General features: G+C 54.2%; 2 protein-coding genes and 1 long non-coding RNA gene across 14 annotated transcripts; 1 reads left to right on the top strand and 2 right to left on the bottom strand.

The window, feature by feature from the left end:
- The first annotated feature begins 17779 nt into the window (after positions 1-17779).
- On the top strand, positions 17780-23956 carry LOC131577981 (extracellular matrix organizing protein FRAS1-like). 12 transcript variants are annotated; one of them, XR_009277349.1, is made up of 9 exons: positions 17780-17905; positions 18762-18870; positions 19071-19618; positions 20355-21557; positions 21858-21965; positions 22132-22291; positions 22621-22737; positions 22831-23496; positions 23882-23956. XR_009277349.1 is itself a non-coding variant. In XM_058836290.1 (6 exons), the coding sequence occupies exons 2-6, from the start codon at positions 21515-21517 to the stop codon at positions 22913-22915; spliced, it is 513 nt and encodes a 170-aa protein (XP_058692273.1). In that variant the 5' UTR covers positions 18877-19618; positions 20355-21514; the 3' UTR covers positions 22916-23615. The 12 variants fall into 12 exon arrangements, 1 of the variants encoding a protein (XP_058692273.1); XR_009277345.1 differs by having other exon boundaries at positions 18734-18870; XR_009277348.1 differs by having other exon boundaries at positions 17780-17912.
- Positions 23957-34869: 10913 nt separating this feature from the next.
- Positions 34870-37128, bottom strand: LOC131577983 (uncharacterized). The gene is made up of 3 exons (XR_009277350.1): positions 37077-37128; positions 35872-36747; positions 34870-35558 (listed from the first exon to the last, which is right to left on the bottom strand). It is a non-coding gene; the product is annotated as an uncharacterized LOC131577983 (long non-coding RNA).
- A 1795-nt stretch (positions 37129-38923) lies between these two features.
- Positions 38924-56547, bottom strand: LOC131578093 (superkiller complex protein 2-like). Its single transcript, XM_058836522.1, has 16 exons — positions 56542-56547; positions 50267-50409; positions 49904-50047; positions 49705-49792; positions 49136-49242; positions 48504-48650; positions 47156-47255; positions 46674-46886; positions 45653-45763; positions 45465-45576; positions 41839-41957; positions 41459-41569; positions 40497-40605; positions 40149-40296; positions 39750-39860; positions 38924-39013 (listed from the first exon to the last, which is right to left on the bottom strand). The coding sequence occupies exons 1-16, from the start codon at positions 56545-56547 to the stop codon at positions 38950-38952; spliced, it is 1833 nt and encodes a 610-aa protein (XP_058692505.1). The 3' UTR covers positions 38924-38949.
- Between the last annotated feature and the right edge of the window lie 12432 nt (positions 56548-68979).

Below are 68979 nucleotides of genomic sequence, written 5' to 3'. Positions count from 1 at the left end.
GAGGGGTCTCTGGAATTTGGGGAGGGGTCTCCAGGAATTTGGGGAGGGGTCTCAGGAATTTGGGGAGGGGTCTCAGGAATTTGGGGGGGGTCTCTGGAATTTGGGGAGGGGTCTCAGAAATTTGGGGAGGGGTCTCCAGGAATTTGGGGAGGGTCTCCAGGAATTTGGGGAGGGTCTCAGGAATTTGGGGAGGGGTCTCAGGAATTTGGGGAGGGGTCTCTGGAATTTGGGGAGGGGTCTCTGGAATTTGGGGAGGAATCTCTGGAATTTGGGGAGGGGTCTCAGGAATTTGGGGAGGGGTCTCAGGAATTTGGGGAGGGGTCTCAGGAATTTGGGGAGGAATCTCTGGAATTTGGGGAGGGGTCTCAGGAATTTGGGGAGGGGTCTCAGGAATTTGGGGAGGGGTCTGTGGAATTTGGGGATGGTCTCAGGAATTTGGGGAGGGGTCTCAGGAATTTGGGGAGGGGTCTCAGGAATTTGGGGGGGTCTCTGAAATTTGGGGAGGGGTCTCTGGAATTTGGGGAGGCGTCTCAGGAATTTGGGGAGGGGTCTCAGGAATTTGGGGAGGGGTCTCAGGAATTTGGGGAGGGGTCTGTGGAATTTGGGGAGGGGTCTCAGGAATTTGGGGAGGGGTCTGTGGAATTTGGGGAGGGGTCTCAGAAATTTGGGGAGGGGTCTCAGAAAATTGGGGAGGGGTCTCCAGGAATTTGGGGAGGGTCTCCAGGAATTTGGGGAGGGTCTCAGGAATTTGGGGAGGGGTCTCAGGAATTTGGGGAGGGGTCTCTGGAATTTTGGGAGGGGTCTCTGGAATTTGGGGGGGTCTCAGGAATTTGGGGAGGGGTCTCAGGGATTTGGGGGGGTCTCAGGAATTAGGGGAGGGGTCTCAGGAATTTGGGGAGGGGTCTCTGGAATTTGGGGAGGGGTCTGTGGAATTTGGGGAGGGTCTCAGGAATTTGGGGAGGGGTCTCCAGGAATTTGGGGAGGGGTCTCAGGAATTTGGGGAGGGGTCTCTGGAATTTGGGGAGGGGTCTTTGGAATTTGGGGAGGGGTTTGTGGAATTTGGGGAGGGTCTCAGGAATTTGGGGAGGGGCCTCTGGAATTTGGGGAGGGGTCTCGGGAATTTGGGGAGGGTCTCTGCAATTTGGGGAGGGGTCTGTGGAATTTGGGGAGGGGTCTGTGGAATTTGGGGAAAGGTCTCAGGAATTTGGGGAAAGGTCTCAGGAATTTGGGGAGGGGTCTCTGGAATTTGGAGAGGGGTCTGTGGAATTTGGGGAGGGGTCTCAGGAATTTGGGGAGGGGTCTCAGGAATTTGGGGAGGGTCTCAAGAATTTGGGGAGGGGTCTCAGGAATTTGGGGAGGGGTCTCTGGAATTTGGGGAGGGGTCCCAAGAATTTGGGGAGGGTCTCAGGAATTTGGGGAGGGGTCCCAGGAATTTGGGGAGGGGTCTCAGGAATTTGAAGAGGGGTCTCAGGAATTTGGGGGGGTCTCTGGAATTTGGGGAGGGGTCTCTGGAATTTGGGGAGGGGTCTCAGAAATTTGGGGAGGGGTCTCCAGGAATTTGGGGAGGGTCTCAGGAATTTGGGGAGGGGTCTCAGGAATTTGGGGAGGGTCTCTGGAATTTTGGGAGGGGTCTCTGGAATTTGGGGAGGGGTCTCTGGAATTTGGGGAGGGGTCTCTGGAATTTGGGGAGGGGTCTCTGGAATTTGGGGAGGAATCGCTGGAATTTGGGGAGGGGTCTGTACCTGTCTCAAAATCCACGTCCTCCTCCTCTTCCTCCCCCTCCCCGGGCTGGGGGGTCCGGAGCTGCTCCAGGGTGGGCTCGTCCTCACCCCATGGGGGGATTTGGGGGGTCTCAGGGGTGTTTGGGGGTGATTTGGGGGGGTTTTGGGGGGTCCTGGGGGTTTTGGGGGGTCCTGGGGAGGTTTTGGGGGGTCTCAGGGGTCCCATACCTGGCCAGAAGGGGACACTGCAGCCCCCTCCCCTCAGCCCCTCACCGGGGGGGCCGGGGGGGCGCAGCAGGGAGGGGGAGGAGGAGGCCGAGAGCCCCACGGAGGGGAGCAGCTCCTGGGGGGGAGGGGAGAGCTGAGACCCCCCCAAAACCCCCTGAGACCCCCAGAGTTCCCCAGAGACCCCCCAAACCCCCCCGAGACCCCCAGACGCCCCCAGCCCCCCCCGGTGTCACCGGTGGCCGGGGGAGGGTCCCACGGGGCGCTCCAGCTCCAGCAGGGCCACGGCGAAGTCGTAGAACTCGGGGACCCCCCGGTGACGCCGAGAGCCGGGGCTGAACTCGGGGTGCAGGAACAGCCCCGAGACCCCCCGGTGGTCACGGGGACCTGGGGAGGGGACAGGGGGTGACACCGGGGACAGGGGGTGACACTGGGGACAGGGGGTGACACCAAGGTCAGGGGAGGTGACACCGAGGTCAGGGGGTGACACCAGGGTCAGGGAGTGACACTGGGGATGGGGTGACCCTGGGTGCCCCCCCGGGTGTCTCCCAGGTGTCCCCAGCTGCTCCCCAGGTGTCCCTCAATGTCCCCAGCTGTCCCCAGATGTCCCCAAATGCCCCCCAGCTGTCCCCAGCTCCCCCCAGCTGCCCCCCAGCTGTCCCCAGGTGTCCCTCAGTGTCCCCAGCTGTCCCCAGGTGTGTCCCCATGTCCCCAGCTGTCCCCAGCTGCCCCCCAGGTGTCCCCCCAGGTGTCCCCAGGTGTCCCTCAGTGTCCCCAGCTGTCCCCAGGTGTGTCCCCATGTCCCCAGCTGTCCCCAGGTGTCCCCAGCTGCCCCCCAGGTATCCCCCCAGGTGTCCCCAGGTGTGTCCCCAGGTGTCCCCAGGTGTGTCCCCAGCTGCCCCCAGGTGTCCCCAGGTGTCCCCAGCTGCCCCCCAGGTGTATCCCCAGGTGTATCCCCAGGTGTATCCCCAGGTGTGTCCCCAGGTGTGTCCCCAGGTGTGTCCCCAGGTGTCCCCAGGTGTGTCCCCAGGTGTGTCCCCAGGTGTCCCCAGGTGTCCCCAGGTGTCCCCAGGTGTGTCCCCAGCTCACCTGCAGCCAGCCCCCCCCCGGGGGACACAAGGTGCCATCGTCCCCGATGACGCAGGGCAGGGGCAGCCGATGGGCCCGGGCCAGAGCCAGGTCCTGGGGGCTGTGCCCGGGGGTCACCTTCACCGCACCTGGGGACACAGACACACCTGAGACATCCCTGTGTCACCTGGACTGTGTCACCTGTGTCACCTGAGACACCTGAGACACCTGAGACACACCTGAGACACCTGAGACACCTGGACTGTGTCACCTGTGTCACCTGCTGTCACTCCTTGCTCCCTTTTCTGTCCCAGACTGGTCCCAGTGCCCATCCCAGTCCCTCCCAGTCCCTGTTTAACCCCTCCCAGTCCCTCCCAGTCCCTCCCAGTTCATCCCAGTTCATCCCAGTCCATCCCAGTCCCCGTTTAGTCCCTCCCAGTCCCTCCCAGTTTCCCCAGTACCGGTTCCGCGCTGGGGCTCCACGCTGGGGTCGCTCACCACGGGCAGCAGGGCCCCGCTGAACGGGTGCCTCACCTGCCGGCCCTGCAGGTGCTGAGGGGGCGTGGTCAGCCCTGGCCCCGCCCCCTTTCCAGCTCTGGACCAATCCCAGCCAGGCCAGGCCCCCCCCCAGCCCTTGGCCACACCCCCAGAGCCATTTCATGCAGCAAAGCTCCGCCCCTTTAACACAAGCCCCGCCCCTTTACCCTTATATGGTCAAAGGGGAGGGGCCAAACCTGGACAGCCAATGGCTGCCCTGCAGGGAAAGCCACGCCCACACCAATTAAAGGGTCCCAAAGCCCTGCCCCCAGGTCAGGCCCCGCCCATTCAGGCCCCACCCCAGGTCAGGCCCTGCCCATTCAGGCCCCACCCAAATTCAAGCCCTGCCCCCTTTGAGGCCCCGCCCCCAGGCGAGGTCCCACCCATTCAAGCCCTGCCCCATTCAAGCCTCACCCCCAGGTGAGGCCCCGCCCCCCTTCAGGCCCCACCCATTCAAGCCCTGCCCCCAGGGGAGACCCCACCCCTTTGAGGCCCCGCCCCCTTGAGTCCCCACCCACTCAGGCCACACCCATTGAGGCCCCACCCCCTTTGAGGCCCACCCCCTTGAGGCCCCACCCCCTTGAGGCCCCACCCCCTTTGAGGCCCCGCCCCCTTTGAGGCCCCACCCACTGAGGCCTTGAGCCATTTGAGGCCCTGCCCCCTGAGGCCCCACCCATCGAGGCCCCGCCCCTCAGCAGGTAGCGCGGGTCCTGGGGGTCCACGGCCACGTCACCAAAAATGGTCTCGGGACGAGTGGTGGCCACCGGCAACTCCAGCCCTGGGGACATCAGGGGACAGCTCGGGGACACTCGGGGACAGCTTGGGGACACTCGGGGACACCAGGGGACAGCTCAGGGACATCAGGGGACAGCTTGGGGACACCGGGGGACAGCTCAGGGACACTCGGGGACAGCTTGGGGACACTTGGGGACACCAGGGGACAGCTTGGGGACACTCGAGGGACATCAGGGACACTCAGGGGACACTTGGGGACATCAGGGACAGTTGGGGACACACCACAAAACCCAGGATCCCATCCCCAGAGCCACCCCAATGTCCCCAGAGCCACCCCCAATGTCCCCAGTGCCACCCCAGGTGTCCCCAGTGCCACCCCCGATGTCCCCAGAGCCATCCCAATGTCCCCAGTGCCACCCCCAATGTCCCCAGTGCCACCCCAAGTTCCATCTAGGAACACCCGCTAGACTCCAACTACACCCTACATCACAAATTTCAAATTACAGGGGCCTGGGACTTGGCCTTTCACACCTACACCCAGGCTGGGCAGCAGGACAGAGCAGCTCCGGGACAACTACACCCAGACACCCGTGACACACCAGACAACAGACGAGGGGACACAACGGGGAGACAAAACTCTGGGCCACAAGAATGGCCACAAGGACCGAGAGAACGCGGAACGAGATGAGCCGGGTGAGAATGAAGGCGAGCTGATGAAGCTCGCAGAACCCGGGAGGAAGAAGATGCTGACGGAATGACAAACTCCAGCAACTGCCAAGACGGATGCCCGAGAATCTGAGGGCCACAGTCCTCTACCTATCTCTGCGTTTCTTCAAGACCTAAGCCGCAACAATGGATCCTCGCGGCGCACGGCTGTTGACACAGCTCGGAACAAGACCTCTAAAAGACATCCGATCGGATGCTTTTAAAAGAGAGACGCGATTCCGAGGCCTCTGAGAGCTCCTGAGGCAAAGCTTCGATTGCATCGGGCTGAGGAGCCCAGAGATCAGAGATGCGAGGAGTGACACCGGGGTTTCTGGTAAGCCCCCAGAAGAGATAAGGCGAGGCACATACAACACGAGAGGCACAAAAGACACAGAAGGCACAATGGACAAGTGATACAACACGCCCCAGGACTGCTCTGTCCTGCGCACCTCAGCACTGTGAACAAATGTGAGGCTCTCCCTTCACGTGGCCTATGGGGCCACAGCCTGGACCTCCCCGTCCCCAAAGCTGACTCCATAATCCCAGGTCCAGAGTCCCGACCCAGCACCCCGCTTTCAGCCCCTCTGCAATTTGTAGCCTTTGACTCAGCTCTCGGATGCCCAGCGGGGAGGATCCACACGAGGACGCCCTGGAAGGCCGTTGCGCTATCCGGGAAGTTCCTGCCATCGCCAGGATGTCGTCTCCTGGTCAGCTACAATCTAGAAGACCAAATATCAATGCAGGATCTTAGCGGCACATCTGTGAAAACCCAGCACTTACCTTCTCTAGAGAATGCCCAGGTTCATGGGCTGCACACTTCACCCCGCAGGGAGGCAGAGGCTTGCTTCACAGCAGTATTGGCTGACACAGCCAAATTACCACCACCTCAAGGAGGGGAGGAAGACTCTCCAGTCAGTGAGGGACAGGGAGCCCAGGGTACCCCAAGGATGGAAACCCCAGCTTATATGACAGCAGTAGGCTCTAGCACCCACTATCTCTTCCTGGCTGGCCCTAGCACCAGGGGTACTGCCTGCAGCTCTCGGGGGTTCTGGCACTCTGCTGCTTTAGGGTTCCTGCCTGCAGCTGTCTCAGGGAAACGGGAGCGCTGTTAGGGCTGCTGTTTAGGGTTTGAATAGTCCTGTACTCTACCTTATATCCCAACCTGTACCCTTTTTATTTTCACTGTTTGTCTCCAGCCCTCGACCTCTGAAGCCCTCCCTCAACCTCTCTGTGTCACTGCCAAGCTCCCGCGCTGAACCCTACAAACTTAGTTAGAACCCTACGCTTGCAACCGGGGATGCTCCTTATCCATAGGCCCCAAGAGATGTCCATTAGCCCGGACCAGGCAATCCACAGTTGCTCCCTACCCTACCTAAGTTTGGCCCTGAGACAGGGCAGAGGCTGACAGAGCCGAACTCTTTGCGGAGGCCAGGCACGAAGCCCTGCCAACCGCCGCCTCGAGGAGGGGTGGGAGCAATCCCCGGCTGCGGAGGGACCGAGAGCCCAGGGTGGGGCGGGGCGGGAAACCCCCTGTTTCCCCAACCCTACGGATCGTCCCCCCACTATCTCCTGGCTGGCCCTAGCACCAGGGAACTGCCTGCAGCTCTCGAGGGTTCTGGCACTCTCCTGCTTTAGGGTTCCTGCCTGCAGCTGTCTCAGGGAAACGGGAGCGCTGTTAGGGCCGCTGTTTAGGGTTTGGGGTGGGGTACACCTGAACTCCACCTTACCTATACCCCTTCTTTTCACTGTTTCCTCAGCCTTTTTTTTTTCCTTGGAATTCTTGTGACAGATTGAGGGCACCGGGGAGGGACTGCCAAGGTGAAATCAAAAGGGAAAAGGAGAAAGATCACCCCTGCAAATCCACAGTGGCTCAGCTGTTCAGGTGCTGCTTCCTGGCAAAAAGCTTTGTCCCTCACCACCTCCTTTAAGCGGTGCTCCACATCCAAGTGCATCCAGGTGCTCCCCCAGACCCTATGAGATGCTCTCACCATCACTCCATCAGATGCCACTGGGAGCCCACCAGAAACTCCTCTCCTCCGGCAGATCCCTGCCAACGTTGATTTGCCACTCGTATTTGACCCTGTAATAACGGCAAAATTGTTGCCCTCTGTCAGGTACGTGTTGTTAGACACAGGTTTTTCCACAGCCATCTCTTCAAGAACGGGGTGCCATCCCTGCTTGATTGCTAAATTATCAATAAATTCTGGAAAACCTAAATGAGAAAAAGAATCTAAAAGACTGAGGAGTTAATATGGGAACCTTTACATCATTAAAGTAGTATGTTTTGAAATAAAGTGAATTCTTTCAGTCCAACTGCAAAAATCCAATTCCTAAAAATAAAATAACCAAAAAACAAACAGCATCAAATTCCCACCAATATCATCAATAAAATCACAATACCTCCACCAGCCAAGGGAAAAAAATCTTAACCTAGAAAAAAATCCAAACCGCCTCAAAAAGTTTCAACACTGAAACAGAACTCATCCTAACACTTCAACTAACAATACTAAAATAAATTTTCAAAACAAATATTCCCTCTATGCACACCACCAATACCACATAAAACAAATAAAGTACTCTCATCACAGCACCCCCGAATCAAAAACCTAAATTGCCCTAAAATCTTTAAAATAATCACAAATTAACCCCAAAATAAAAACTTTAATCTAACAAATAAACAACCCAAAACAGGTAACACCAACAAAACAAACACCATACAACCAACTACCAGCAAAAACAGATGCTATGCTCTTTCACTAACAGTTCTTATCACATCAGCAAAGGTAAATGTAAATAAAAAACAACCCTATTGAACTCCACAAAACAAATCACATCAACTATTAAAAAAAAAATTAAACCAATGCACTGAACTCAAAACCATTCAATTAACCCTAAACATTAGTAAAAAAAACCCCAAAGCTCTACATTTATAGTAATACATAAATACTCACCAATACTCTATAAAAAAATTTAATAGCTAATTGAAAACATAAAAAACCAAACTACTAAAAAATTAAAAAGCATCACCCCCAAAAATACACCTATAAAAATCCACCATATAAATGCCTGTGTCCCCAGAAATGAAACTAAGAAACACAGCCGAAAGAAATCCAAACTTATCATCAACACCTAAACTAAAAAGCACAACGTTAAATAAATAGAACAGATACATTATTACACACCAACTACAGACAAAATAAAATTCTACCATCAACTACTAAAAATCACCTTAAAACCACTCAATAAAAAACTTTCAAAAATTGAAAACTGCATCTAACAAAAGCCACCTAATTAACACCCAAAACTCAGCTAACCAAACAAACCCTACCCAATCTGAACCCCTACATACAATAAACAAAACCCGCTAATCGATATCAAAATCTATTTTAATTGATTCTATCTAAAATATAAACAAACCCATTCATAAAAATCATCTTTATTCAAAAACCAAATTTCACTTAGTATACAACACAAAAAAATCAAACAACACACTGTGTACCACTAAAAAAGTCTAATATTGAATAAAAACCACATATAAATGCCTCTACTTACTAAACATTACTACCACTATTTATATTTACCTGTATCTGTATAAAAGCATCTCTAAAATTAAAAAACATTAATTTGACCATTAAGCCAAAGATATACACTAAAAAATAAAATGTTCTAAAATTAATTATATCCCCATCATCTGTTTTATGCCCAAACAAATTCTATAATTTCAAAACTAAAAAAGAAAAAAAATTCTTTGAACATACAATCTGTATACAGTACTAATACAGCCTCACCCAAATTCTCTCTCAACTCTATTGTTTAACACAACAAAAAATCCATTTTTTACTTTGTTAAAGTAACTTCTCATTGATTAGTGAATACAAAATGATTGCCAAAACCATAACAAGTTCCTCTAAAACTATTCAACTTTACTCTGATCCAAAAACCCAGGCTACCACTAAAACACCCCACAGCTCAAAAAGATCCACGCCACAGCCCAACTCCAAAAACATCCAAACCGCACGTGCAGAAAAACCCTTCTAAATCTCCTGCTCTTTTCTCCACAACAAAAGAAAAAAATATCTAACGTTATTCATCCTTTTTTTCCTCTTACCTACGCCCTACTTATTAAAATAAACATTTTTTTTCACTTTTCCTCAAAAAAAATTTCCTTTAAAATCAATTAAAAAACTGAGTGAAACCTCCCCTCTATTAAGAAACACATTCGTTTTAAAACATTTCCTCCCAATTGGTCTCAGACCTTTCCAAGGTTTGGATCCCGTTCCAGTGCACCAGAACCAAATCAACCTGCTCTGGCTCTGGAAACATCAGCGACACCAAACCCAGAGCACGAAGCACCTCGCCGCTCCTACCCCGCTGTCCCCCGGCCCTGCTCTCTCGCGTCCTACGCTGCAGAGCGCTGGGAGCCAGGTTCACCCCCGAGAATTGTCACATCCATTTCCTCGGACATTCCAGCTTCCACGGGGATATTGCGGGGACCCCCTGCATTCCATTCCCTAGTACAGCAGCAAGACAAAGTTCTCCCCCAGCCCGCGTCTCCAGAAAATCGTGTACAAGCCTTAAACAAGCTCCGAGGTTTGAGAAATACGGTCTGCCCAACAAGCCCAACTCTGCATCCAGAGGAAATGAACATCACAAACAGACTCACGCACACCAGATGCACGGGACGCTGTCAGCTTGGACCTGCAATTAACTCGGCAGTGGAAAAACCTGAGCTCGAAGCCCTCACGTGAGGGTGCAAAAGGTATTGGACGCAGTTTCTAGAAGGCGCCACATCGTTATTTAAAGGCGCGGCTCGGCTAAAGAGCAATACCGACAAAGCCCCGAGACAAAAAGGCGGGAATGTCGGGCTTTTCCCCCTCCCCGCCTCCCAGCGGCTTTGCCCAGGGCACTCTGCAGCTGACGAGCCACAGGTGTCCCCCAGCGGCCCTCGCCGGGACTCGCTCCCGGGCTGGCGCCGCTCCAGGTGCGGGGGGACCGGGGGAGCCACGCGAGCCCCGGCAGCGGCGGCTCTCGGCACCCGGGGGCGGCCCCGCGCTCCCGGCCCCCGGACGGAGCGCGGCTCCCGGCAGGAAAGCGGCTCCTCCGGCGGGCGGGGGCGGCCCCGGCCCCGGGAGAGCCCGGCCCGAAGGGACCCCCGCGGTGCCCAAGCCCCGCGCCCGGAGCGGGCGGGATGGACACAGCTCCGCGCCGCGGCTCCCGCCTGCCGGCCCGGCAGAGCTCGCCTCGCCTCCGCACGGCTCTGTCACTCCCCGGCAAGAGGAAATGAAAAAGGAAAAGGAGAAAAGTCCCCCCTGCGAACCCACGCTGGCTCACCTGCTCAGATGCTGCTTCCAGACACAAAGGTTTGTCCCTCGGCACCTCCTTGAAGCAATGCTCCGTGTCCAGTTGCCGCAGCGACGGAAAGCCCGGAGCACCGCGACTTCTCTAGAGGCAGCCCTGAAAAGGACTGGGCCGAAGCGCGTGTGAGCAGCTTCAGACGGTCTCGAGTGATTTCAGCTCAGCGGTGGCGGGCAGGCGACACGGGAAGCACGGACGAGAAAGCTGGTCCAGCGTTTCGCTAAGTACAAACCTTTATTCAGGCAGAGCTTTGGTGAAGGGTGCCAGCAACAGCTAAACTACCGAAAAGGGGAAAACCCGGGGTATTTATAGGAGAGGAGAGGGGCGGGGGGAAGCCCGAGATACCTGTATCGGGGTGGGACAGCAGGGGGGAACAGCAATGGGGCACTGCAGTTTAACATATCTAACGCAAAGATCCCTGGCAGCGATACATTGTGTCTCTCTTACAGAGAAGTATCTTGTCTCTAGGGGAGAGCCGGGATCTCGGGCTCGCCAGGCTCCTCCGCACCCACAGCCAAGTGCATCCAGCTGCTCTCCCAGACCCTACAAGATGCTCCCGGTATCGTTCCATGAGACACCCCCGGAGAGCCCACCATAAACCCCTCTTCTCCAGCTGCTCCGTGCCCAAGCGAACTGAGGGAAACCCTCCCCCTAAAACAGCCCCGGGCAGGACCCACCCGCTCCTCATCAACCTCACACCTGGGGCTGCCTCAAAACAAATCCAGCACCTTCTGGAATGAGCTCAGCACCTTCGGAAAGGCGCTCAGCACCCTCGGGACGGATCCAGCACCTTCGGGAAGGCGCTCAGCACCCTCGGGACAGATCCAGCACCTCCTAAAAGGTGCTCAGCACCCTCGGGATGGATCCAGCACCTTCTGGAAGGCGCTCAGCACCCTCGGGACAGATCCAGCACCTCCTAAAAGGCACTCAGCACCCTCGGGACGGATCCAGCACCTTCTGGAAAAGCCTCAGAACCCTCAAAACGAATCCAGCACCTTCTGGAAAAGCCTCAGAACCCTCAAAACGAATCCAGCACCTTCTAAATGGCGCTCAGCACCCTCGGAACGGATCCAGCACCTTCGGGAAGGCGCTCAGCACCCTCGGGATGGATCCAGCACCTTCTGGAAGGGGCTCAGCACCCTCGGGACGGATCCAGCATCTTCTGGAAGAGCCTCAGGACCCACCGGGCGATCACGAACCTCAGCACTGCTCAGCACCTGGTGGGCGGGGCCGCATGAGGAGCGGGGCCACGGGGCACAGCCCGAGAGCGCCTGGGAACTGCCGGAGGTCTCGGGCGGTGCCGCCTGTCCCCCATCGGGCGGATCGAGGCGGTCTCGGGTCCGGGATGGGTCTCGGGTCCGGGATGGGTCTCGGGTCCGGGATCGGTCTCGGGATCGGTTCCGGGCCCGGGATGGCGGCGGCGGTTCCCGTTGCGGACTCGGCCCCCCCCCGCCCGGTCCCGGGACCGCGGCACGAAGGGGGCGAGGCCAGGGAGAGGGGGGCCCGGCACAGGTGTGAGGGGCGGGGGCACGGAGCGCGTGCGCAGCTCGGGACAGCAGAGCGCGTGCGCGGCGCGGGGCCGCCTCAGGTGTGCGGGACGGGGCCGACACAGGTGTGAGGGGCTCCAGAGCGGCTGCGCGGGGCGGGACCGAGGGCATTTAAACCCCGGAAGGGCGGCGGCCGCCATTTGCTCCAGTACCGGGTGGAGGCGGCTGCGGCCGCTCCGGTGCGGCGCTTCTCTCTCTTCTCCGCTTTTATCTCTCTTTTCTGCTTTTATCTCTCCTTTCTCTGCTTTTCTCTCCTGTTTCTCTCTCCCGTCTCCTTCTCTCCCCTCTCTGCTCTTGTCCCCCGTCTCCCCCTCACACCGCCCGCTCCCTCTCTCCCCTCACCTCCCCGCCCGCCCCCTCCTCCCCAACCTGAGCCCCGCCTCTGTTCCTCCTCTGTCTCTTCCTCCCGCTCCCTCCTCACCCGGCCCAACCTGGCTCTGCCCTCCGTTCTCCTTCTGTCACCGCTCCCTTCCCCTGCTCCTTCTTTCTCCCCTCCGCCGTCCCTGCCCCGGCCGCCCCGGCCTCTCCCTGTGTGCCGTACGCCCCTGTTTGTCCGTGTCCCCCTTCTCCTCTCCTTGGCGGCGCTGTCGCCCCTCTGTCTCTGCCGCCCCTTCCTTCTCTGTCCCTTGTCCCTTTCTGTCTTCCCCCGCAGCCGCGGGGCTCGGGGCGCCGGATAATAAAGCCCAGAGGGCCGGAGCCGGCGCCCCCGGCGGGAATCCCCTCACGGGGCCGGAGCCCGCGGTGCGGGTCCCCCCACGCACAACACCGCCCCACACTGCCGGGTGTCCCCACATCACACTGGGGGCTGAGGGGGGCCGGGGCTGGGAGGGGGGCTTAGGGTGGGCCCCCTCCTCCGGAGGGGTCCTGGGGTGGGTTAGCGAGGGTTGGGGGGCCGGGGGGGGGGGATTTGGGATGGGGGGGTTTGGGAAGGGCCCCCTCGTTAGGAGGGGGTCCCGGGTGGGGGGTGTGTTAGGGAGGGCCCCCTCCGGAGGAGGGGGTCCCGGGGAGGGGCAGGGGCCGGGGCCCCCTCCGGAGGGGGGGGCCCGGGGTGGGAGGGGCTGGGGGGTTCCGCCCCCCCTAAACCCCTCCCACTCTGGGCCCTCCCCTCCGGGCGGGGCCCGGCCCGGCCCCTCCTCAGGACCCCTCCTCCGGACAGGGGCCCGCGGGGGGGGGAATAGGAGGGGGAGTGCGGTCGTTTGACACAAAAGTGTGATTACGGTGCAGAGTGACGTGACCCCGCCTGTTGCTGGTTATAAACATATCCATGTGTATAAATATAGAATATCAGTATGATAGAAGTAGATATTAAAAATATTTTAAGGAAGGGACTTTTTCTTTATTATTTGGATAGAGGCATGACATTTAAATGAATAATATAGAAATGAAAATATACCCATCTATAATAAAGAAATGTATATAGGGAGATAGATAGATAGATAGATAGATAGATAGAGAGATAGATAGATATAGATATATACATAGCCATAAGAAAGAAATAAATACAAGTTATCTAAATCTAGAAAAGCAGGTTAATATTCAATATGAAAAATATACGGATAGATGGTAATGTATTTTAATACATGTTATGCATTGTATCTATATGTATAAATAAAGAAATCAGTATGATAGAAATGGATATTAAAAATATTTAAATCAAGGGACTTTTTGTTTATTATTTGGCTAGAGGCATGGCCTTAAATGAATAATATAGAAATGAAAATATACCCATCTATACTAAAAAAATAAATAGAGGGAGATATATATATATGTATATATATTAATATATATTAATATATATAGCCATAAAAAAGAAATAAATACAAGTAATACATATCTAGACAAGTAGATTAATATTCAGTATGAAAACTATATGGATAGATGCTAATATAATAAATTTTAATATCTGTTATGCAACATATCTATGCCTATAAATATAGAAGATCAGTATGATAGAAATAAATATTAAAAATATTTTAAGGAAGGGACTTTTTGTTTATTATTTGGTTAGAGGCATGGCATTTAAATGAATAATATAGAACTGAAAATATACACATCTATAATAAAGAAATGTATATAGGGAGGTAGATAGATAGATAGATAAATAGATAGATAGATAGATAGCCATAAAATAGAAATTAATACAAGAAATCCATATCTAGACAAGTAGATTAATATTCAGTATGAAAACTATATGGATAAATGGTAATATATTTTATATCTGTTATGCATTACATCTGTGTGTATAAATATAGAAGATCAATATTATTGTAATAGATATTTAAAATATTTAAATGAGGGACTTGGTGTTTTTATTTGGTTAAAGGCATGGCATTTAAATGAATAATATAGAAATGAAAATATACACATCTATAATAAAGAAATGTATATAGGGAGATAGATAGATAGATAGATAGATAGATAGATAGATAGATAGATAGATAGATAGATATAGATATATACATAGCCATAAGAAAGAAATAAATACAAGTTATCTAAATCTAGAAAAGCAGGTTAATATTCAATATGAAAAATATACGGATAGATGGTAATGTATTTTAATACATGTTATGCATTGTATCTATATGTATAAATAAAGAAATCAGTATGATAGAAATAGATATTAAAAATATTTAAATCAAGGGACTTTTTGTTTATTATTTGGCTAGAGGCATGGCATTTAAATGAATAATATAGAAATGAAAATATACACATCTAGAATAAAGAAATGTATATAGGGAGATAGATAGATAGATAGATAGATAGATAGATAGATAGATAGATAAATAGATAGATAGATAGATAGATAGCCATAAAATAGAAATTAATACAAGAAATCCATATCTAGACAAGTAGATTAATATTCAGTATGAAAACTGTATGGATAAATGGTAATATATTTTATATCTGTTATGCATTACATCTGTGTGTATAAATATAGAAGATCAATATTATAGTAATAGATATTAAAAATATTTAAATGAGGGACTTTTTGTTTTTATTTGGTTAAAGGCATGGCATTTAAATGAATAATATAGAAATGAAAATATACCCATCTATACTAAAGAAATAAATAGAGGGAGATATATATATATGTATATATATTAATATATATAGCCATAAAAAAGAAATAAATACAAGTAATACATATCTTGACAAGTAGATTAATATTCAGTATGAAAACTATATGGATAGATGCTAATATAATAAATTTTAATATCTGTTATGCAACATATCTATGTCTATAAATATAGAAGATCAGTATGATAGAAATAAATATTAAAAATATTTTAAGGATGGGACTTTTTGTTTATTATTTGGTAAGAGGCATGGCATTTAAATGAATAATATAGAAATGAAAATATACACATCTATAATAAAGAAATGTATATAGGGAGATATATAGATAGAGAGATAGATAGATAGCCATAAAATAGAAATTAATACAAGAAATCCATATCTAGACAAGTAGATTAATATTCAGTATGAAAACTATATGGATAAATGGTAATATATTTTATATCTGTTATGCATTACATCTGTGTGTATAAATATAGAAGATCAATATTATTGTAATAGATATTTAAAATATTTAAATGAGGGACTTGGTGTTTTTATTTCGTTAAAGGCATGGCATTTAAATGAATAATATAGAAATTAAAATATACACATCTATAATAAAGAAATGTATATAGGGAGATAGATAGATAGATAGATAGATAGATAGATAGATAGATAGATAGATAGATAGATATAGATATATACATAGCCATAAGAAAGAAATAAATACAAGTTATCTAAATCTAGAAAAGCAGGTTAATATTCAATATGAAAAATATACGGATAGATGGTAATGTATTTTAATACATGTTATGCATTGTATCTATATGTATAAATAAAGAAATCAGTATGATAGAAATAGATATTAAAAATATTTAAATCAAGGGACTTTTTGTTTATTATTTGGCTAGAGGCATGGCATTTAAATGAATAATATAGAAATGAAAATATACCCATCTATACTAAAGAAATAAATAGAGGGAGATATATATATATGTATATATATTAATATATATAGCCATAAAAAAGAAATAAATACAAGTAATACATATCTAGACAAGTAGATTAATATTCAGTATGAAAACTATATGGATAAATGGTAATATATTTTATATCTGTTATGCATTACATCTGTGTGTATAAATATAGAAGATCAATATTATAGTAATAGATATTAAAAATATTTAAATGAGGGACCTTTTTGTTTTTGTTTGGTTAAAGGCATGGCATTTAAATGAATAATATAGAAATGAAAATATACACATCTATAATAAAGAAATGTATATAGGGAGATAGATAGATAGATAGATAGATATAGATATATACATAGCCATAAGAAAGAAATAAATACAAGTTATCTAAATCTAGAAAAGCAGGTTAATATTCAATATGAAAAATATACGGATAGATGGTAATGTATTTTAATACATGTTATGCATTGTATCTATATGTATAAATAAAGAAATCAGTATGATTTCTTTATTATTTTTTATTTTGTTACAAGCAGGGCTTTTGAATAAATAATATAGAAAGGAAAGTATACACATCTATCCTCCAAAAATGAATATAGGGTGGTACATATATATATATTAATATATATAGCCATAAAAAAGAAATAAATACAAGTAATTTAATCTAGACAAGTAGATTAATATTCAGTATGAAAACTATATGGATAGATGTTTATATAATAAATTTTAATATCTATTATCTATTATGCTAATAGAATATATTTTAATATCTGTTATGTATTATATCTATTTGCATAAATAAAGAAGTTCAATATGACAGAAATAGATATTAAAAATATTTAAATGAAGGGCCTTTTTGCTTTTTATTTGGTTAGAGGCAGGGCTTGCTAAGTTCCGATGGGGGGTTTTTTGGGGCGTTCCTTGGAGAAGGGTTTTTGGAAGGGGGTTGCACACGTTCTTTCTTGCCGGGCTTCTTTGCACGTGCGGGGGCGACCCCCGCCCAGCCCCGGGCTGAGCTCTGCGGCAGTGCTGCCACCTTGTGGCCACAGAGCGGTACTGCAGCTGTGCCCCGGCGCGGGCGGGGCCGAGCCGAGCGGAGCCGAACCGAGCCGAGCCGAGCCGAGCCGAGCCGAGCCGAACCGAACCGAGGCGTGCCGTGTCGAGCCGGGACCCCCCCCGCAGGAGCCGGGTCGGGCTGATTGCCACACTGAAGTTTGCGGCCGGCCAGTAGGACCCCGGCAGAGGCGTCGACTCCAATGCCTGCCGCCGCAGGCGCAGCCGCCGCCCAGCTCCGGAGCCGCTGAGCCCCGCCGCCACCGTCCTCGCCCCGGGAAAGGCGGCGGAAAATCAGCCGGAGTGCTCGGAGTCGGCCGGCTTCGTCGGGTTTTTCGTTCAGGCAAGTAAGCTAGACAGACGCGCTGAGAGCAGCGGGGGCCTCGATCGTGCCACAACAAAGATGGCCGCTCGGCCGGAAGTGGCTTCAGCCACAACAAAGATGGCGGCGAGGAAGGGCGGAAGTGACGTCACGCCCCTCACAAGATGGCTGCCGAGTCGCGGCTGGCTTTGACCTTCCAAGCATGGCGGCCGAAAAGGCGGGAAAATGCAAGGACCCCGGGCGGTGGGTGTCTACTCGACTGCCTGACAAACACCCCGACGCCGACGCCGCTCCGGCGCAATTTTCCGCGGCTTTTCCGGCCGTGCCGACACGGGCTGTACGCTCAGCGGCGCCGGGGCCGGACGCGAGCCAGCCGGGCGCCGACAGGCAGCGGTGAGGACGCCTCTCTCTGACGGGGTCCTTGCCGCGGCCGCGTTTTTGGGGTTGGCCCTCGCGGCGACCCGTACCTTCCCACCGCTCCTCTCGCTCCGTTCTCTCCCCCCGCCCGGGGAAATGGAGGAACCCCCCGATGGCTTCGGCTCCCAACGGTCGCTCCCCGGCGCTGGGTCCAGAGCGGCCCGAGGAGGGGATGCTCTGTGTGCCGGAACGGTGAGAGGTGCGGGCGGGTCGGGGGGACTTTATCCACCGAGTATATACCTGGAAGTATAATGATGATCAAAATAGATACTAAAAAATATTGAAGATAAACGGGCTGCTTGGTTTTTATTTAGTTAGAGGCAGGGTTTTTAAATAAATAAGAAAAAAATAAATAAAATATTTCAAGAATGAATATGTAAAGGTATAGAGAAATATATATATATATATATGTAGGCATAAAAATAAGTAAAAATAAGTAATAGAAATATATGCATATATATTGATTTATAATCTATAATATGATTTCTGTACGTATAGATGGTAATATGATATATTTTAGGATATGTTATGTGTTATGTATATCAACAAGGTATATAAATCTGATAAAAAATATATATTAAAAGATTTTTAAATACCGTTTAAGATAAAGGGACTGTTTGGTTTTTATTAGGTTTGCTTCGGGGCTTTTAAATAAATACTACAAAAATAAAAACATAGAAATGTATATTAAATATATCAAGATATAGAGATATGTGCAACCAGAAAAGTAAAGAAATAGAAGTAATGCAAATATATATAAACAGGTTTATGTTTAATCTATATATCTACATTATATTTATTTAATAGATGTATTATATATATAATAAATATATATATAATTAAAATGTATATAATATATTTAATATATAATAATATATGTATACATGTTAAAATAATATATTTTGATACTTTATATATTGTGTGTTATATATAAATGAATATAGTATATAAATTTAAACACATGTTGTGGAAATAGATGTTAATTTTTTTTTTTTTTATTATTTTCATTGTTTTGGTAAGTTTCTCAGAGGCAATCCTCCCGTTGCAGCTGCTGCCAGCACTGAAAACCTGTGTGCTTCGTGGTGTCCATCGCCCAGCTGGCAACGATTCCCTGGTGTTTGGTGCATTAAGTCACACCCAGCTGTGTGGGATGGCAGGTGAGCACATTGCCCGAGCCTTTTAGCTTTTCTGGCTCACACACAACTTCCTTTCCTTTTTTATATGGAAATCAGGGAAGAGGGTAGTGTATATTAGTATATTAGCATTTCTAGCAGATTTTTAACTGCCACTGATGCCCGTTCATCTTTGCAGTGTGGGTTTTCATGCTGACAAATCCTCTGCTTTGCCTTCTGCTCAGAGTCAGGTGGGCCCTTTATTGAACAGATTTATCTGCTACAAGGCTACGCAGAAGGATGGAAAGGAGGAACACAGGGGGGAAAAAAAAATAGATGAAAGGCCATGCATTGATCACCTGATGTACTCCAGAGACAAACATGGCTATTACAGGTAACATGGAGCAGCCCTTCTGGCCTTTTCAGTTGTATTCAGAGAGATGTTTGCCTGCTGTGAATATCTGGGTGCTTGGAGTTCACTCTGATTTTAACAAGCCCATCAATAATAAAACATTGTATTGATAGAGCAAGATCTAATTCTGTAAAGTTGTTGCTCCACAGAAAAGCAGCATAAAGAAGCTAGCTGGATTATTTGTATGATATGTAGCTTTTTTAGGATGTTTTGTTCTTTATATGGTGTTCATTTCAAATACAAGCGTGTGAACTTTGTGTTCCCTTTTAGGGGCTGGTTCTGGGGTAACAAGGAAACACAAGGCCTAAACACCTCTGGCTTGTCTGTCCAAGGATCTGCCTCAATTGTGGCTCCCATCCTTCTGAAGAACTCTTCAGCACAGTGAGTTACCTTCTATAACTATTTATTGTTGTATTGTTGTTGTGAGACCTCATTGCTGGGTGAGAAGACCAGGGGAAATTAAAGGCTGTATGCCACTGTTACTTCACTGAATTCTTGTACTCTGTTAAAATCAAAACAAAAGGGATTTACACTGTAAGAAACACTTAAATGTAAGTTAAGGTAAAGGTCACAGTGCTAAAACCTAAGAGCAGATAGCCTTGAGCTCCTTTATATTCCTACTCCTGCCTCCAGGGTATCATCAGATATCCCCTAGATCTTGCAGTGGAAGAGATGCTGAACCGTCAGCTGTTCCATATTCTACACCACGTGTCTTTTTACCATGCTCCTCTGAGAAGCATCTCTCCCTTCTCTGTTTCTTTGCAGACAAGAAGGGAGAAATTGGGATTGCCTTTGTTCTTTTGCCTGTTAATAAAAAGGCCGCTTGTGGCTGTGTGCAGTGGCAACTGCATCACAGAATCTTAGAGGTGATTATTCGCAGGTTAAGGAAATAATTCCCTTTTTTGTCACTGCTGCGCTGAATTTCATAGGCGTGTGTGTGGCTCGATGCCTAAGATATTTAAAGCAGGTTTTATTCTTACAGGGGTTTTGCACACTAAAGTGTGCGCCCAGGTTTTGTTTCCAGAAGTGAGGTGTAGCGCTGGGTGTTTCATTTGGTGTGTTACTTGTTCTGTTGTGTCAATAACTGCAGTGTCCTCCCTGTGCCTGTGTATTGCAGGGGCAGTCGAGTGCTGGTTATAAAGGTGGTGATAATTAGGAATAAGCTGTTCAAGCTTGGATAAATGTTTAGAAATCATTGCTTTGATATTGCTGTGTAAAACGCTCGCTCGCGGTGGGAGAATTCTCCAGGGTCAAGCTGTTCAGGTATGTGCAGTTTATTATATGGGTAAAGAGAGGGGAGAGCTGTGTCCGCCACCAGCCTCGGCGTCCACGTGGACGTTTCATTCGTTTTCCATTTATTTTATTCTCTAAATCTTCAGAGTGCCAGGAAAATACCGGGTTTTTTTAATGTAGGGCCATACTGGAAATACAAAACGTTCTCAGCTGGGCTCTCTTTTATAATTTTGGCTGTGTTCTCGGCCAATAGAAATGAGCAGAGGACAGAGCAGAGGCAGCTCAGTCCATGCTCCACAACATGGGATATTTTAGCTCATTCCGTAATTAAGAGACCAAAAGCCAAAAATGTTCCTCTAGAAACGAATGGCTTTCCCTGTTTGGGGTATCTCACTGTCCTCTCCTGGCTGCATTATCCATCTGCAGACCACTCCGTCTCCCCCAAGCTCTTCCATTAAATTCCCAGCCCACATTGCTTGGACCAGCATCATCTCTCTTAATTCCTGCCAGCCTGGAACTTGTTCATGAAGTTTCCTTTTATAGCTCCAATTGTTTGCACAAACCCAGAGGAGCCGCTTGGCCGGAGAAAGTGCCCAGTGGAGCATGTGGAGCCTGGCCCCAGCCAGGCTGGAACATCTCCCCGAATTCTCCAGGGCGTACAAAGTACAGCTGCACTCTGCAGATAATAAATGGAGAGCTCTGGGAGGCCTGAGCAAGCAGAATTGCTCATTTTTAATTCACAGCCTTGGAAATCAGGGGGCTTTTGAGGTGAAATTGTGCCCAGAGTTCCTTTGTCCGGTGGTCCCAGGGAGCCTTAGCGCTGCCCCTGGATTACAATGCAGGTTTGTCTGAGGTGCCTGCACGTAAAGAACGTCCAGAGTCACCTCTGACTTCACTGGAAGGTGCATAACCCCCTTTTTGGGGTTTTATTGCCAGGTAAGGGACTCTGCCCAGTCCTTCCTGACAGTCCACGTCCCTCTCTCCGTGTCCTACATCTGTGTGACGGCACCGAGGGGCTGGGCTTCCCTGGAGCACCGCACCGAGATGGAGTTCTCCTTCTTCTACGACACCGTTCTCTGGAGGACAGGTGAGCCTGAGGCACTCCAAGGGCTATGGAAGAAGTGCTTCCTTCATGTTTTCCCCTTAGTTCCTGCACTGCCCCCAGAGTCCTGAGGGAGCGGGGAACTCGGAATATTGCCTTCCTCTGTGCTTGCGGGGGGCTTAGGCAGCCGATGGCTGGCAGAGGGAGCGTGCAGCTGGCTCACTGGAGGGTGATCCCAACTGAACCCTGCCTTGTGGAGGTGTCCCAAACGCTTCTGGGGCTGGCAGAGCCCAGCAGAGGAGAGCGAAGGTGCTGTGTGGGCTCCCAGTGGCGCTGTCCTTGCAGGGATCCAGACGGACAGCGTGCTCTCGGCCCGCCTGCAGATAATCCCCATCTACATCCGCGAGGACGGACGGCTGGTCAGCGAGTTCAGGACGCAGGCCAAGTTCAGAGGTGAGGGCAGTGATCCTGGCAGGGACACAGAGCAGGGTCACACAGAGCTCTGCTCTGACGGCACAGGCAGCGGAACGAGTCCCTGTCCCTGCCGGGAGCCCCTCTGGCCCTGCGAGGTGGGGCCTCTCCGCGCTCTGCCTCCCGTCACCTCCTTGTCCTCCCCCAGCGCTGTTTGTCACGGAGCACCACAGCCTGCCAGATGTCAGGTCCTCTTTGAGAACTCCAGAGCACCTGGGAGGCATCGAATTTGACCTGCAGCTGCTGTGGAGTGCTCAGACTTTTGATTCTCCCTACCAGCTCTGGAGAGCAACCAGCTCCTACAACAGGTGAGGGCTGGGGGTGCAGTCCCCTCCAGCAGCTTCCCCCACAGCACCACGTTCTCCCTGGCACCCCTCCAGCAGCCACGCCAGCAATAGCACGGAATGCTCAGGAGCTTGGTTAGAGCTGGAGCACTGCTGTACTGAGAGAAAAATCAGCTCAGCCTCTTGGAAAGGAATTTTTCCAGCGGTGAAGCCTGTGGATAGACTGATCCCAGAGTCACACTTGGCCCTCGGGGACTGCCGGATGTCATTGCTGGGGCAAGGGAGAGGTGCTGCCCTGGGTGAAGAGCTTTGAGCTCTGCTTGGTGGCTGCAGGGTCTCCTGTCTGTTCCCAGGAAGGATTACTCTGGAGAATACACCATGTTCCTGATCCCCTGCACGGTGCAGCCCACGCAGCCGTGGGCAGAGCCTGGAGCCAAGCCCCTGCCCTGCACGGCTCACGCTCCCGAGCGGTAAGAGGGCAGGAGGGCAGGCTCGGCCCCTTTGGGGTGCACACCTGTCCAGACCTCATCTCCCCTTTGTTTCCTTCCTTGTCCCAATTGCAGGTTTTTGATCCTGATCACCTTCCAGCAGACAAGCCGCCCAGTTCCAGTTGTTTACTCCCAGAACGCAAGAGTTTCAGATCTGTAACGACGAGAAGGTTTTTCTAATGGACCCCACCAAATCGGAAAGGTCTCTGGCAGAAATGGATTACAAGGGGGGCTTTTTCCAAGGGTAGGATTTACCTCTCCTCTTCTGCTTGTGCCCAGCGTTTCTGCTTTCACAGCTTCCATTCCCTGGAGAGGAAAGGGCAAAACCCACAGGTAGCTTTGCCTCTTCTACAGCAATCATTGACATCTTACAGGCCTGTGAAAGAGCAGCGTGCTCTGGCACCGCGTTTTGTCACTCCCACCCACCGAGCCCTTCCCAAACAACCCAAACCCTTCTGAACACGGACACTTGGCTCTAGCAGCGTTTTCCTGCTTGGGAAATTTCACCTGCCCCTCTTTGTCCCGACCTCCCCAGGGCAGATCCTGTACGGGCACGTGCTCTGGCACCCGGAACAAAACCTCAACGCTGCTTACAAGCTGCAGCTGGAGAAGGTCAACCTGTGCACAGGCAGGGATGGCTACGTGCCCTTCCTCGACCCCACGGGTACCGTCTACAACGAGGGGCCCCGGTACGGCTGCATCCAGCCCAACAAGTACCTGAAACACCGATTCCTCCTCCTGGTGAGTGCTCTGCTCCTGCTTCTTCCCGTTTGGGATTTGCTCTGGCAACCCGCAGGTGGTGGCTGCAAAGGGATAAGGGAGCCCGTGGGGGATGTTTTGTGCTGCTGCTGCTGCTGCTGCTGCTGCAAGCTGTGAACACCAGATCAGTTTTTCCCCACCCTTGGAGTGTGTTCCTGAATCGGTGCCCACGTGTAGGTGTGGAGATGGGGCATTTGGACTAGATCCCTGACACAGGTGTTTGGTGGGGCTCTGGCTTCCAGCCTCCCTTGGGAAAGCAGACAGCATCCCTCACGACACTTCTCTGACTTTCCAGGACCAAAACCAGCCAGAAGTGAGGGATAAGTATTTCCCCGATGTGCCTTTTGACACCCACTTTGCTTCCCAGCTGTCCGAGTTCCACTCGGTGAGCAGCATGCCCGGAGTTGATGGATTTACTCTCAAGGTGGATGCTCTCTACAAGGTATGTTGTAGTCTAGGGCATTGCGCTGCGGAAGAATTCGGGATGTAACGAGAAGCTACTGGACCCCCTCTCTGTTAGGATAGTAAAACCTCCTGCAATTAGCCAGTAGCACCCAGGTGTGACGTATGTAGGTGGGAGTAACACAGTGACCCTAGGTTATAAATTGTCAAATTCCCCTGCAATAAACGCCATTGCTTCGCCATCCATCATATTGATGTCTTGTGGGTAGATTGGCCAGGGTGGCCCGGGAGAGAGGCCACGGGGCTGGCTCCTGGACTAGGGTGTTTGCCTTGCTTGGAAAACCCACAATTGGTGCCCGAAACCCGGGAGGAAAAGTGGGAAAAAATCCAGAAAGCGAGGAATCCCTGAAAAAACAGGAGCAGCGGTCAGGACAGGCTGGACCTTTCCTGGACGAGGGAGACGTCCCTGCATCTTGAACGACGATGGACCCAAGGATAAAGGTCGTATCTGAACTATATAAACAGTGGGGTGTAGACTGTAAATCTAAGGATTTTATGCTTGCTGTTACACAGCTTTTACAAATCGGTATTATAGAACAGCCAGTGGACATTCTTCACCCTGAGGTGTGGGAGAAATGTACCAGAGCTCTGGCTAATGAAACGGTAGATTCTGTTAATCTGAAACATTTTAAGTTGTGGGGGAAGGTCGTTAAGGCCTTGAAAAAAGCTAGACAAAAGCAGGAAGCCTGGACAGCAGCAAAAAGCTGTCTGTTGGTCACCCCAAAACTAGGGGTGAATGCTACAACACAAACTTTAGAGTCCCCAGATGAGAGTAGCTCAGCTGAGCAGAAGGGGACACAGGAGGACGATATGCCCCCTAAAACCCCAAACCCTGAGCTGCTCTCAGAAGCGCAACAGAAAACAAGAGATTTTTGGGAAAATTTAACAGAAGAAGCCAGAAATGTAGCAAAGAAAGTAAGGGGAGATACATCCCCCCTTGGACTTAAAGATGGCGCTGAGAAAAATGTTACAGAGCGGGAAAAGTATGTCTTTAACAAAGAACAAAAGCTGGCCTTGGAAGATGGGCACAGTTGGGGAGTTGAGAGAGATAAGAAATGTAGAGAAGAAAGCAGAGGATGCGTGCAGAATTCTTGGAATGCAGAGGCAATGGAAAGGAGGGGTGGCAAAGGGCGGGTTAGAGCCTGGAGTGAGGGGCGAAGGGAAAGGTGGGATGGAGGCGGAGTGGAGCCAGGGGGGAGGGAACAGCCCAAGGAAAAGGCACAGCAAGCAGGAAGCAGCTGAGCAGTTGAGTTCCAACTGTAACCGAGACACGAGCGGTTCAACCCCGCCCCCCGGGAAGAAGCGCTGGGATAATAGCGAGTTTGCTACAAAGTCATGATTTCTTGAGGTTTTAAAAGGTGTTTATGTACCCTTTTGGAGTTAATTTTGTGTTTAAAGTAATTATGAGTTTATGCAATTGGAGTTTTCAGAGTTTTTCTCAGATTTAAAAAGTAGCTCGGCGTGGACGAGTTGAGAAAACACACAGAAACCAAAGCAACAGAGCAAAAGAAAAACAACAAAAAGCTGGACATTTTTGAGAGGGATAAAAAAGAGAGAGTTTTAATTAGACAATTTAAAAATTAGAAGCTTTATAAATTGTATTATTTATAAATTAGCAAATTGTTGTAATTAAAATTGAGATTTAAAAATAAGTTTTTATTGAAGTGCCTTTAAAAATAGATTAAAAAGTTTAAATGTTGTATTTTTGTATCCCAAGAAACTTAAAAGATTCTTGCTTTGTTTCAGTAATTTTAAAGTTATGTTAATTATATATTACCCATTTGCTGAGTTTTTGACAATTTTAATAAGGAAATTTTAATGTGAATTTTTTTTGGTAAATAAAACACATATAACAGCATATATATCAATTTGGATTTTAGATTTTAATTTAAAAATTAGACTTGATGTTCCTGAAAAGTGCTACAAAAGCTAAATGACAACTTGCCCAATCCTGTGTTGTGGCTTTTTTTTAGAGAAGCTGCACTTTAGAATTTTAACTAATTTGAACATGTATTAGGCAAATTCTTGTTGTGAATGAGTATTTTTAGTAATATTTGCAGTTATTGTGGGTTATTCTCAAAGCTAGATAACATAGAATTGTGATGTATTTGTTTTATTTTTATAATTTTTATAGTGAATCCATGTTATTGTTATATTGTGTTTAAGGAGTATATATCAGGCTTTTAGTTGCTTTTTGTAGTAACAGAATAAGATTGAGTTGTGTTTTTATTTGGCATAGATTGGGTGTTGGTAGAATTGAGGATAGTCAAGTTTTGTAATGTTTGGGCTTGAATGTTTTTGGGTTGAGTTTTCTAACTTGGATATTCTTTTAAGGTTAAGTTTGTTATTTCCTTTCGTTATAAATAATTATTGTTAAGTTTAAATGTTGTTTAATTTGAATTGTTTTATGTTTTATTAGAAACACTTGTTTAAATTGCAAAGTATAGTTATTTTCCTAGAAATATGAAGACAGCTACAACTGAAGCAACTGTGATAAACCACTGATGAACACCTGCTTGTGGACAGAAATGAATGCAGACTGTGACACCCTAGACTTCATTGGGAGTTCTATTTAGTTGTTGCAATTTTTGCAGTTTTGTTTGCTATAACTTTATTATTTTTCAGTGTTTCCAGAATTTTAAAAAGATATACCATTGCTAAGGATTAGCTGCCATAAAAGAAGCTTCAAATTAAACCAACTGCTGAATGATTTAATTAGTCTGGTACCTGAGACTTCTGATCATTTGCTTTGTACAAATGCATTTTAACAGTTTGCTGTGCTGTAAGCATCTCATAGCTGTTGCTATTGAAAACCTTGTTTTAAAAATGAGTTAAGAGGCATCTTTCCAGTTTAAAGTCTAAGGCCCTGGCCAAGTCTTAACTTTACCTGGACAGAATGTTTGCTAACAGATCCAGATGTTTTCTGTCCTAAATCAGGATTTGAGTCACTTTTTGACTTTGCAATTTGACCCTATTAATATAACAGCTGGATCAATTTTGAAGTGGGCTTGGAGAATCATTTTCCGGAGGTGATGATCCAATCCTTCACTGATTTTTTGTTTCTGTTTGTTAAATATGAGATGCTGGTGCAGTGTTTTAATAATTAACAGTATTTTTATATTGATTGATTTTTAACTGTTATAGGTTTTTACTGATTGTGTATAAGGTTTTGTGTTAATGTTGAACAGAAATACATTTCATTTTTATTTTTTTAAGAAAATGGGGGAAATTGATACCCTAAAAGCAATTTGATTAGTGTAATTCATTAACTTTAAGAGAGAAGTGCCTGTGTTTTGTTGGCAGGTTCAGAAAAGTCACCTGTCCATTTGACCAGACTGTCTGCCTCTGAACACATGAGATGCAGTGAACAGAGAAGTCATCACACAGCCTTGGTACTCCAGACTTGGATCAGAAGTGGAGCTGTCAGGACACAGTTGTGTCTGAACAATACACAGACAGTTGCCAACAGAAATTTTATGTTGTTATTATGATGTGGTGTTTCTATTAATTTTTCAGTTGTCCTTTGTTTTAAGATTTAGAAGGGTTTGAGGAACAACTTGAACATCGAAGCCCTCAGTCACCGATCAGCTGCCAGCTGACATCACAGGAGCAGTGAACATTCCAGGACTGAATCGTGTTGGAGAAATTCTGTAGAAGATTTGGGAAGTGTAGAGACTCCATCTAACTATATATAAAGTAAATTGTAATTGTGTGTTTATCCTTTTAACAAATTGCTTTCACGCTTAGACTACATATATACCAGAACACGTGTGTTAGAAGTAGTTAGATAATAGTTTAAGGTAAAGTGTTTAGTCTGTGTAGTAATTGTTATGTTAGTATAAAATATAAGTATTTTCCTTTAAGAGGTAGTGTAAGCATCTTTAAAGGTTCATTTAACGTTAAAAGTTTTAACTGTGAGTTTGTAAGCATGGTGTCATTTACATGGTAAACTGCTTATAGTAATTGTGCTGTTTATAGTTATAACACCTGAAGCAGTGAGCCCCAGTTTTGTGGTACAAGCTGAAAACCCATGATCTAATAGTCAAGCCCTTGCATTTACACCCAAAGCTTTAACTCCTCTGCTGACTTTTGTGTATTAGCTGTTATCATCCCCAGGGTCCTATACCACTCCAAAGAAGAAGTGGACCAGTACCTTGAGCGAGCAGGCCGCCTTCAGAAAAGAGAGCTGTTGACAGGACTGTCAATAGCAATGCTGCTCGGCTTGGGAGCAACTGGAGCAGCCACGGGTGTCTCCGCTCCGATAACCCAGAGTCAGAGTCTCTCTCAGCTACAGATGACTGTAGATGAAGATCTACAGAGAATTGAGAAATCCGTATCCTTTTTAGAAAAGTCAGTCTCCTCCCTCTCTGAAGCTCTGAAGTTGTTTTGCAGAACAGGCGAGGTCTCGACCTTCTATTCATGCAGCAAGGAGGCCTCTGCATTGCCCTGAACAAAGAATGCTGCTTCTACGCTGACCACACCGGAGTAGTGAGAGACACCATGGCAGAGCTACGAGACAGGCTGTCTCAACGGAGAGCAGAGAGAGAAGCCCAGCAAAACTGGTTCCAGTCCTGGTTCAACCAATCTCTGTGGCTAACCACCCTGGTGTCTACCCTGATTGGACCAGTTGTGATGATTTTATTCCTGCTAATCTTTGGACCCTGTGTTTTAAATAAGCTTGTATCCTTTGTTAAAAGCTGACTAGAAAAAGTTAACATTTTGTTTATAGAAAGGCAACAGATGCTTTAAAAATATACTTAGTCACCGCTTGTGCCTCATATTTACTAATGAAAACTGTAGTATCCATTTTATAAGCTTTTAGCCTTTTAGTTAAGTATTTTATATTTTATTCAATTTTATATTATCCATTTTTAAAACTTTATAATATAGATAAGTTAGACAAAGTGTTTAGAAATACGTATAAAAAATAACATTAGAATTTTTAAGACTAATATACCTTATATTTTAGCAAATTAATTATTCATAGAGAGAGGGGAATATGTTGTAGTCTAGGGCATTGCGCTGCGGAAGAATTCGGGATGTAACGAGAAGCTGCTAGACCCCCTCTCTGTTAGGATAGCAAAACCTGCAATTAGCCAATAGCACTTAGGTGTGACGTATGTAGATGGGAGTAACACAGTGACCCTAGGTTATAAATTGTCAAATTCCCCTGCAATAAACGCCATTGCTTCGCCATCCATCATATTGATGTCTTGTGGGTAGATTGGCCAGGGTGGCCCGGGAGAGAGGCCACGGGGCTGGCTCCTGGACTAGGGTGTTTGCCTTGCTTGGAAAACCCACAAAGGTATGTAGTACCCAGTGCTTTTGGTAGCCCAAAATGGACTTCTCTGTCCAGGACCTCCCAAACACTTGGTGAATTGTAGACTCTGGGCCTTCAGAATTCACCTCTGATACAAGAAATGAAGATTAGGATGTTAGTCCCGTAATTTCATTTTTTTTTTTCCCTGAGGCACTCATGAGAAGGCTCTTTAAAAACACATTATTCGTGTTCCTGAAGGAATTAATGCCATCGCAAAGGCAGGACACCTCACGGGGTGGTCTGTGCTCCCGAGGAGCTCCCCTTGAACACCCGAGGTGGAGCTGCCCCGGGGCTGCCCCGAAGGCGGCGGGCGGCCGCTGCTGCACCGTCAGGAACCTTCATCCACCGAGGGACGCGGCGGCCTCTGCCAGGGCCAGGGCAGGAAAGTGAAGCAGGTGCACATGGAAGTCAAAGTCCACGGCAATTTGCACGACGGCACGGAAGTTTCATGGAGCACACGCATTGGGAAAAGCTTTTTATAAACTGTAAAATAAAGATAATCCAAAACTGAAAAGCCACCTGGGTATTTTTTTTAGTCTGGTGAGGAGGGGCAGCTGTCAATTGCCCCTGCTCCCGTCTTAGCGGCTGCACGGCTGCCCTCCCTCCGTGCTGCTCCAGCTCTCCCGGGCTTAAGTGGGCAGGGTGGGGAAGCCAGCTCCCACCGCTGGCATGTGGGAGCTCTGAGCCAGCCGAGGAGCAGCCGGGTTCCTCTTCCTGTCCTCCGGAAGAGAGTAAAGCTAAAATCACCCGCTGTGATCGGGGTGTCCCTTCTTGCGCCGCCCCGCCGGTCCCCCTCATTCCCCTGGGGCGCGGCGGGCCGGAGCCCCACGGAGCTGCTGGGCCGGGGCAGGGAAGGACGGAGACGAGGGCGCCCAGCGCGGCTCGGGCCCCGCCGCGGCCTCGGGCCTGGCGGAGCGGGGGGGGACGGGCCGGGAGCGCTCCGGGGCTGCGGGACCGGCCCTGCCCAGGCCGGGGCGCCGCGTCCGCACCGGGACCCGCAGCGCTCCCGCAGCCGGAACCGCCCTCCCGCGGCGATCCCGGTACCGATCCCGATCCACCCCACGGGGGAGAGGCGGCACCGCCCGGGACCCCAGGGCGGACACCGGCAGGACCCGAACCCCCCATCCCAGCTCCGGTTGCGGGCTCCGTCACCCGCTTTCGGTCAGCCCCGTCCCGGCATCGCGGCAGGAGGGGGAGTCGAGTCCCGGCGAGGGAGTGCCCCGTCCCCAGCCTTGTCTCAGCCCCAATCCGGCCATGCTCCGCCACCCCCGAGACCCGCCACCCGGGGCCGGCCGGGGGAGAGGCGGCACCGCTCCGCCGGCGGACACCGGCAGGACTCTGCCCCGCTGCAGACCCCGTCCCGAGCCGCGGCCCCGCCGCAGCGCGCAGGGCTCGGAGCGGAGCCCGCCGGGAGCAGCCCCCGGGCCGGGGCTCGACCAGCGCCGAGCGAGAGTCGCGGGCCAGCGGCACGGGGGGCGGGGCCGCATGAGGAGCGGGGCCACGGGGCACAGCCCGACCGCACCTGGGAACTGCCGGGGGTCCCGGGCGGCGCCGCCTCTCCCCCATCGGGCGGATCGAGGCGGCACCGGGCCCGGGATCGGGATCGGGATCGGGTCCGGGATGGGTCTCGGGTCCGGGATGGGTCTCGGGTCCGGGATCGGTCTCGGGATCGGTTCCGGGCCCGGGATGGCGGCGGCGGTTCCCGTTGCGGACTCGGCCCCCCCCCGCCCGGCCCCGGGACCGCGGCACGAAGGGGGCGAGGCCAGGGAGAGGGGGGCCCGGCACAGGTGTGAGGGGCGGGGGCACGGAGCGCGTGCGCAGCTCGGGACAGCAGAGCGCGTGCGCGGCTCGGGGCCGCCTCAGGTGTGCGGGACGGGGCCGACACAGGTGTGAGGGGCTCCAGAGCGGCTGCGCGGGGCGGGACCGAGGGCATTTAAACCCCGGAAGGGCGGCGGCCGCCATTTGCTCCAGTACCGGGTGGAGGCGGCTGCGGCCGCTCCGGTGAGGCGCTTCTCTCTCTTCTCCGCTTTTATCTCTCTTTTCTGCTTTTATCTCTCCTTTCTCTGCTTTTCTCTCCTGTTTCTCTCTCCCGTCTCCTTCTCTCCCCTCTCTGCTCTTGTCCCCCGTCTCCCCCTCACACCGCCCGCTCCCTCTCTCCCCTCACCTCCCCGCCCGCCCCCTTCTCCCCAACCTGAGCCCCGCCTCTGTTCCTCCTCTGTCTCTTCCTCCCGCTCCCTCCTCACCCGGCCCAACCTGGCTCTGCCCTCCGTTCTCCTTCTGTCACCGCTCCCTTCCCCTGCTCCTTCTTTCTCCCCTCCGCCGTCCCTGCCCCGGCCGCCCCGGCCTCTCCCTGTGTGCCGTACGCCCCTGTTTGTCCGTGTCCCCCTTCTCCTCTCCTTGGCGGCGCTGTCGCCCCTCTGTCTCTGCCGCCCCTTCCTTCTCTGTCCCTTGTCCCTTTCTGTCTTCCCCCGCAGCCGCGGGGCTCGGGGCGCCGGATAATAAAGCCCAGAGGGCCGGAGCCGGCGCCCCCGGCGGGAATCCCCTCACGGGGCCGGAGCCCGCGGTGCGGGTCCCCCCACGCACAACACCGCCCCACACTGCCGGGTGTCCCCACATCACACTGGGGGCTGAGGGGGGCCGGGGCTGGGAGGGGGGCTTAGGGTGGGCCCCCTCCTCCGGAGGGGTCCTGGGGTGGGTTAGCGAGGGTTGGGGGGCCGGGGGGGGGGGATTTGGGATGGGGGGGTTTGGGAAGGGCCCCCTCGTTAGGAGGGGGTCCCGGGTGGGGGGTGGGTTAGGGAGGGCCCCCTCCGGAGGAGGGGGTCCCGGGGAGGGGCGGGGGCCGGGGCCCCCTCCGGAGGGGGGGGCCCGGGGTGGGAGGGGCTGGGGGGGTCTGCCCCCCCCTAAACCCCTCCCACTCTGGGCCCCCCCCTCCGGAGGGGGCCCCGCCCCTCCCCAGGACCCCTCCTCCGGACAGGGGCCCGCGGGGGTGGGGGGGCGGGCGGGGTGGGTGGGGGGGGCAGAAGGCGGGGTCACGTCACTCTGCACCGGAATCACACTTTTGTGTCAAACGACCGCACTCCCCCTCCTATTCCCCCCCCCCCACCCACCCCGCCCCCCCCTCCCCCCGCGGGCCCCTGTCCGGAGGAGGGGTCCTGGGGAGGGGCGGGGCCCCCTCCGGAGGGGGGGGCCCAGAGTGGGAGGGGTTTGGGGGGGGCAGACCCCCCCAGCCCCTCCCACCCCGGGCCCCCCCCTCCGGAGGGGGCCCCGCCCCTCCCCGGGACCCCCTCCTCCGGAGGGGGCCCTCCCTAACCCACCCCCCACCCGGGACCCCCTCCTAACGAGGGGGCCCTTCCCAAACCCCCCCATCCCAAATCCCCCCCCCCCGGCCCCCCAACCCTCGCTAACCCACCCCAGGACCCCTCCGGAGGAGGGGGCCCACCCTAAGCCCCCCTCCCAGCCCCGGCCCCCCTCAGCCCCCAGTGTGATGTGGGGACACCCGGCAGTGTGGGGCGGTGTTGTGCGTGGGGGGACCCGCACCGCGGGCTCCGGCCCCGTGAGGGGATTCCCGCCGGGGGCGCCGGCTCCGGCCCTCTGGGCTTTATTATCCGGCGCCCCGAGCCCCGCGGCTGCGGGGGAAGACAGAAAGGGACAAGGGACAGAGAAGGAAGGGGCGGCAGAGACAGAGGGGCGACAGCGCCGCCAAGGAGAGGAGAAGGGGGACACGGACAAACAGGGGCGTACGGCACACAGGGAGAAGCCGGGGCGGCCGGGGCAGGGATGGCGGAGGGGAGAAAGAAGGAGCAGGGGAAGGGAGCGGTGACAGAAGGAGAACGGAGGGCAGAGCCAGGTTGGGCCGGGTGAGGAGGGAGCGGGAGGAAGAGACAGAGGAGGAACAGAGGCGGGGCTCAGGTTGGGGAGGAGGGGGCGGGCGGGGAGGTGAGGGGAGAGAGGGAGCGGGCGGTGTGAGGGGGAGACGGGGGACAAGAGCAGAGAGGGGAGAGAAGGAGACGGGAGAGAGAAACAGGAGAGAAAAGCAGAGAAAGGAGAGATAAAAGCAGAAAAGAGAGATAAAAGCGGAGAAGAGAGAGAAGCGCCTCACCGGAGCGGCCGCAGCCGCCTCCACCCGGTACTGGAGCAAATGGCGGCCGCCCCCCTTCCGGGGTTTAAATGCCCTCGGTCCCGCCCCGCGCAGCCGCTCTGGAGCCCCTCACACCTGTGCCGGCCCCGTCCCGCACACCTGAGGCGGCCCCGCGCCGCGCACGCGCTCTGCTGTCCCGAGCTGCGCACGCGCTCCGTGCCCCCGCCCCTCACACCTGTGCCGGGCCCCCCTCTCCCTGGCCTCGCCCCCTTCGTGCCGCGGTCCCGGGGCCGGGCGGGGGGGGGCCGAGTCCGCAACGGGAACCGCCGCCACCATCCCGGGCCCGGAACCGATCCCGAGACCGATCCCGGACCCGAGACCCATCCCGGACCCGAGACCCATCCCGGACCCGATCCCGATCCCGATCCCGGGCCCGGTGCCGCCTCGATCCGCCCGATGGGGGAGAGGCGGCGCCGCCCGGGACCCCCGGCAGTTCCCAGGTGCGGTCGGGCTGTGCCCCGTGGCCCCGCTCCTCATGCGGCCCCGCCCCCCGTGCCGCTGGCCCGCGACTCTCGCTCGGCGCTGGTCGAGCCCCGGCCCGGGGGCTGCTCCCGGCGGGCTCCGCTCCGAGCCCTGCGCGCTGCGGCGGGGCCGCGGCTCGGGACGGGGTCTGCAGCGGGGCAGAGTCCTGCCGGTGTCCGCCGGCGGAGCGGTGCCGCCTCTCCCCCGGCCGGCCCCGGGTGGCGGGTCTCGGGGGTGGCGGAGCATGGCCGGATTGGGGCTGAGACAAGGCTGGGGACGGGGCACTCCCTCGCCGGGACTCGACTCCCCCTCCTGCCGCGATGCCGGGACGGGGCTGACCGAAAGCGGGTGACGGAGCCCGCAACCGGAGCTGGGATGGGGGGTTCGGGTCCTGCCGGTGTCCGCCCTGGGGTCCCGGGCGGTGCCGCCTCTCCCCCGTGGGGTGGATCGGGATCGGTACCGGGATCGCCGCGGGAGGGCGGTTCCGGCTGCGGGAGCGCTGCGGGTCCCGGTGCGGACGCGGCGCCCCGGCCTGGGCAGGGCCGGTCCCGCAGCCCCGGAGCGCTCCCGGCCCGGTCCCCCCCGCTCCGCCAGCCCCGAGGCCGCGGCGGGGCCCGAGCCGCGCTGGGCGCCCTCGTCTCCGTCCTTCCCTGCCCCGGCCCAGCAGCTCCGTGGGGCTCCGGCCCGCCGCGCCCCAGGGGAATGAGGGGGACCGGCGGGGCGGCGCAAGAAGGGACACCCCGATCACAGCGGGTGATTTTAGCTTTACTCTCTTCCGGAGGACAGGAAGAGGAACCCGGCTGCTCCTCGGCTGGCTCAGAGCTCCCACATGCCAGCGGTGGGAGCTGGCTTCCCCACCCTGCCCACTTAAGCCCGGGAGAGCTGGAGCAGCACGGAGGGAGGGCAGCCGTGCAGCCGCTAAGACGGGAGCAGGGGCAATTGACAGCTGCCCCTCCTCACCAGACTAAAAAAAATACCCAGGTGGCTTTTCAGTTTTGGATTATCTTTATTTTACAGTTTATAAAAAGCTTTTCCCAATGCGTGTGCTCCATGAAACTTCCGTGCCGTCGTGCAAATTGCCGTGGACTTTGACTTCCATGTGCACCTGCTTCACTTTCCTGCCCTGGCCCTGGCAGAGGCCGCCGCGTCCCTCGGTGGATGAAGGTTCCTGACGGTGCAGCAGCGGCCGCCCGCCGCCTTCGGGGCAGCCCCGGGGCAGCTCCACCTCGGGTGTTCAAGGGGAGCTCCTCGGGAGCACAGACCACCCCGTGAGGTGTCCTGCCTTTGCGATGGCATTAATTCCTTCAGGAACACGAATAATGTGTTTTTAAAGAGCCTTCTCATGAGTGCCTCAGGGAAAAAAAAAAATGAAATTACGGGACTAACATCCTAATCTTCATTTCTTGTATCAGAGGTGAATTCTGAAGGCCCAGAGTCTACAATTCACCAAGTGTTTGGGAGGTCCTGGACAGAGAAGTCCATTTTGGGCTACCAAAAGCACTGGGTACTACATACCTTGTAGAGAGCGTCCACCTTGAGAGTAAATCCATCAACTCCGGGCGTGCTGCTCACCGAGTGGAACTCGGACAGCTGGGAAGCAAAGTGGGCGTCAAAAGGCACATCGGGGAAATACTTATCCCTCACTTCTGGCTGGTTTTGGTCCTGGAAAGTCAGAGAAGTGGCGTGAGGGATGCTGTCTGCTTTCCCAAGGGAGGCTGGAAGCCAGAGCCCCACCAAACACCTGTGTCAGGGATCTAGTCCAAATGCCCCATCTCCACACCTACACGTGGGCACCGATTCAGGAACACACTCCAAGGGTGGGGAAAAACTGATCTGGTGTTCACAGCTTGCAGCAGCAGCAGCAGCAGCAGCAGCACAAAACATCCCCCACGGGCTCCCTTATCCCTTTGCAGCCACCACCTGCGGGTTGCCAGAGCAAATCCCAAACGGGAAGAAGCAGGAGCAGAGCACTCACCAGGAGGAGGAATCGGTGTTTCAGGTACTTGTTGGGCTGGATGCAGCCGTACCGGGGCCCCTCGTTGTAGACGGTACCCGTGGGGTCGAGGAAGGGCACGTAGCCATCCCTGCCTGTGCACAGGTTGACCTTCTCCAGCTGCAGCTTGTAAGCAGCGTTGAGGTTTTGTTCCGGGTGCCAGAGCACGTGCCCCTACAGGATCTGCCCTGGGGAGGTCGGGACAAAGAGGGGCAGGTGAAATTTCCCAAGCAGGAAAACGCTGCTAGAGCCAAGTGTCCGTGTTCAGAAGGGTTTGGGTTGTTTGGGAAGGGCTCGGTGGGTGGGAGTGACAAAACGCGGTGCCAGAGCACGCTGCTCTTTCACAGGGCTGTAAGATGTCAATGATTGCTGTAGAAGAGGCAAAGCTACCTGTGGGTTTTGCCCTTTCCTCTCCAGGGAATGGAAGCTGTGAAAGCAGAAACGCTGGGCACAAGCAGAAGAGGAGAGGTAAATCCTACCCTTGGAAAAAGCCCCCCTTGTAATCCATTTCTGCCAGAGACCTTTCCGATTTGGTGGGGTCCATTAGAAAAACCTTCTCGTCGTTACAGATCTGAAACTCTTGCGTTCTGGGAGTAAACAACTGGAACTGGGCGGCTTGTCTGCTGGAAGGTGATCAGGATCAAAAACCTGCAATTGGGACAAGGAAGGAAACAAAGGGGAGATGAGGTCTGGACAGGTGTGCACCCCAAAGGGGCCGAGCCTGCCCTCCTGCCCTCTTACCGCTCGGGAGCGTGAGCCGTGCAGGGCAGGGGCTTGGCTCCAGGCTCTGCCCACGGCTGCGTGGGCTGCACCGTGCAGGGGATCAGGAACATGGTGTATTCTCCAGAGTAATCCTTCCTGGGAACAGACAGGAGACCCTGCAGCCACCAAGCAGAGCTCAAAGCTCTTCACCCAGGGCAGCACCTCTCCCTTGCCCCAGCAATGTCATCCGGCAGTCCCCGAGGGCCAAGTGTGACTCTGGGATCAGTCTATCCACAGGCTTCACCGCTGGAAAAATTCCTTTCCAAGAGGCTGAGCTGATTTTTCTCTCAGTACAGCAGTGCTCCAGCTCTAACCAAGCTCCTGAGCATTCCGTGCTATTGCTGGCGTGGCTGCTGGAGGGGTGCCAGGGAGAACGTGGTGCTGTGGGGGAAGCTGCTGGAGGGGACTGCACCCCCAGCCCTCACCTGTTGTAGGAGCTGGTTGCTCTCCAGAGCTGGTAGGGAGAATCAAAATTCTGAGCACTCCACAGCAGCTGCAGGTCAAATTCGATGCCTCCCAGGTGCTCTGGAGTTCTCCAAGAGGACCTGACATCTGGCAGGCTGTGGTGCTCCGTGACAAACAGCGCTGGGGGAGGACAAGGAGGTGACGGGAGGCAGAGCGCGGAGAGGCCCCACCTCGCAGGGCCAGAGGGGCTCCCGGCAGGGACAGGGACTCGTTCCGCTGCCTGTGCCGTCAGAGCAGAGCTCTGTGTGACCCTGCTCTGTGTCCCTGCCAGGATCACTGCCCTCACCTCTGAACTTGGCCTGCGTCCTGAACTCGCTGACCAGCCGTCCGTCCTCGCGGATGTAGATGGGGATTATCTGCAGGCGGGCCGAGAGCACGCTGTCCGTCTGGATCCCTGCAAGGACAGCGCCACTGGGAGCCCACACAGCACCTTCGCTCTCCTCTGCTGGGCTCTGCCAGCCCCAGAAGCGTTTGGGACACCTCCACAAGGCAGGGTTCAGTTGGGATCACCCTCCAGTGAGCCAGCTGCACGCTCCCTCTGCCAGCCATCGGCTGCCTAAGCCCCCCGCAAGCACAGAGGAAGGCAATATTCCGAGTTCCCCGCTCCCTCAGGACTCTGGGGGCAGTGCAGGAACTAAGGGGAAAACATGAAGGAAGCACTTCTTCCATAGCCCTTGGAGTGCCTCAGGCTCACCTGTCCTCCAGAGAACGGTGTCGTAGAAGAAGGAGAACTCCATCTCGGTGCGGTGCTCCAGGGAAGCCCAGCCCCTCGGTGCCGTCACACAGATGTAGGACACGGAGAGAGGGACGTGGACTGTCAGGAAGGACTGGGCAGAGTCCCTTACCTGGCAATAAAACCCCAAAAAGGGGGTTATGCACCTTCCAGTGAAGTCAGAGGTGACTCTGGACGTTCTTTACGTGCAGGCACCTCAGACAAACCTGCATTGTAATCCAGGGGCAGCGCTAAGGCTCCCTGGGACCACCGGACAAAGGAACTCTGGGCACAATTTCACCTCAAAACCCCCCTGATTTCCAAGGCTGTGAATTAAAAATGAGCAATTCTGCTTGCTCAGGCCTCCCAGAGCTCTCCATTTATTATCTGCAGAGTGCAGCTGTACTTTGTACGCCCTGGAGAATTCGGGGAGATGTTCCAGCCTGGCTGGGGCCAGGCTCCACATGCTCCACTGGGCACTTTCTCCGGCCAAGCGGCTCCTCTGGGTTTGTGCAAACAATTGGAGCTATAAAAGGAAACTTCATGAACAAGTTCCAGGCTGGCAGGAATTAAGAGAGATGATGCTGGTCCAAGCAATGTGGGCTGGGAATTTAATGGAAGAGCTTGGGGGAGACGGAGTGGTCTGCAGATGGATAATGCAGCCAGGAGAGGACAGTGAGATACCCCAAACAGGGAAAGCCATTCGTTTCTAGAGGAACATTTTTGGCTTTTGGTCTCTTAATTACGGAATGAGCTAAAATATCCCATGTTGTGGAGCATGGACTGAGCTGCCTCTGCTCTGTCCTCTGCTCATTTCTATTGGCCGAGAACACAGCCAAAATTATAAAAGAGAGCCCAGCTGAGAACGTTTTGTATTTCCAGTATGGCCCTACATTAAAAAAACCCGGTATTTTCCTGGCACTCTGAAGATTTAGAGAATAAAATAAATGGAAAACGAATGAAACGTCCACGTGGACGCCGAGGCTGGTGGCGGACACAGCTCTCCCCTCTCTTTACCCATATAATAAACTGCACATACCTGAACAGCTTGACCCTGGAGAATTCTCCCACCGCGAGCGAGCGTTTTACACAGCAATATCAAAGCAATGATTTCTAAACATTTATCCAAGCTTGAACAGCTTATTCCTAATTATCACCACCTTTATAACCAGCACTCGACTGCCCCTGCAATACACAGGCACAGGGAGGACACTGCAGTTATTGACACAACAGAACAAGTAACACACCAAATGAAACACCCAGCGCTACACCTCACTTCTGGAAACAAAACCTGGGCGCACACTTTAGTGTGCAAAACCCCTGTAAGAATAAAACCTGCTTTAAATATCTTAGGCATCGAGCCACACACACGCCTATGAAATTCAGCGCAGCAGTGACAAAAAAGGGAATTATTTCCTTAACCTGCGAATAATCACCTCTAAGATTCTGTGATGCAGTTGCCACTGCACACAGCCACAAGCGGCCTTTTTATTAACAGGCAAAAGAACAAAGGCAATCCCAATTTCTCCCTTCTTGTCTGCAAAGAAACAGAGAAGGGAGAGATGCTTCTCAGAGGAGCATGGTAAAAAGACACGTGGTGTAGAATATGGAACAGCTGACGGTTCAGCATCTCTTCCACTGCAAGATCTAGGGGATAGCTGATGATACCCTGGAGGCAGGAGTAGGAATATAAAGGAGCTCAAGGCTATCTGCTCTTAGGTTTTAGCACTGTGACCTTTACCTTAACTTACATTTAAGTGTTTCTTACAGTGTAAATCCCTTTTGTTTTGATTTTAACAGAGTACAAGAATTCAGTGAAGTAACAGTGGCATACAGCCTTTAATTTCCCCTGTTCTTCTCACCCAGCAATGAGGTCTCACAACAACAATACAACAATAAATAGTTATAGAAGGTAACTCACTGTGCTGAAGAGTTCTTCAGAAGGATGGGAGCCACAATTGAGGCAGATCCTTGGACAGACAAGCCAGAGGTGTTTAGGCCTTGTGTTTCCTTGTTACCCCAGAACCAGCCCCTAAAAGGGAACACAAAGTTCACACGCTTGTATTTGAAATGAACACCATATAAAGAACAAAACATCCTAAAAAAGCTACATATCATACAAATAATCCAGCTAGCTTCTTTATGCTGCTTTTCTGTGGAGCAACAACTTTACAGAAGTAGATCTTGCTCTATCAATACAATGTTTTATTATTGATGGGCTTGTTAAAATCAGAGTGAACTCCAAGCACCCAGACATTCACAGCAGGCAAACATCTCTCTGAATACAACTGAAAAGGCCAGAAGGGCTGCTCCATGTTACCTGTAATAGCCATGTTTGTCTCTGGAGTACATCAGGTGATCAATGCATGGCCTTTCATCTATTTTTTTTCCCCCCTGTGTTCCTCCTTTCCATCCTTCTGCGTAGCCTTGTAGCAGATAAATCTGTTCAATAAAGGGCCCACCTGACTCTGAGCAGAAGGCAAAGCAGAGGATTTGTCAGCATGAAAACCCACACTGCAAAGATGAACGGGCATCAGTGGCAGTTAAAAATCTGCTAGAAATGCTAATATACTAATATACACTACCCTCTTCCCTGATTTCCATATAAAAAAGGAAAGGAAGTTGTGTGTGAGCCAGAAAAGCTAAAAGGCTCGGGCAATGTGCTCACCTGCCATCCCACACAGCTGGGTGTGACTTAATGCACCAAACACCAGGGAATCGTTGCCAGCTGGGCGATGGACACCACGAAGCACACAGGTTTTCAGTGCTGTCAGCAGCTGCAACAGGAGGATTGCCTCTGAGAAACTTACCAAAACAATGAAAATAATAAAAAAAAAAATTAACATCTATTTCCACAACATGTGTTTAAATTTATATACTATATTCATTTATATATAACACATAATATATAAAGTATCAAAATATATTATTTTAACATGTATACATATATTATTATATATTAAATATATTATATACATTTTAATTATATATATATTTATTATATGTATAATACATCTATTAAATAAATATAATGTATATATATAGATTAAACATAAACCTGTTTATATATATTTGCATTACTTCTATTTCTTTACTTTTCTGGTTGCACATATCTCTATATCTTGATATATTTAATATACATTTCTATGTTTTTATTTTTGTAGTATTTATTTAAAAGCCCCGAAGCAAACCTAATAAAAACCAAACAGTCCCTTTATCTTAAACGGTATTTAAAAATCTTTTAATATATATTTTTTATCAGATTTATATACCTTGTTGATATACATAACACATAACATATCCTAAAATATATCATATTACCATCTATACGTACAGAAATCATATTATAGATTATAAATCAATATATATGCATATATTTCTATTACTTATTTTTACTTATTTTTATGCCTACATATATATATATATATATTTCTCTATACCTTTACATATTCATTCTTGAAATATTTTATTTATTTTTTTCTTATTTATTTAAAAACCCTGCCTCTAACTAAATAAAAACCAAGCAGCCCGTTTATCTTCAATATTTTTTAATATCTATTTTGATCATCATTATACTTCCAGGTATATACTCGGTGGATAAAGTCCCCCCGACCCGCCCGCACCTCTCACCGTTCCGGCACACAGAGCATCCCCTCCTCGGGCCGCTCTGGACCCAGCGCCGGGGAGCGACCATTGGGAGCCGAAGCCATCGGGGGACATGGTGGGAACATGGCAGTGACACTGTGGGGACACAGCAGTGACACAGTGGTGACACGGCGGGGACACAGCAGTGAAACGGCGGGAACACGGGGGGAACATGGCGGTGACACTGTGGGGACACACTGGAAACATGGCAGTGACACTGTGGGGACACGGGGGGAACACGAGGGGAACACAGTGAGAACATGGCAGTGACACGGCGGTGACACGGTGGGAACATGGCGGTGACACTGTGGGGACACACTGGGAACATGGCAGTGACACCGCGGGGACACACGTCAGGCACTGACCAGCATCATGCGGTGCAGATCCGACAGCTCGGGCACGGCTCCCTTGCAGAGGATGATGACGGTGCCGGTGGTGTCCAGCCCGCGGCGGCCGGCGCGCCCCAACATCTGCGTGTACTCGCCTGTGGGGACGCAGAGCCGCCGGCGTCTTCTCCTCACGGATCCTCCCGCTCTTCCCCTCACGGCTCCTGCCCTTCCTCCCCTCACCTTTCCCGTCGCTTTTCCCCCTGCTTTCCCCTCGTGTTTGCTGCTCTTTCTCCCTCAGATTTTCCGCCTTTTTGCTCTCTCATTTCCCACCATTTTTCCCCTCACGTTTTCCCGCTCTTTTCTCCCCTCAGGATTCCCGCTCTTTTCTCCCCTCACGTTTTCCCGCTCTTTTCTCCCCTCACGTTTTCCCTCTCTTTTCTCCCCTCACGTTTTCCCGCTCTTTTCTCCCCTCAGGATTCCCGCTCTTTTCTCCCCTCAGGATTCCCGCTCTTTTCTCCCCTCACGTTTTCCCCCATTTTCTCCCCGTTTCCCCATTTTCTCCCCTCACGTTTTCCCCCATTTTCCCCTCACGTTTCCCACTCTTTCCACCCTCACATTTCCTGCCCTCTCCTGCTCGTGTTTCTTTTTCCCTCACGTTTCTGCTCTTTTTTCCCCACACCTTTCCCGTCGCTTTTCCCGATGCTTTCCCCTCATGTTTGCTGCTCTTTCTCCCTCAGATTTTCTGCCTTTTTACCCTCTCGTTTTCCCTCTCTTTTCCTCTCACGTTTCTCACTCTTTTCTCCCCTCACGTTTTCCCGCTCTTTTCTCCCCTCACGTTTTCCCTCACGATTGCAACTCTCCTCCCTCCATTTCTCCTCTTTCCTCCCATTTCTCCTCACTCTTTCCTCCCCTATTTCTACATTTTCCCAATTGCCTTTTCCCGCATTTTCCCTCTCAGCTTTCTCCCATTTTCCCTCTCCACTTTCTCCCATTTTCCCTCTCCGCTTTCTCCCATTTCCCCTCCCCGCTTTCTCCCATTTTCCCCTCAGCTTTCCCCCATTTTCCCCTCAGCTTTCTCCCATTTTCCCCTCAGCTTTCTCCCATTTTCCCTCTCCGCTTTCTCCCATTTTCCCTCTCCACTTTCTCCCATTTTCCCTCTCAGCTTTCTCCCATTTTCCCCTCAGCTTTCTCCCACTTTCCCCTCAGCTTTCTCCCATTTTCCCTCAGCTTTCCCCCATTTTCCCCTCAGCTTTCTCCCATTTTCCCTCTCCGCTTTCTCCCATTTTCCCCTCAGCTTTCTCCCATTTTCTCCCTCCGCTTTCTCCCATTTTCCCCTCAGCTTTCTCCCATTTTCCCTCAGCTTTCTCCCATTTTCCCTCTCCGCTTTCTCCCATTTTCCCTCTCCGCTTTCTCCCATTTTCCCTCTCCGCTTTCTCCCATTTCCCCTCTCAGCATTCTCCCATTTTCCCCTCAGCTTTCTCCCATTTCCCCTCTCAGCATTCTCCCATTTTCCCTCTCCGCTTTCTCCCATTTTCCCCTCAGCTTTCTCCCATTTTCCCTCTCAGCTTTCCCCCATTTCCCCCCTCAGCTTTCTCCCATTTCCCTCTCAGCTTTCTCCCATTTTCCCCTCAGCTTTCTCCCATTTTCCCCTCAGCTTTCTCCCATTTTCCCCTCTGCTTTCTCCCATTTCCCCTCTCAGCTTTCCCCCATTTCCCCTCAGCTTTCTCCCATTTTCCCTCTCAGCTTTCTCCCATTTTCCCTCAGCTTTCTCCCATTTTCCCCTCAGCTTTCCCCCATTTCCCCTCTCAGCTTTCCCCCATTTCCCCCTCAGCTTTCTCCCATTTCCCCTCTCAGCTTTCCCCCATTTTCCCCTCAGCTTTCCCCCATTTTCCCCTCAGCTTTCTCCCATTTTCCCTCTCCGCTTTCTCCCATTTTCCCCTCAGCTTTCTCCCATTTTCCCTCTCCGCTTCCCGCCCGTTTCCCCTCACGTTTCTGCTCTTTTCTCCCCTCAGGATTCCCGCTCTGTTCTCCCCTCACATTTTCCCCCCATTTTCTCCCCGTTTCCCCCTTTTCTCCCCTCACATTTTCCCCCATTTTCCCCTCACATTTTCCCGCTCTTTTTCTCCCCTCACGTTTTCCCGCTCTTTTCTCCCCTCACGTTTTCCCGCCCATTTTCTCCCCTCACGTTTCCCCTCACGACTGCACCTCTCCTCCCTCCATTTCTCCCCATCTTTTCTCCCATTTCTCCTCACTCTTTCCTTCCCTATTTCTACATTTTCTCAACCCGCTTTCTCCCATTTTCCCTCTCCGCTTTCTCCCATTTTCCCCTCACATTTCCCCTCAGCTTTCTCCCATTTTCCCCTCAGCTTTCTCCCATTTTCCCCTCAGCTTTCTCCCATTTTCCCTCTCCGCTTTCTCCCATTTTCCCCTCACATTTCCCCTCAGCTTTCTCCCATTTTTCCTCTCAGCTTTCTCCCATTTCCCCTCTCAGCTTTCTCCCATTTTCCCTCTCAGCATTCTCCCATTTTCCCTCTCCGCTTTCTCCCATTTTCCCCTCAGCTTTCTCCCATTTTCCCCTCAGCTTTCTCCCATTTCCCCTCAGCTTTCTCCCATTTTCCCTCTCCGCTTTCTCCCATTTTCCCCTCAGCTTTCTCCCATTTTCCCTCTCAGCTTTCCCCCATTTCCCCCCTCAGCTTTCTCCCATTTCCCTCTCCGCTTCCTGCCATTTTCCCCTCAGCTTTCTCCCATTTTCCCCTCAGCTTTCTCCCATTTTCCCCTCAGCTTTCCCCCGTTTTCCCCTCTGCTTTCTCCCATTTCCCCTCTCAGCTTTCCCCCATTTCCCCTCAGCTTTCTCCCATTTTCCCTCTCAGCTTTCTCCCATTTTCCCCTCAGCTTTCTCCCATTTTCCCCTCAGCTTTCCCCCATTTCCCCTCTCAGCTTTCCCCCATTTTCCCCTCAGCTTTCTCCCATTTCCCCTCTCAGCTTTCCCCCATTTTCCCCTCAGCTTTCTCCCATTTTCCCTCTCCGCTTCCTGCCCGTTTCCCCTCACGTTTCTGCTCTTTTCTCCCCTCAGGATTCCCGCTCTGTTCTCCCCTCACATTTTCCCCCCATTTTCTCCCCGTTTCCCCCTTTTCTCCCCTCACATTTTCCCCCATTTTCCCCTCACATTTTCCCGCTCTTTTTCTCCCCTCACGTTTTCCCGCTCTTTTCTCCCCTCACGTTTTCCCGCCCATTTTCTCCCCTCACGTTTCCCCTCACGACTGCACCTCTCCTCCCTCCATTTCTCCCCATCTTTTCTCCCATTTCTCCTCACTCTTTCCTTCCCTATTTCTACATTTTCTCAACCCGCTTTCTCCCATTTTCCCTCTCCGCTTTCTCCCATTTTCCCCTCACATTTCCCCTCAGCTTTCTCCCATTTTCCCCTCAGCTTTCTCCCATTTTCCCCTCAGCTTTCTCCCATTTTTCCTCTCCGCTTTCTCCCATTTTCCCCTCACATTTCCCCTCAGCTTTCTCCCATTTTTCCTCTCAGCTTTCTCCCATTTCCCCTCTCAGCTTTCTCCCATTTTCCCCTCAGCTTTCTCCCATTTTCCCTCTCCGCTTTCCCCCATTTCCCCCTCACGTTCCCACCCGCTCTCCCCCCAGCCCCACATCCAGCCCCTCACCGGGCAGGAGATCCCGGAAGCCATTCCCGTCGTGTTTGCGGATGGAGTCGAAGACGACGGTCCTCGCCGGCATGTTCACCCCCATGGCGAAGGTCTCGGTGGCAAACAGCACCTGGGCCAGGCGTGGGGCAGCCATGGGGTGGGATCCCCGTGCCCCACAGCCGGCTGTGCCGTTTTTCCCCGCTCACCTTCACCAGCCCCTGGCTGAAGAGCATCTCCACCACCTCCTTGAGCAGCGGCAGGACCCCGCCGTGGTGGACGCCGATGCCGCGCTGCAGCAGCTCCGACAGCTGCAGCACCTGCGGGGAGGAACGCGCTGGATCCCCTCCTCGAGGTACAAACCCTTCCCTCTTTACACCTCACACCCCAAAATCGCCCTCCCCGTCCCCGTGGGACCCTAAAATCACCCAAAATCGCCCTCCCCATCCCCTCACGCCCCAAAATCCCCGTCCCTCACGCCCCAAAATCCCTGTCCCTCACACCCCAAAATCCCCGTCCCTCACACCCCAAAATCCCCGTCCCTCACACCCCAAAATTGCCCTCCCCATCCCCTCACACCCCAAAATCCCCGTGCCTCACACCCCAAAATTGCCCTCCCCATCCCCTCACACCCCAAAATCCCCGTCCCTCACGCCCCAAAATTGCCCTCCCCGTCCCTGTGGGACCCCAAAATCGCCCTCCCTGTCCCCGTGGGACCCTAAAATCACCCAAAATCACCCTCCCCATCCCCTCACACCCCAAAATCCCCGTCCCTCACGCCCCAAAATCCCCGTCCCTCACAACCCAAAATCACCCTCCCCGTCCCCTCACACCCCAAAATTGCCCTCTCACACCCCAAAATCGCCCTCCCACACCCCAAAATCACCTTCCCACACCTCAAAATCGCCCTCCTTGTTCCCCTCATACCCCAAAATCACTGTCCCACACCCCAAAATCACCGTTCCCACACCCCAAAATCGCCCTCCCACACCCCAAAATTGCCGTTCCCACACCCCAAAATCTCCGTTCCCACACCCCAAAATCACCCTCCCCACACCCCAAAATTGCTGTCCCACACCCCAAAATCACCCTCCCACACCCCAAAATCACCCTCCCACACCCCAAAATCGCCCTCCTTGTTCCCCTCACACCCCAAAATTGCCCTCCCACACCCCAAAATCACCCTCCCACGCCCCAGAATCTCCCTCCTCATCCTCACGGGGACCCCACCTGTGGCAGGCGCCGGTCGGAGCCGCGCAGCCGGGCCAGGCAGCGCGTCAGGAAGTGCCAGACCTGGGCGCGCTCGGCGCCGCTCAGCAGCTCCAGGGAGCCCAGGGCGGCCGCCTGCTCCTCGCAGCGGCCACGGGAGAAGGTGAAGGTGACGGCCGGGAGCAGCTCCCGCTCACGGAGGGTCTGCAGGAGGGACAGCCAGACCCCACACTCCTGGGGGGAGAGAAGGGTCAGGGGGACCCCCAAACTGCCCCTTGGGACCCCCAAACTGCCCCATGGGACCCACAAACAGCCCCCAGCCCCACGGAGGGTCTGCAGGAGGGACAGCCACACCCCACACTCCTGGGGGGAGAGAACAGGGTCAGTGGGACCCCCAAACTGCCCCTTGGGACCCCCAAACTGCCCCCAGCCCCATGGGACCCCCAGTACCCATCCAGGGTTGGGGGTTTGGGGTCACTGGGACCCCCTGGGACCCCCAGTACCTGCCCAGGGTTGGGGGCTCCCATGGTGGGCTGCCGTGCCCCGAAGCTCTGCGCGTGTTTGCTGCTCTGCTCCTTCTTGGCCTCCACCGCCGCGTAGTACCTGGGACAGGGGAGGGGCAGAGTTGGGGCAGGTTTGGGGCAGAATTGGGGCAGAATTGGGTCAGAATTGGGTCAGAATTGGGGCAGAATTGGGGCAGAATTGGGGCAGAATTGGGGCAGAATTGGGTCAGAATTAGGGCAGAATTGGGGCAGAATTGGGTCAGGTTTGGGTCTGATTTGGGTCAGGTTTGGGTCAGATTTGGGTCAGATTTGAGTCAGATTTGGGTCAGGTTTTGGGTCAGGTTTGGGTCAGGTTTGGGTCAGGTTTGGGTCAGGTTTTGGGTCAGGTTTGGGTCAGGTTTTGGGTCTGATTTGGGTCAGGTTTGGGTCAGCTTTGGGTCAGGTTTGGGTCAGGTTTTGGGTCTGATTTGGGTCAGGTTTGGGTCAGGTTTGGGTCAGATTTTGGGTCAGGTTTTGGGTCAGGTTTGGGTCAGGTTTGGGTCAGCTTTGGGTCAGGTTTTGGGTCAGGTTTGGGTCAGGTTTGGGTCAGGTTTGGGTCAGGTTTGGGTCAGATTTTGGGTCAGCTTTGGGTCAGGTTTGGGTCAGGTTTGGGTCTGATTTGGGTCAGGTTTGGGGTCAGGTTTGGGTCAGGTTTGGGTCAGGTTTGGGGTCAGGTTTGGGGTCAGGTTTGGGGTCAGGTTTGGGTCAGAGTTTGGAGCAGGTTTTGGGGCAGGTTTTTGGGGCAGGTTTTTGGGGCAGGTTTTGGGGCAGGTTCAGGGCAGGTTTTGGGTCAGATTTTGAGTTAGATTTGGGTCAGGTTTTGGGTCAGGTTTGGATCAGATTTGGGTCAGAATTGGGCAGGTTTTGGGTCAGGTTTTGGGTCTGATTTGGGTCAGGTTTGTGTCAGGTTTGGGTCAGATTTAGGCAGAGATTTTGGGGCAGATTTGGGTCAGGTTTTTGGGGCAGGATTTGGGGTCAGTTCAGGGTCAGGTTTGGGTCAGATTTGGGTCAGAATTGGGCAGGTTTTGGGTCAGATTTGGGTCAGATTTAGGCAGTTTCAGATCAGATCTGCATCAGGTTTTGGGGTCAGATTTTGGGTCAGTTTCAGGTCAGGTTTGTGTCAGGTTTCAGGTCAGATTTTGGGTCAGATTTAGGCAGTTTCAGCTCAGATTTGGGTCAGGTTTTGGGGTCAGATTTTGGGTCAGTTTCAGGTCAGGTTTGTGTCAGGTTTTGGGTCACATTTAGGCAGGATTTGGGTCAGATTCAGGCAGTTTCAGGTCAGATTTGGGTCAGGTTTTGGGGGTCTCACCCCTGGGTGCTGAAGGCCCCCCCTGGGCCCAGCAGCTGGAACAGCTGGTGCCGGTTCCGGGCGCTGTTCCCGGTGAACAGGAAATGCTCCAGCGGCACCGGGCGGCGCGGGGTGCTCAGAACACGGACACAGCGACGCTTGGTGCGACTGACGGGGTGAGAGACACCCTGAGAGACCCCCAGGGACCCCCAAACCACCCCTGGGACCCCCCAAAACCTCCCCAGGGACCCCCAGAGACCCCAGGGACCCCCAAAACCCCCCAGGACCCCCCAAACCCCCCTGAGAACCCCCATAAACCCCTCAGAGATCACTAAAGCCCCTCCAAGATCCCCCAAAGCCCCCAGATCCCCCCCATGTCCCTCTCAGAGACCCCCAAAGATCCTCAGGACCCCCCCCAAACCCCCCCAGGATCCCCAAACCCCCCTGAGAAGCCCCCAAACCCCCTGAGGACCCCCCAAAATCCCCCGAGAACCCCCCAAAGCCCTCTCAGGACACCCCAAACTCCTCCAAGACCCCCTCAAACCCCCTGAGGACCCCCCAAACCCCCCAGGGATTCCCCAAAGCCCCCCCAGGACCCCTCAGGACCCCCCAAAGCCCCCCCAGGACCCCCCAAAAGCCCCCCCAGGCCGTACCCGACCCACTGGGCGAACTCGAGGGCGTTGGGGACGGTGGCGCTGAGCAGCACCAGCTTCACGTGCTCGGGCAGCAGGATCAGCACCTCCTCCCACACCACACCCCTCTGGGGGGCACGGGGGGGTCAGGGGGACCCCAAAACACCCCAAAACACCCCCAGGAACCCCCAGAGATCCCCTAAACCACTCCAGAACCCCCCAAAACCCCCCAGACCACCCCAAAACCCCCCCAGGACCCTCCAGAACTCCCCAAAACCCCCCCAGGACCCCCCAGAACTCCCCTAAACCCCCCCAGGACCCCCCAAACCCCCCCAGGACCCCCCCAGAGCCCCTCAGGACCCCTCAAAACCCCCCAGAGCCCCCCAGGACCCCCCAGACCACCCCTAAACCCTCCCAGGACCCCTCAGAGCTCCCCTAAACCACCCCAGACCCCTCCTAAATTACTTCAGGACCCCCCAGGGCTCCCCAAAGCCCCCCCAGAGCCCCCCCAGAGCCCCCCAGAGCCCCCCCAGAGCCCCCCCAGAGCCCCCCCAGAGCCCCCCAGAGCCCCCCAGAGCCCCCAGCCCCACCTCATCGTCGTTGACGCAGTGAACCTCGTCGAAGATCACCCACTCCAGGTCCCGGATGGCGTCGGAGCCGTTGGACAGCATCGACCTGGGGGGGAGGAAATGGGGCTGGGGGGGGTCCTGGGGGTCCTGAACCCCTCCCCAGGACCCCTCAGGACCCCCCAAAGCCCCCCCAGGACCCCCCAGGACCCCTCCCCAGCTGAGGATCTCGGTGCTCATCACCAGCCACGCGGCCTCGGGGCGCAGCCGCACGTCCCCCGTCAGCAGCCCCACGTCCCCGAAGGTGTCGCGGAAATCCCCAAACTTCTGCTTGGACAAAGCCTTGATGGGGGAGGTGTAGATGGACCTGGGGGGACACGGGGGGGTCACCCCAAAAAAACTGCGGGGGTTTTGGGGTCCCCTCAACGGTTTTGGGGTCCCTGGGGCAGTTTTAGGGACCCCCAGCCCAATTTTGGGACCCTCAGCCCAATTTTGGGACCCCCAGCCCCATTTTGGGGTCCCCCAGCCCCATTTTGGGGTCCCCCAGCCCCATTTTGGGACCCCCAGCCCCATTTTGGGGTCTCACCGTGTCATGTGGCGCCGGGCCAGCCCCATGGCGTACTCGGCCACCGCGGTTTTGCCGGCCGAGGTGTGAGCGGCCACCAGCAGCAGTGACCGCGCTCCAGGCACAGCCGCGCGCTGCTGGAACGGATCCGGCTTGAACGGCCACTGGGGAGGGGGAAACGGATCTGGGGGTCACTCTGAGCACCCCAAAAACCCCAAAAACCACCCCAAAAACCCCCAAACCAACCCCAAGAACCCCCAAAACCACCCCAAGACCCCCCAAATCTCCCCCAAGCCCCCTCAAGACCCCCCAGGGCCCCCCCAGGACCCCCCAAATCCCCCCAGGACCCCCGAAATCCCCCCCAAATCCCCCCCAAATCCCCCCCAGGACCCCCCAAATCCCACCCTGTGGGCGGGGTCCGGCAGCAGCTCCTCAAACCCCTCCACGGGGGTGGCGGCGTCGGGGGAGGAAAAAACCTCAAAACCTCCTCGGGGGGCTCTGGGGGGGGCACTGGGGGAGGAGACCCCTCCCCATTCTGCTGCTGAGGGGGGTGGGAATGTGGGGAGGGGTCTCTGAACCCCCCCCCAAGCCCCCTCCCCACATTTCCCACCTGCCCCAGCAGCTCCTCCAGGCTGTCCGAGCGCCGCGGGGGGGTCGGGGGGGGTGCAGACCCCTCCCCAATTCCTCCCGGGGGGGGTGGGGGAGACCCCCGGGCTGGGCCGGGACCCCCCCCCAGCTCCAGGGGCTCGAGGGTCTCCAGGAGCCCCGACAGGGACAGAGACCCCCCCGAGGCTGCAAATGGGGAGGGGGCGTCTGTGGGGGGGTCTGGGGGGGTGAAACGACCCCGAGACCCCCAAATCTGCCCCCCCAGAGGGGATAAAAACCCCCAGGGACCCCCCCAGACCCAAAAGACACCCCCAAAAGACCCCCAGACCCCAAATCTCCCCTAAAAGCCCCCCCAAACCCCCCCCAAAACTCCCCCAGACCCCAAATCCCCCCCAAACTTCCCCCAAAGTCCCCCCAGACCCCAAAACCCCCTCCCCAAAAGCCCCCAGACCCCAAAGCCCCCTCAAAAAGACCCCCAAAACCCCCTCAAAGCCCCCCCAGACCCCAAAGCCCCCTCCCCAAAACCCCCCAGACCCCAAATCTCCCCCCAAACCCCCCCAGACCCCAAAGCCCCCAAAAAAATCCCCCCAAAGCCCCCCCAGCCCCCAAAGCCCCCTCCCCAAAACCCCCAAACTTGAAAACCCCACCAAATCCCAAAAGCCCCCCAAAACCCCCCCAAATCACCCTCAAAGCCCCCCCAAAACCCTCCCAGACCCCAAAGCCCCCTCCCCAAAACCCCCCAGACCCCAAATCCCCTCCAAAACCCACCCAAAATCCCCCCAAAGCCCCCCCAGACCCCAAAGCCCCCTCCCCAAAACCCCCTAAACTTGAAAACCCCCCCCAAATCCCAAAAGCCCCCCCAAAACCCCCCAAAATCACCCTCAAAGCCCCCCCAGACCCCTCCAGACCCCAAATCCTCCTCCCCAAAGCCCCCCCAGACCCCAACCCCCCCCCAAAAAACCCCCAGACCCCAAAGCACCCTCCCCAAAAATCCCCCAAACCCCAACCCAAAACCCCCCAAAACTCCCCCAGACCCCAAAAGCCCCTCGAAGCCCCCCCAGAGCCCAAAGCCCCCTCCCCAAATCCCCCCAGACCCCTCCCCTACCTCGGGGCTGGAACTGCACCCCCCGTTTAATCCCGGGGGGGGTCGTCAGCAGCTCTGGGGGGGGGAGCGGAGCGGGTGAGACCCCCCCCAGAACCCCAAAAATGAGGGGGAGGGGCTCCCCAGGGTGCGGGAGGGGCTCCCCGGAATTTGGGGAGGGGTCTCAGGAATTTGGGGAGGGGTCTGTGGAAGCTGGGGAGGGGTCTCTGGAATTTGGGGAAGGGTCTCAGGAATTTGGGAAGAGTCTCAGGAATTTGGGGAGGGGTCTCAGGAATTTGGGGAGGGGTCTGTGGAATTTGGGGAGGGGTCTGTGGAATTTGGGGAGGGTCCCAGGAATTTGGGGAGGGGTCTCTGGAATTTGGGGAGGGGTCTGTGGAATTTGGGGAGGGTCTCTGGAATTTGGGGAGGGGTCTCTGGAATTTGGGGAGGGGTCTAAGGAATTTGGGGAGGAGTCTCAGGAATTTGGGGAGGGGTCTGTGGAATTTCGGGAGGGGTCTGTGGAATTTGGGGAGGGGTCTCTGGAATTTGGGGAGGGGTCTCAGGAATTTGGGGAGGGGTCTCAGCAATCTGGGGAGAGGTCTCAGGAATTTGGGGAGGGGTCTCAGGAATTTGGGGGGATCTCAGGAATTTGGGGAGGGGTCTCTGGAATTTGGGGGAGTCTCAGGAATTTGGGGAGGGGTCTCAGGAATTTGGGGAGGGGTCTCTGGAATTTGGGGAAGGGTCTCAGGAATTTGGGGAGGGGTCTCTGGAATTTGGGGAGGGGTCTCAAAAATTTGGGGAGAGTCTCAGGAATTTGGGGAGGGGTCTCAGGAATTTGGGGAGGGGTCTCAGGAATTTGGGGAGGGGTTTTAGCGATTTGGGGAGGGGACTCAGGAATTTGGGGAGGGGTCTCAGGAATTTGGGGAGGGGTCTCTGGAATTTGGGGAGGGGTCTCAGGAATTTGGGGAGGGTCTCAGGAATTTGGGGAGGGGTCTCAGGAATTTGGGGGGTCTCAGGAATTTGGGGAGGGGTCTGTGGAATTTGGGGAGGGGTCTGTGGAATTTGGGGAGGGTCTCAGCAATTTGGGGAGGGGTCTCTGGAATTTGGGGAGGGGTCTCTGGAATTTGGGGAGGGGTCTCTCGAATTTGGGGAGGGGTCTCAAGAATTTGGGGAGGGTCTCAGGAATTTGGGGAGGGGTCTCAGGAATTTGGGGGGGTCTCAGGAATTTGGGGAGGGGTCTCAGGAATTTGAGGAGGGGTCTGTAAAATTTGGGGATGGTCGCAGGAATTTGGGGAGGGGTCTCTGGAATTTGGGGAGGGGTCTCAGGAATTTGGGGGGGTCTCTGGAATTTGGGGAGGGGTCTCTGGAATTTGGGGAGGGGTCTCAAGAATTTGGGGAGGGTCTCAGGAATTTGGGGAGGGGTCTCAGGAATTTGGGGGGGGTCTCAGGAATTTGGGGAGGGGTCTCAGGAATTTGGGAAGGGGTCTGTGGAATTTGGGGAGGGTCTCAGGAATTTGGGGAGGGGTCTCAGGAATTTGGGGAGGGGTCTGTGGAATTTGGGGAGGGGTCTGTGGAATTTGGGGAGGGGTCTGTGGAGTTTGGGGAGGGGTCTCCAAAATTTGGGGAGGGTCTCAGGAATTTGGGGAGGGGTCTCAGGAATTTGGGGAGGGGTCTCAGGAATTTGGGGAGGGGTCTCAGGAATTTGGGGGGGTCGCAGGAATTTGGGGAGGGGTCTCAGGAATTTGGGGAGGGGTCTGTGGAATTTGGGGAGGGTCTCTGGAATTTGGGGAGGGGTCTCTGGAATTTGGGGAGGGGTCTCAGGAATTTGGGGAGGAGTCTCAGGAATTTGGGGAGGGGTCTGTGGAATTTCGGGAGGGGTCTGTGGAATTTGGGGAGGGGTCTCTGGAATTTGGGGAGGGGTCTCTGGAATTTGGGGAGGGGTCTCAGGAATTTGGGGAGGGGTCTCAGCAATCTGGGGAGGGGTCTCAGGAATTTGGGGAGGGGTCTCAGGAATTTGGAGGGATCTCAGGAATTTGGGGAGGGGTCTCTGGAATTTGGGGAAGGGTCTCAGGAATTTGGGGAGGGGTCTGTGGAATTTGGGGAGGGGTCTCAGGAATTTGGGGAGAGTCTCAGGAATTTGGGGAGGGGTCTCAGGAATTTGGGGAGGGGTCTCTGGAATTTGGGGGGGTCTCAGGAATTTGGGGAGGGGTCTCAGGAATTTGGGGAGGGGTTTTAGCGATTTGGGGAGGGGACTCAGGAATTTGGGGAGGGGTCTCAGGAATTTGGGGAGGGGTCTCTGCAATTTGGGGGGGTCTCAGGAATTTGGGGAGGGGTCTCTGGAATTTGGGGAGGGGTCTCTGCAATTTGGGGAGGGGTCTCTGGAATTTGGTAAGTGGTCTCTGGAATTTGGGGAGGGGTCTGTGGAATTTGGGGACGGGTCGATGGAATTTGGGGAGAGGTTTCTGGAATTTGGGGAGGGGTCTCAGGAATTTGGGGAGGGGTCTCAGGGATTTGGGGAGGGGTCTCAGGAATTTGGGGAGGGAGTCTCAGGAATTTGGGGAGGGTCTGTGGAACTTGGGGAGGGTCTCAGGAATTTGGGGAGGGGTCTGTGGAATTTGGGGAAGGGTCTCTGGAATTTGGGGGGGTCTCAGGAATTTGGGGAGGGGTCCCAGGAATTTGGGGAGCGGTCTCAGGAAATTGGGGGGGAAAGTCTCAGGAATTTGGGGAGGGGTCTCCAAGAATTTGGGGAGGGGTCTCCAAGAATTTGGGGAGGGGTCTGTGGAATTTGGGGAGGGTCTCAGGAATTTGGGGAGGGGTCTGTGGAATTTGGGGAGGGGTCTCAGGAATTTGGGGAGGGGTCTGTGGAATTTGGGGAGGGTCTGTGGAATTTGGGGAGGGGTCTCCAGGAAATTGGGGAGGGTCTCAAGAATTTGGGGAGGGGTCTCAGGAATTTGGGGAGGGGTCTCTGGAATTTGGGGAGGGGTCTCAGGAATTTGGGGAGGGGTCTCTGGAATTTGGGGAGGGGTCTCTGGAATTTGGGGAGGGATCTCTGGAATTTGGGGGGGTCTCTGGAATTTGGGGAGGGGTCTCAGGAATTTGGGGAGGGTCTCTGGAATTTGGGGAGGGGTCTCTGGAATTTGGGGAGGGGTCTCAGGAATTTGGGGTGGGGTCTCCGGAATTTGGGGGGGTCTCAGGAATTTGGGGAAGGGTCTCAGGAATTTGGGGAGGGTCTCAGGAATTTGGGGAAGGGTCTCAGGAATTTGGGGAGGGGTCTCCAAGAATTTGGGGAGGGGTCTCCAAGAATTTGGGGAGGGGGTCTCTGAAATTTGGGGGGGTCTGTGGAATTTGTGGGGGTCTCAGGAATTTGGGGAGGGTCTCAGGAATTTAGGGAGGGGTCTCTGGAATTTGGGGAGGGGTCTCAGGAATTTGGGGAGGGGTCTCCAAGAATTTGGGGAGGGGTCTGTGGAATTTGGGGAGGGTCTCAGGAATTTGGGGAGGGGTCTCACGGATTTGGGGAGGGTCTCTGGAATTTGGGGAGGGGTCTCTGGAATTTGGGGAGGGGTCTCAGGAATTTGGGGAGGGGTCTCAGGAATTTGGGGAGGGGTCTCTGGAATTTGGGGAGGGGACTCAGGAATTTGGGGAGGGGTCTCCAAGAATTTGGGGAGGGGTCTCTGGAATTTGTAGAAAGTCTCAGGAATTTGGGGAGGGGTCTGTGGAATTTGGGGAGGGTCTCAGGAATTTAGGGAGGGGTCTCTGGAATTTGGGGAGGGGTCTCTGGAATTTGGGGAGGGGTCTCAGGAATTTGGGGGGGAAAGTCTCAGGAATTTGGGGAGGGGTCTCCAAGAATTTGGGGAGGGGTCTGTGGAATTTGAAGAGGGTCTCAGGAATTTGGGGAGGGATCCCAGGAATTTGGGGAGGGGTCTCTGGAATTTGGGGAGGGGTCTCTGGAATTTGGGGAGGGGTCTCTGGAATTTGGGGAGGGGTCTGTGGAATTTCGGGAAGGGTCTCTGGAATTTGGGGAGGGGTCTCTGGAATTTGGGGAGGGGTCTGTGGAATTTGGGGAAGGGTCTCAGGAATTTGGGGAGGGGTCTCTGGAATTTGGGGAGGGGTCTCAGGAATTTGGGGAGGGGTCTCTGGAATTTGGGGAGGGATCTCTGGAATTTGGGGGAGTCTCAGGAATTTGGGGAGGGGTCTCAGGAATTTGGGGAGGGTCTCTGGAATTTGGGGAGGGGTCTCTGGAATTTGGGGAGGGGTCTCAGGAATTTGGGGTGGGGTCTCCGGAATTTGGGGGGGTCTCAGGAATTTGGGGAGGGGTCTCCAAGAATTTGGGGAGGGGTCTGTGGAATTCAGGGAAGGGTCTCTGGAATTTGGGGAGGGGTCTCTGGAATTTGGGGAGGGGACTCTGGAATTTGGGGAGGGGTCTCAGGAATTTAGGGTGGGGTCCCAGGAATTTGGGGAGGGGTCTCTGGAATTTGGGGGGTCTCTGGAATTTGGGGAGGGGTCTGTGGAGTTTGGGGAGGGGTCTCTGGAATTTGGGGAGGGGTCTCCGGAATTTGGGGAGGGGTCTCAGGAATTTGGGGAGGGGTCTCTGGAATTTGGAAAGCGTCACTGGCATTTGGGGGGATCTCAGGAATTTGGGGAGGGGTCTCAGGAATTTGGGGAGGGATGTCCAAGATTTTGGGGAGGGGTCTCCAAGAATTTGGGGAGGGGTCTGTGGAATTTGGGGGGGGTCTCAGGAATTTGGGGAGGGGTCTCAAGAATTTGGGGAGGGGTCTCAGGAATTTGGGGAGGGGTCTCTGGAATTTGGGGAGGGGTCTGTGGAATTTGGGGAAGGGTCTCAGGAATTTGTGGAGGGGTTTCAGGAATTTGGGGAGGGTCTCAAGAATTTGGGGAGGGGTCTCAGGAATTTGGGGAGGGGTCTCAGGAATTTGGGGAGGGGTCTCTGGAATTTGGGGAGGGGTCTCAGGAATTTGGGGGTGTGTCAGGAATTTGGGGAGGGGTTTCTGGAAATTGGGGAGGGGTCTCAGGAATTTGGGGAGGGGTCTGTGGAATTTGGGGAGGGGTCTCAGGAATTTGGGGAGAGGTCTCAGGAATTTGGGGAGGGGTCTCTGGAATTTGGGGGGGTCTGTGGAATTTGGGGAGGGGTCTCAGGAATTTGGGGAGGGGTCTCTGGAATTTGGGGAGGGGTCTCTGGAATTTGGGGAAAATCTCAGGAATTTGGGGAGGGGTCTCTGGAATTTGGGGAAGGGTCTCAGGAATTTGGGGAGGGGTCTCAGGAATTTGGGGGGGGTTCGCGGAATTTGGGGAGGGGTCTCAGGAATTTGGGGAGGGGTCTCCAGGAATTTGGGGAGGGGTCTGTGGAATTTGGGGGGGTCTCAGGAATTTGGGGAGGGGTCTGTGGAATTTGGGGAGGGTTCTGTGGAATTTGGGGAGGGGTCTCTGGAATTTGGGGAGGGGTCTCAGGAATTTGGGGAGAGGTCTCAGGAATTTGGGGAGGGTCTCAAGAATTTGGGGAGGGGTCTCAGGAATTTGGGGAGGGGTCTCTGGAATTTGGGGAAGGGTCTCTGGAATTTGGGGAAGGTCTCAGGAATTTGGGGAGGGGTCTCAGGAATTTGGGGAGGGGTCTCAGGAATTTGGGGGGGGGTGTCAGGAATCTGGGGAGGGATCTGTGGAATTTGGGGAGAGGTCTCAAGAATTTGGGGAGGGGTCTCTGGAATTTGGGGAGGGGTCTCTGGAATTTGGGGAGGGGTCTGTGGAATTTGGGGACGGGTCTATGGAATTTGGGGAGGGGTTTCTGGAATTTGGGGAGGGGTCTCAGGAATTTGGGGAGGGGTCTCAGGGATTTGGGGAGGGGTCTCAGGAATTTGGGGAGGGAGTCTCAGGAATTTGGGGAGGGTCTGTGGAATTTGGGGAAGGGTCTCTGGAATTTGGGGAGGGGTCTCTGGAATTTGGGGGGGTCTCTGGAATTTGGGGAGGGTCTGTGGAATTTGGGGAAGGGTCTCTGGAATTTGGGGGGGGTCTCAGGAATTTGGGGAGGGGTCCCAGGAATTTGGGGAGCGGTCTCAGGAAATTGGGGAGGAAAGTCTCAGGAATTTGGGGAGGGGTCTCTGGAATTTTGGGGAGGGGTCTCTGGAATTTGGGGGGTCTCAGGAATTTGGGGAGGGGTCTCAGGAATTTGTGGAGGGGTGTCTGGAATTTGGGGAGGGGTCTCCAAGAATTTGGGGAGGGGTCTGTGGAATTTGGGGAGGGTCTCAGGAATTTGGGGAGGGGTCTGTGGAATTTGGGGAGGGGTCTCAGGAATTTGGGGAGGGGTCTGTGGAATTTGGGGAGGGTCTGTGGAATTTGGGGAGGGGTCTCCAGGAATTTGGGGAGGGTCTCAAGAATTTGGGGAGGGGTCTCAGGAATTTGGGGAGGGGTCTCTGGAATTTGGGGAGGGGTCTCTGGAATTTGGGGAGGGATCTCTGGAATTTGGGGGGGTCTCTGGAATTTGGGGAGGGGTCTCAGGAATTTGGGGAGGGTCTCTGGAATTTGGGGAGGGGTCTCTGGAATTTGGGGAGGGGTCTCAGGAATTTGGGGTGGGGTCTCCGGAATTTGGGGGGGTCTCAGGAATTTGGGGAAGGGTCTCAGGAATTTGGGGAGGGTCTCAAGAATTTGGGGAAGGGTCTCAGGAATTTGGGGAGGGGTCTCCAAGAATTTGGGGAGGGGTCTCCAAGAATTTGGGGAGGGGGTCTCTGAAATTTGGGGGGGTCTGTGGAATTTGTGGGGGTCTCAGGAATTTGGGGAGGGTCTCAGGAATTTAGGGAGGGGTCTCTGGAATTTGGGGAGGGGTCTCAGGAATTTGGCGAGGGGTCTCCAAGAATTTGGGGAGGGGTCTGTGGAATTTGGGGAGGGTCTCAGGAATTTGGGGAGGGGTCTCACGGATTTGGGGAGGGTCTCTGGAATTTGGGGAGGGGTCTCTGGAATTTGGGGAGGGGTCTCAGGAATTTGGGGAGGGGTCTCTGGAATTTGGGGAGGGGTCTGTGGAATTTGTAGAGGGTCTCAGGAATTTGGGGAGGGGTCTGTGGAATTTGGGGAGGGGTCTCTGGAATTTGGGGAGGGGTCTCAGGAATTTGGGGAGGGTCTCAGGAATTTAGGGAGGGGTCTCTGGAATTTGGGGAGGGGTCTCAGGGATTTGGGGAGGTGTCTCTGGAATTTGGGGAGGGGTCTCAGGAATTTGGGGGGGAAAGTCTCAGGAATTTGGGGAGGGGTCTCCAAGAATTTGGGGAGGGGTCTGTGGAATTTGAAGAGGGTCTCAGGAATTTGGGGAGGGATCCCAGGAATTTGGGGAGGGGTCTCTGGAATTTGGGGAGGGGTCTCTGGAATTTGGGGAGGGGTCTCAGGAATTTGGGGAGGGGTCTCTGGAACTTGGGGAGGTGTCTCAGGAATTTGGGGAGGGGTCTGTGGAATTTGGGGAGGGTCTCAGGAATTTGGGGAGGGGTCTCTGGAATTTGGGGAGGGGTCTGTGGAATTTGGGGAGGGTCTCAGGAATTTGGGGAGGGTCTCTGGAATTTGGGGAGGGGTCTGTGGAATTTGGGGAAGGGTCTCTGGAATTTGGGGAGGGGTCTGTGGAATTTGGGGAAGGGTCTCTGGAATTTGGGGAGGGGTCTCTGGAATTTGGGGAGGGGTCTCAGGAATTTGGGAAGGGGTCTCTGGAATTTGGGGAGGGATCTCTGGAATTTGGGGGAGTCTCAGGAATTTGGGGAGGGGTCTCAGGAATTTGGGGAGGGATGTCCAAGATTTTGGGGAGGGGTCTCCAAGAATTTGGGGAGGGGTCTGTGGAATTTGGGGGGGGTCTCAGGAATTTGGGGAGGGTCTCAAGAATTTGGGGAGGGGTCTCAGGAATTTGGGGAGGGGTCTCAGGAATTTGGGGAGGGGTCTGTGGAATTTGGGGAAGGGTCTCAGGAATTTGTGGAGGGGTTTCAGGAATTTGGGGAGGGGTCTCTGGAATTTGGGGAGGGGTCTCAGGAATTTGGGGGGGTGTCAGGAATTTGGGGAGGGTCTCAAGAATTTGGGGAGGGGTCTCAGGAATTTGGGGAGGGGTCTCTGGAATTTGGGGAGGGGTCTGTGGAATTTGGGGAAGGGTCTGTGGAATTTGGGGAGGGGTCCCAGGAATTTGTGGAGGGGTTTCAGGAATTTGGGGAGGGGTCTCTGGAATTTGGGGGGGGTCTCTGGAATTTGGGGGGGGTCTCAGGAATTTGGGGAGGGGTCTCAGGAATTTGGGGAGGGGTCTCTGGAATTTGGGGAGGGTCTCCAGGAATTTGGAGAGGGGTCTCAGGAATTTGGGGAGGGGTCTCAGGAATTTGGAGAGGGGTCCCAGGAATTTGGGGAGGGGTCTCAGGAAATTGGGGGGGTCTCAGGAATTTGGGGAGGGGTCTCTGGAATTTTGGGAGGGTCTCAGGAATTTGGGGAGGGGTCTCCAAGAATTTGGGGAGGGGTCTGTGGAATTTTGGGAGGATCTCAGGAATTTTGGGAGGGGTCTCCAAGAATTTGGGGAGGGGTCTGTGGAATTTGGGGAGGGGTCTCAGGAATTTGGGGAGGGGTCTGTGGAATTTGGGGGGGTCTCAGGAATTTGGGGAGGGGTCTCAGGAATTTGGGGAGGGATCTGTGGAATTTGGGGAGGGGTCTCAGCAATTTGGGGAGGAGTCTGGAATTTGGGGAGGGGTCTGTGAAATTTGGGGAGGGTCTCAGAAATTTGGGGAGGGGTCTCTGGAATTTGGGAGGTCTCTGGAATTTGGGGAGGGGTCTGTGGAATTTGGGGAGGGTTCTGTGGAATTTGGGGAGGGGTCTCAGGAATTTGGGGAGGGGTCTCTGGAATTTGGGGTGTCTCAGGAATTTGGGGAGAGGTCTGTGGAATTTGGGGAGGGTTCTGTGGAATTTGGGGAGGGGTCTCAGGAATTTGGGGAGGGGTCTGTGGAATTTGGGGGGGTCTCAGGAATTTGGGGAGGGGTCTCTGGAATTTGGGGAGGGGTCTCTGGAATTTGGGGAGGGGTCTCAGGAATTTGAGAGGGGTCTCAGGAATTTGGGGAGGGGTCTGTGGAATTTGGGGAGGGGTCTCTGGAATTTGGGGAGGGGTCTCAGGAATTTGAGAGGGGTCTCAGGAATTTGGGGAGGGGTCTCCAGGAATTTTGGGCGGTCTCAGGAATTTGGGGAGGGGTCTCCAGGAATTTGGGGAGGGATTTGTGGAATCTGGGGAGGGGTCTGAGGAATTTGGGGAGGGGTCTCAGGAATTTGGGGAGGGGTCTCAGGGATTTGGGGAGGGGTCTATGGAATTTGGGGAGGGGTCTCCAAGAATTTGGGGAGGGGTCTCCAGGAATTTGGGGAGGTCTCAGGAATTTAGGGAGGGGTCTCTGGAATTTGGGGAGGGGTCTGTGGAATTTGGGGAGGGCCTCTGGAATTTGGGGAGGGGTCTCAGGAATTTGGGGAGGGGTCTGTGGAATTTGGGGGGTCTCCAGGAATTTGGGGAGGGTCTCAGGAATTTGGGGAGGGGTCTCCAAGAATTTGGGGAGGGGTCTGTGGAATTTGGGGAAGGGTCTCTGGAATTTGGGGAGGGGTCCCAGGAATTTGGGGAGCGGTCTCAGGAAATTGGGGGGGAAAGTCTCAGGAATTTGGGGAGGGGTCTCTGGAATTTTGGGGAGGGGTCTGTGGAATTTGGGGAGGGTCTCTGGAATTTGGGGGGTCTCAGGAATTTGGGGAGGGGTCTCAGGAATTTGGGGAGGGGTCTCTGGAATTTGGGGAGGGGTCTGTGGAATTTGGGGAGTGGTCTCAGGAATTCGGGGAGGGGTCTGTGGAATTTGGGGAGGGGTCTCTGGAATTTGGGGAGGGGTCTCAGGAATTTGGGGAGGGGTCCCAGGAATTTGGGGAGCGGTCTCAGGAAATTGGGAAGGGGTCTCTGGAATTTGGGGAGGGGTCTCCAAGAATTTGGGGAGGGGTCTCCAAGAATTTGGGGAGGGGTCTGTGGAATTTGGGGAGGGGTCTCAGGAATTTGGGGAGGGGTCTCAGGAATTTGGGGAGGGGTCTCTGGAATTTGGGGAGGGGACTCAGGAATTTGGGGAGGGGTCTCCAAGAATTTGGGGAGGGGTCTGTGGAATTTGGGGAGGGGTCTCTGGAATTTGGGGAGGGGTCTCAGGAATTTGGGGAGGGGTCTGTGGAATTTGGGGAGGGGTCCCAGGAATTTGGGGGGGTCTCAGGAATTTGGGGAGGGTCTCAGGAATTTGGGGGGGAAAGTCTCAGGAATTTGGGGAGGGGTCTCCAAGAATTTGGGGAGGGGTCTGTGGAATTTGAAGAGGGTCTCAGGAATTTGGGGAGGGGTCTGTGGAATTTGGGGGGTCTCTGGAATTTGGGGAGGGGTCTCAGGAATTTGGGGAGGGGTCTCTGGAACTTGGGGAGGGGTCTCAGGAATTTGGGGAGGGGTCTGTGGAATTTGGGGAGGGTCTCAGGAATTTGGGGAGGGGTCTCTGGAATTTGGGGAGGGGTCTGTGGAATTTGGGGAGGGTCTCAGGAATTTGGGGAGGGTCTCTGGAATTTGGGGAGGGGTCTGTGGAATTTCGGGAAGGGTCTCCAAGAATTTGGGGAGGGGTCTGTGGAATTTAGGGAAGGGTCTCTGGAATTTGGGGAGGGGACTCTGGAATTTGGGGAGGGGTCTCAGGAATTTGGGGTGGGGTCCCAGGAATTTGGGGAGGGGTCTCTGGAATTTGGGGGGTCTCTGGAATTTGGGGAGGGGTCTCAGGAATTTGGGGAGGGGTCTGTGGAAGTTGGGGAGGGATCTCAGGAATTTGGGGAGGGGTCTCCAAGAATTTGGGGAGGGGTCTGTGGAATTTGGGGAGGGGTCTCTGGAATTTGGGGAGGGGTCTCAGGAATTTGGGGAGGGGTCTCAGGGATTTGGGGAGGGGTCTCAGGAACTTGGGGAGGGGTCTCTGGAATTTGGGGAGGGGTCTCTGGAATTTGGGGAGGGGTCTCCAGGAATTTGGGGAGGGTCTCAAGAATTTGGGGAGGGGTCTCCAGGAATTTGGGGAGGGGTCTCTGGAATTTGGGGAGGGGACTCAGGAATTTGGGGAAGATCTCAGGAATTTGGGGAGGGGTCTCTGGAATTTGGGGAGGGGTCTCAGGAATTTGGGGGGGGTCTCTGGAATTTGGGGAGCGGTCTCAGGAAATTGGGGGGGTCTCAGGAATTTGGGGAGGGGTCTCTGGAATTTTGGGGAGGGGTCTGTGGAATTTGGGGAGGGGTCTCAGGAATTTGGGGACGGGTCTCTGGAATTTGGGGAGGGGTCTGTGGAATTTGGGGAGGGGTCTCAGGGATTTGGGGAGGGGGCTCTGGAATTTGGGGAGGGGTCTCCAGGAATTTGGGGAGGGGTCTCCAGGAATTTGGGGAGGGGTCTCAGGAATTTGGGGAGGGGTCTCAGGAATTTGGGGAGGGGTCTCCAAGAATTTGGGGAGGGGTCTGTGGAATTTGGGGAGGGGTCTGTGGAATTTGGGGAGGGTCTCAGGAATTTGGGGAGGGAACACAGGAATTTGGGGAGGGGTCTCTGGAATTTGGGGAGGGGTCTCAGGAATTTGGGGAGCGGTCTCAGGAAATTGGGGGGGTCTCAGGAATTTGGGGAGGGGTCTCTGGAATTTTGGGGAGGGGTCTGTGGAATTTGGGGAGGATCTCTGGAATTTGGGGGAGTCTGTGGAATTTGGGGAGGGGTCTCAGGAATTTGGGGAGGGGTCTCTGGAATTTGGGGAGGGGTCTCAGGAATTTGGGGAGGGGTCTCAGGAATTTGGGGAGGGGTCTGTGGAATTTGGGGAGGGGTCCCAGGAATTTGGGGGGGTCTCAGGAATTTGGGGAGGGTCTCAGGAATTTAGGGAGGGGTCTCTGGAATTTGGGGAGGGGTCTCAGGGATTTGGGGAGGTGTCTCTGGAATTTGGGGAGGGGTCTCAGGAATTTGGGGGGGAAAGTCTCAGGAATTTGGGGAGGGGTCTCCAAGAATTTGGGGAGGGGTCTGTGGAATTTGAAGAGGGTCTCAGGAATTTGGGGAGGGGTCTGTGGAATTTGGGGAGGGGTCTCTGGAATTTGGGGAGGGGTCTCAGGAATTTGGGGAGGGGTCTGTGGAATTTGGGGAGGGGTCTCTGGAATTTGGGGAGGGGTCTCAGGAATTTGGGGAGGGGTCTGTGGAATTTGGGGAGGGTCTCAGGAATTTGGGGAGGGGTCTCTGGAATTTGGGGAGGGGTCTGTGGAATTTCGGGAAGGGTCTCTGGAATTTGGGGAGGGGTCTGTGGAATTTGGGGAAGGGTCTCTGGAATTTGGGGAGGGGTCTCTGGAATTTGGGGGGTCTCTGGAATTTGGGGAGGGGTCTCTGGAATTTGGGGAGGGGTCTCAGGAATTTGGGGAGGGGTCTGTACCTGTCTCAAAATCCACGTCCTCCTCCTCTTCCTCCCCCTCTCCGGGCTGGGGGGTCCGGAGCTGCTCCAGGGTGGGCTCGTCCTCACCCCCTGGGGGGATTTGGGGGGTCTCAGGGGGATTTGGGGGGGTTTTGGGGGGTCCCAGAGGGGTTTGGGGGGGATTTGGGGGGGTTTTGGGAGGTCCCAGAGGAGGTTTTGGGGGTCCTGGGGGGTTTTGGGGGCCCTGGGGAGGTTTTGGGGGTCCTGGGGGTTTTGGGGGTCCTGGGGGGTTTTGGGGGCCCTGGGGAGGTTTTGGGGGTCCCGGGGAGGTTTTGGGGGGTCCTGGGGAGGTTTTGGGGGGTCTCAGGGGTCCCATACCTGGCCAGAAGGGGACACTGCAGCCCCCTCCCCTCAGCCCCTCGCCAGGGGGGCCGGGGGGGCGCAGCAGGGAGGGGGAGGAGGAGGCCGAGAGCCCCACGGAGGGGAGCAGCTCCTGGGGGGGAGGGGAGAGCTGAGACCCCCCCAAAACCCCCTGAGACCCCCAGACCCCCCAGACGCCCCCAGCCCCCCCCGTGTCACCGGTGGCCGGGGGAGGGTCCCACGGGGCGCTCCAGCTCCAGCAGGGCCACGGCGAAGTCGTAGAACTCGGGGACCCCCCGGTGACGCCGAGAGCCGGGGCTGAACTCGGGGTGCAGGAACAGCCCCGAGACCCCCCGGTGATCACGGGGACCTGGGAGGGGACAGGGGTGACACCGGGGACAGGGGGTGACACCGGGGACAGGGGGTGACACTGGGGACAGGGGGTGACACCAAGGTCAGGGGAGGTGACACTGAGGTCAGGGGGTGACACCAGGGTCAGGGAGTGACACTGGGGATGGGGTGACCCTGGGTGCTCCCCCGGGTGTCCCCCAGGTGTCCCCAGCTGCTCCCCAGGTGTCCCTCAATGTCCCCAAATGCCCCCCAGCTGTCCCCAGCTCCCCCCAGCTGCCCCCCAGGTGTCCCTCAGTGTCCCCAGCTGCCCCCCAGGTGTCCCCCCAGGTGTCCCCAGGTGTGTCCCCAGGTGTGTCCCCAGGTGTGTCCCCAGTGTCCCCAGGTGTGTCCCCAGCTGTCCCCAGGTGTGTCCCCAGCTCACCTGCAGCCAGCCTCCCCCCGGGGGACACAAGGTGCCATCGTCCCCGATGACGCAGGGCAGGGGCAGCCGATGGGCCCGGGCCAGAGCCAGGTCCTGGGGGCTGTGCCCGGGGGTCACCTTCACCGCACCTGGGGACAGGGACACACCTGAGACATCCCTGTGTCACCTGGACTGTGTCACCTGTGTCACCTGTGTCACCTGAGACATCCCTGTGTCACCTGGACTGTGTCACCTGTGTCACCTGAGACACCTGAGACACCTGAGACACACCTGAGACACCTGGACTGTGTCACCTGTGTCACCTGAGACATCTCTGAGGCACCTGAACTGTGTCACCTGAGACACCTGAGACACACCTGAGACACCTGAACTGTGTCACCTGTGTCACCTGCTGTCACTCCTTGCTCCCTTTTCTGTCCCAGACTGGTCCCAGTGCCCATCCCAGTCCCTCCCAGTCCCTGTTTAACCCCTCCCAGTCCCTCCCAGTCCATCCCAGTCCATCCCAGTCCCCCCCAGTCCCCGTTTAGTCCCTCCCAGTCCCTCCCAGTTTCCCCAGTACCGGTTCCGCGCTGGGGCTCCACGCTGGGGTCGCTCACCACGGGCAGCAGGGCCCCGCTGAACGGGTGCCTCACCTGCCGGCCCTGCAGGTGCTGAGGGGGCGTGGTCAGCCCTGGCCCCGCCCCCTTTCCAGCTCTGGACCAATCCCAGCCAGGCCAGGCCCCCCCCAGCCCTTGGCCACACCCCCAGAGCCATTTCAGGCAGCGAAGCTCCGCCCCTTTAACACAAGCCCCACCCCTTTACCCTTATATGGTCAAAGGGGAGGGGCCAAACCTGGACAGCCAATGGCTGCCCTGCAGGGAAAGCCACGCCCACACCAATTAAAGGGTCCCAAAGCCCCGCCCCCAGGTCAGGCCCCACCCATTCAGGCCCCACCCCAGGTGAGTCCCCACCCATTCAGGCCCCACCCAAATTCAAGCCCTGCCCCCTTTGAGGCCCCGCCCCCAGGCGAGGTCCCACCCATTCAAGCCCTGCCCCATTCAAGCCTCACCCCCAGGTGAGGCCCCGCCCCCCTTGAGGCCCCACCCATTCAAGCCCTGCCCCCAGGGGAGACCCCACCCCTTTGAGGGCCCACCCCCTTGAGTCCCCACCCACTCAGGCCACACCCATTGAGGCCCCACCCCTTTGAGGCCCCGCCCATTCAGGCCCCGGCCCCTGAGGCCCCACCCATCGAGGCCCCACCCATCGAGGCCCCACCCCTCAGCAGGTAGCGCGGGTCCTGGGGGTGCACGGCCACGGCCACGTCACCAAAAATGGTCTCGGGACGAGTGGTGGCCACCGGCAACTCCAGCCCTGGGGACATCAGGGGACAGCTCGGGGACACTCGGGGACAGCTTGGGGACACCAGGGGACATCAGGGGACACTCGGGGACAGCTTGGGGACACTCGGGGACACCAGGGGACAGCTCAGGGACATCAGGGGACAGCTTGGGGACACCGGGGGACAGCTCAGGGACACTCGGGGACAGCTTGGGGACACTTGGGGACACCAGGGGACAGCTTGGGGACACTCGAGGGACATCAGGGACACTCAGGGGACACTTGGGGACATCAGGGACACTTGGGGACACACCACAAAACCCAGGATCCCATCCCCAGAGCCACCCCAATGTCCCCAGAGCCATCCCAGGTGTCCCCAGTGCCACCCCCGATGTCCCCAGAGCCATCCCAATGTCCCCAGTGCCACCCCCAATGTCCCCAGTGCCACCCCCAATGTCCCCAGTGCCACCCCAAGTTCCATCTAGGAACACCCGCTAGACTCCAACTACACCCTACATGACAAATTTCAAATTACAGGGGCCTGGGACTTGGCCTTTCACACCTACACCCAGGCTGGGCAGCAGGACAGAGCAGCTCCGGGACAACTACACCCAGACACCCGTGACACACCAGACAACAGACGAGGGGACACAACGGGGAGACAAAACTCTGGGCCACAAGAATGGCCACAAGGACCGAGAGAACGCGGAACGAGATGAGCCGGGTGAGAATGAAGGCGAGCTGATGAAGCTCGCAGAACCCAGGAGGAAGAAGATGCTGACGGAATGACAAACTCCAGCAACTGCCAAGACGGATGCCCGAGAATCTGAGGGCCACAGCCCCCTACCAAACTTTGCGTTTCTTCAAGACCTAAGCCGCAACAATGGATCCTCGCGGCGCACGGCTGTTGACACAGCTCGGAACAAGACCTCTAAAAGACATCCGATCGGATGCTTTTAAAAGAGAGACGCGATTCCGAGGCCTCTGAGAGCTCCTGAGGCAAAGCTTCGATTGCATCGGGCTGAGGAGCCCAGAGATCAGAGATGCTACGAGTGACACCGGGGTTTCTGGTAAGCCCCCAGAAGAAATAAGGCGAGGCACATACAACAGGAGAGGCACAAAAGACACACAAGGCACGATGGACAAGTGATACAACACGCCCTGGGGCTGCTCCGTCCTGCGCACCTCAGCACTGTGAACAAAAGTGAGGCTCTCCCTTCACGTGGCCTAAGGGGCCACAGCCTGGACCTCCCCATCCCCAAAGCTGACTCCATAATCCCAGGTCCAGAGTCCCGACGCGGCACCCCGATTTCAGCCCCGCTGCAATTTGTAGCCTTGGACTCAGCTCTCGGATGCCCAGCGGGGAGGATCCACACGAGGACGCCCTGGAAGGCCGTTGCGCTATCCGGGAAGTTTCTGCCATCGCCAGGATGTCGTCTCCTGGTCAGCTACAATCTAGAAGACCAAATATCAATGCAGGATCTTAGCGGCACATCTGTGAAAACCCAGCACTTACCTTCTCTAGAGAATGCCCAGGTTCATGGGCCGCACACTTCACCCCACAGGGAGGCAGAGGCTTGCTTCAGAGCAGTATTGGCTGACACAGCCAAATTACCACCACCTCAAGGAGGGGAGGAAGACTCTCCAGTCAGTGAGGGACAGGGAGCCCAGGGTACCCCAAGGATGGAAACCCCATCTTATATGACAGCAGTAGGCCCTAGCACCCACTATCTCTTCCTGGCTGGCCCTAGCACCAGGGGTACTGCCTGCAGCTCTCGGGGGTTCTGGCACTCTGCTGCTTTAGGGTTCCTGCCTGCAGCTGCCTCAGGGAAACGGGAGTGTTGTTAGGGCTGCTGTTTAGGGTTTGAATAGTCCTGTACTCTACCTTATATCCCAACCTGTACCCTTTTTATTTTCACTGTTTGTCTCCAGCCCTCGACCTCTGAAGCCCTCCCTCAACCTCTCTGTGTCACTGCCAAGCTCCCGCGCTGAACCCTACAAACTTAGTTAGAACCCTACGCTTGCAACCGGGGATGCTCCTTATCCATAGGCCCCAAGAGATGTCCATTAGCCCGGACCAGGCAATCCACAGTTGCTCCCTACCCTACCTAAGTTTGGCCCTGAGACAGGGCAGAGGCTGACAGAGGCGAACTCTTTGCGGAGGCCAGGCACGAAGCCCTGCCAACCGCCGCCTCGAGGAGG

This window comes from Poecile atricapillus, chromosome 3 (assembly GCF_030490865.1).
Source record: "Poecile atricapillus isolate bPoeAtr1 chromosome 3, bPoeAtr1.hap1, whole genome shotgun sequence".
Lineage (NCBI taxonomy): Eukaryota > Metazoa > Chordata > Aves > Passeriformes > Paridae > Poecile > Poecile atricapillus.
The sequence above is the reverse complement of the archived record's forward strand: the minus strand, read 5'-3'. Positions and strand labels throughout refer to the sequence as shown.

Bases quoted from the DNA above. Each gene is read 5' to 3' on its own strand.
- LOC131577981 (XM_058836290.1), top strand. From the start codon at position 21,515: ATGGAGTTCTCCTTCTTCTACGACACCGTTCTCTGGAGGACAG. The intron at 21,558-21,857 runs GTGAGCCTGAGG...CTGTCCTTGCAG, and splicing joins CACCGTTCTCTGGAGGACAG to GGATCCAGACGGACAGCGTG. The intron at 22,292-22,620 runs GTGAGGGCTGGG...GTCTGTTCCCAG, and splicing joins GCAACCAGCTCCTACAACAG to GAAGGATTACTCTGGAGAAT.
- LOC131578093 (XM_058836522.1), bottom strand. The intron at 47,256-48,503 runs GTGAGACCCCCA...CCCCTGTCCCAG, and splicing joins GGGGCCTTCAGCACCCAGGG to GTACTACGCGGCGGTGGAGG. The intron at 40,606-41,458 runs GTGAGAGGTGCG...CTCCTGTTGCAG, and splicing joins ATGCTCTGTGTGCCGGAACG to CTGCTGACAGCACTGAAAAC.